The 72,089-nt window shown below is 48.1% G+C and overlaps 1 protein-coding gene across 4 annotated transcripts; it reads right to left on the bottom strand.

The window, feature by feature from the left end:
* Positions 1–44,583: 44,583 nt before the first annotated feature.
* Positions 44,584–69,590, bottom strand: LOC129704180 (myb-related transcription factor, partner of profilin-like). 4 transcript variants are annotated; one of them, XM_055647110.1, is made up of 5 exons: positions 69,153–69,578; positions 67,865–68,027; positions 67,340–67,489; positions 46,815–46,938; positions 44,584–45,552 (listed from the first exon to the last, which is right to left on the bottom strand). In XM_055647110.1, exons 1-5 carry the CDS (start codon positions 69,426–69,428, stop codon positions 45,378–45,380), a joined length of 888 nt encoding a protein of 295 aa, XP_055503085.1. In that variant the 5' UTR covers positions 69,429–69,578; the 3' UTR covers positions 44,584–45,377. The 4 variants fall into 4 exon arrangements, with proteins under 4 accessions (XP_055503085.1, XP_055503086.1, XP_055503084.1 ...); XM_055647111.1 differs by having other exon boundaries at positions 44,584–45,208; positions 69,153–69,577; XM_055647109.1 differs by lacking the exons at positions 44,584–45,552; positions 46,815–46,938 and having other exon boundaries at positions 63,068–67,489; positions 69,180–69,590.
* Positions 69,591–72,089: the final 2,499 nt, after the last annotated feature.

Here is a 72,089-nt window from a genome sequence, read left to right as displayed (position 1 = left end):
GTGTACAGATACAGGATAAAGGGAATACTGTTTAGTGCAAGAAAGTCAGATTAAAGATAGCTCAAGGATCTCGAATGTGATGGATGGGAGGCCAGGGACGCACGCTAGTTGGTGATAGGATGGTCAGTTGCCTGATAACAGCTGGGAAGAAACTGTCCCTGAATCTGGACATGTAGGAAGGGACTACAGTTGTTGGTTTGTACCAAACAAAGACACAAAAAGCTGGAGTAACTCAGCAGGACAGGCAGCAGCATCTCTGGAGAGAAGGAATGGGTGAGGTTTCGGGTCGAGACCTTTCTTCAGACTGGTCAGGTATAAGGGAAACGAGAGATATAGATGATGATGTAGAGAGATAAAGAACAATGAATGAAAGATATTCAAAAAAGTAACGAATATTAAGGAAACAGTCCATTGTTAGCTGTTTGTTAGGTGAAAACAAGAAGCTAGTGTGATTTAGGGAAGGGATAGCAAGAGAGGGAATGCCGGGGCTACCTGAAGTTAGAGAAATCAATACTCATACCACAGGGCTGTAGGCTGCCCAAGCGAAATATGAGATTTGCATTTGGCCTCACTCTGACAATGGAGGAGACCTAGGACAGAAAGGCCTGTGTGGGAATGGGAAGGAGAATTAAAGTGTTTAGCAACCGGGAGACCAGATAGGGAACCGGGAGACCAGGTTCAGGCAGACTGAGCAAAGGTGTTCAGCGAAACAATTGCCCAGTCTACGTTTGGTCTCGCAGATGTATAAGCATCCACATCGTGAACAATGGATACAGTAGATGAGGTTGGAGGAGGTGCAAGTGAACCAACAGCAGGGTGGGAACACCTTCCCCAGAGGGTGTGCAGCATTGGAAGTGGACCTCACTGCACCATCCCAGGGCCAACAAGGGATGGGTAATAAATACCCGCCTGCCTGCAGGGCACCCATCTCCCCAAAATTCATTTTAAAAAATCATGTAGAAACAAGGAACTGCAGGTACTGGTTTACAAAAGGCACAGTGTGCTGGAGTAACTAAGCGGGTCAGGCAGCATCTCTGGAGAACATGAATAGGTGAAACTTTGGATTGGGACCCTTCGTCAAACTCAAGAAGCTGTCTGAAGAAGAGTTCTGACCGGAAACATTATCTACTCATGTTTTCCTGAGGAACTGCCTGATCCAGTGAGTTACTCCAACACAATGTTTTTAACCACCTGCGAAGTACTGGCCTTGGGATGTCAGTAACTATCGAGGTGCTTCAGAAATGCAAGTCCTCCGATCAATGTGGAAACCAGAAGAACGTGGTTAGGGGGTGACATTTCGGGTCGGGATCTTTCTGTAGAAGGGTTCTGACCCGAAACGTTAGCTATTCCTTTTCTCCAGAGATGCTGCCTCACCCACAGTACTTTGTGTCCTTCGTCAGACTGATGCCTTCTTCCCCACTGTCATCAGACTACTGAATAGTCTTCCTGTAAGCTAGGGTGTCTTTTCCAACTGATCTTCCAACCTACCCCATTGCAACCCTTGCACTTTTTCTCTGAAAATGTAATGCTATAACACTATATTTTGCACTCTGCATCTTTCTCTCTGTTATCCATGAGTCTGTGGGCTGAATATAAATGCTTTAAATGAAATGGAGCAGTTGACAAACAAGGAGACATGGAGGTCGCCTTTAGAGGGTCTGAGGAGGTACGTGGGAGGTTGTGAATATAGTTAATCTGATAGGTAGACACAAAATGCTGGCGTAACTCAGCGGGACAGGCAGCATCTCTGGAGAGAGGAATGGGCGACGTTTCGAGTCGAGACCCTTCTTCTGACGAGAGTTCATCTGATAGAGCTGGTGCCTCACAGCGCTGGAGACTTGGGTTCGATCCTCACCCTCGAAACTTGTGTTCGATCAGGTGCTGTCCATGTGGAGTTTGCACGTTCTCCCTGCGACTGCATGGATTACCTCCGGGTGCTCCGACTCCCCCGCACACCCCAAATGCGTACAGATTTGCAGGTTAATTGGCACTCTGTAAATTGTCCCTAGTGTGTAAGACAGTGCTGGTGTTTGCAATAGTTGTGATAATATAAACTGCGAACGGGTGATCGATTGTCAGCCTAGGCTCAGTGGGCCGAAGGGCCTGTTTCCGTGCCGTATCTCTAAGCTGTAGAGCGGCAACTCAAGTGTAGAGAGACTGGGGGATAGGGAGCTGAGGATGGAGCTGTGCCCCAATAATGAGGGGGTGGAGGAGAGGATGAGGGGAGGTGTCTGAAGGAGGACGAAGGGAGTGAGGGGAATAGGGAAGGTGGATGGGGGGGGGGGGGGGGGGGGGGGGGGGGCAACAGCGGGAGGCAGGGAGCTGGTGGATGCAAGAACGTGTCCCTTCACCATCACTGCACCTTGTTATAGTGCAATTTTTGTCAAATGACAGGAGATTACTTGCCGTCGGGCTCTGGTGTGTGCTGGCTGTGGTGGTTTAGCTGAAGTATTTATGCCTGGAAGAGAGGAGTGTATGTTTTTGGAATAGCGTCTGACATCTGGGTCACTTCATTAATCTTGTACAAATAAACCTTCACTTCCATCCATCTCACTCCCCACCGTTCGGGAGCAGAGGGAAGGGCCTGTCACCCCCTCCTGCCCCTTCCGACCCTGTGAATGGCCATTCCTCCCCCCACCCGCACCCCCCTCCCCCCCCCCTCCCCCCCCCCCCCCCCACGTCCCCCCCCCCCCCCCCCCCCCCCCCCCCCCCCCCCCCCGGCCATGGGCATGGGCCAGACCCCGTCTCGCCCGCCCGGATTCCGGACATGGCACTGGATACGTTCCCTTCTGGGCCCGGATCAGGAGAAAATACTCTCCAGTCCCACTGTCTCCCGGCTTAAATCAACACTTAAGGGCATTGTGTTGAGAAGTGCGGATTTTAACGGCTTTCAACCATAAATCCTGCATAGAAATGTCAAGTATGGGCTGTGATAAATGAGCCAGTTAATTCTTCATGTCTGCCCTCTATTTTACACAGCCGTTTACCGTGCCTCACATCTCTTTCCCTCGCCAACAGCCCTGCCATTCCTCTCCCTGCTCCTCCTCCACACTCCCTCTCTCCCAATTCACACCGACCTTCCTATTATCTTCTGCTCTCTTCTCTCCTTTCTCGCTCCCTCTCTCCATCTTTTTTTTTCATTCACCCCATTTATCTCTTTCTCTCTGCCTCCCTCCTCTTCCTTCACCTCTCCCTCCACTTCTCCCCTCGCTCGCTCTCTCTCCATCTTGCCACTCACCATATGTATCCTCTATCGGCTTCCCTCTTCATTCACCTCTCCCTCCTTCCTCACTCGCCATCCCTTTATTTTGTAAACACTATTTATCGCTTTGCCTCCATCTCTTCCTTCACCTCTCCCTCCTTCTCTCCCTCCCTCCCTACCTCCCTCTCTCCTTCTCTCCCCCTCTCTCACTCACTCTCTCTCTCCACCTTTTCACTCATTCTTTATCCCCTTCTCTCTCCCTCCATCTATTTATTTTCCTCTCCCTCTCTCCCACTCCATCTTCCCCTTGCTCTCTGTGCCTATCCCATTCCCTCTGCCCGATCCTTCATCTTTCCCTCTCTTGCTTAGGGAGGGGGGTAGTACTGGAGGAGCACCGCACTGGGGGAGGGGAAGTACTGAGAGAGTGCCGCACTGCATCCCACCGAGTCCACACCGACCATCGATCACCCGTTCACACTAGATCTATGTATCTATCTAGATCCCCCTTTCTCCTCCACTCATTCCAAGCTAGGAGGCAATTTGCAGAGGCCAGTTAACCTACAAGACCCGCATGTCTTTGGGATGTGGGAGGAAACCCGAGAACGTGCGAACTCCACACAGCCAACATCCGAGGTCAGGATCGAACCCGGGTCCCTGGCGCTGTGAGGCAGCAGCTCTACCTGCTGCATGCACCACCGTGCCGCCCTTCACGGGCCCAAATTGCTCTTCATTAAGCTTTATTGCACGAGGATTTGAATAATTCTTACACTTGCCGAATAATAGACTTAAATCGCGTTGACACAAAATGTGAAGTTATTAAGTGCAGAGCGTAAAGGCCGCTGCAAGGGAAGGGAGTGGAAAATGTAATGTGTTGATTTAATGAATTTTTTTTTTCCTTACCAATCCCTAACTTAATCTGATGCCTTGATGCAGAAAATGGCATTGTGGAATCAGAGGCAGGCAGACTGCTTCTCCTCTCAATGAATCATAACGAATGGATGAGGTTCAGCAATGATGTCATCTGCCTTCCCATCCCGCCTCTCCTTCTGGAGAGACAGCCATCCATCATCTGACACTTAAAGAGACGGATTTTGGCTGAGCGTGAGGATTTTGAGAGCGTGCCGAGCCCTGCTTGACTGCCCGTCATCTATTCAGCGCTGCCGCCGCTCTCGCCTTCCATGTTTAGCTTAGTCACACTCCGCTGCCTCTCTGCTGTGTGAAGGCAGCAAAGGGGGCAGGAGCAGCAAATTATACAAAGTGGTAGCGCCGCTGAATGTCTCCGCAGATTGAGTCTGTAAGTCTATAACTGGAGAGTGGAGAGGTGACGGCAGCTTTTGATTGGGAAGAGCGCCGGAGTGATTACTGTAAATCACGGGCGGATGCGGCCACAATCATTGTTCTCGGCTGTTGCCTGCAGGTTGAATCGCAGAGTAGGGACTCTCGCTGCCTCCCTCTGTGTATGTGAACGCACCATAGGGGACACTTTCTATTTCGAGCGCTGGGGGTCAGCATCGCACATTCCAAGGGCAGCCACACCAGGGGTCAGACAGCGAGGGGAGCTCCCTCTGCCCCGTCCCATCCCACACTAAGAAGGGTCTCGACCCAAAACATCATCCTTTGCTTCTCTCCAGAGATGGTGCCTGGCCCACCGAGTTACTCCAGCTGTTCGTGTCTATCGTCGGTTTAAACCAGCACCTGCAGTTCCTTCCTACACACACACTCCCGGGGCAGCCACAGCAGGAGCCAGACACAGCGTGAAGCTCCCAGTATCTGTAGAGGCTGCTCCTCAAATTCTGGTCGCATTTTAGTCCTACGATTTTTGATTTTCGAGATGTCATGTAACTATTGAAAGTCTTTGTACTTTCTGGTAAACAATGAATAAAGCTCATTATTAAGAAGGGAAATCAAGTGAATGTGCCTCTACACCGTCCCATCACATAGTGCAGGGGTCAGACACAGGGTGAAGGTCCCGCTGTACCGTCCAGCCGAAGGCCCTATCGCTTTTCTGTTCAGCTCTGTAGCTCTGTGACTTTATAATATGCGAGTCGGTACGCTAATTGGCTGCTGTAAATCGCCCCCTGGTGCGGGTGATAGAATGTGAGTGAATAGGTTTACAAGTTACGGACTTCGCACAGAGAGCCAACATTCACTCAACGGGCTGAATGGCATCCTACTGTGTTGTGTGAAATGTAATAACTATAATAATAAACAACATACTCATGTACTAGTATTCTCCACAACTTTCTTAAGAATTCGTATAATCTATACCCTAGATAGACAAGTAAGAGTCACGACCCGAAACATCACCCATTCCTTCCCTCCATAGATGCTGCCTCACCCGCCGAGTTACTCCAGCATTTTGTGTCTACCTTCGATTTTACCAGCACCTGCAGTTCTTTCTTACATCATCTACATCAACCTACACTGGGGCAACTCTATAAACTCTATGGATCCTTCAAATATCCACCATGCCATCTATTCACCATACATTACATAAAACCTACTAATCAATGGCAAGTCACCAATGACTCTCACCAACTTCTACAGGTGCACTGTAGAAGTTCTACAGGATGCATCACACTTGGATCTGGGAACAGCTCTGTCCAAGACCGCAAGAAATTGCAGAGAGTTGGGGATGTAGCCCAGTCCATCACACAGACCAGACTCTCCACCATCGACTCCATCGACACTTCACACCGCCTCAGCAAAGCAACCAACATAATCAAGGACCACTCGTTCCCTCTTCTCTTCACTTCTCTCCTGTCGGGCAGACGATACAAAAGCTTGAAAGCACGTAGCACCAGATTCAGGAGCAGCTTCTTCCCCGCTGTTATCAGCCGAATGAACGGTCCTCTCATAAGCTGGAGTGTAGTCCTCATCTTCAACCCTACCTTGTGGCCCTTGCACTTTCCCTGTGACTATAACACTACAACGCTGTAACACGACATTCTGCACTCTGGTATTTTTCACTTTGCAGTACCTGTTGTACTTGATTATACATGTATAATATGATTTTACCGGATAGTGTACAAATAAAGGTTTTCACTGTGCAAGTGACAATGATAAACCACTACCACTATATTGGGACCGATGTACCCATAAGATGCAATGTACGTCCTCCCTGTAATTTTCTCAGGGCGACTGTTCACTATAATGTACACGAGTAAATTATTTTCTATGACTGGATAGCACACAACAAAAGCTTTTTGCTGCACCTGGGCACATGTGATAATATTAAACAAAACTAAAATTACTAAAACATGGGCAGATATTCCCTGTACTATACACAAGGTCCGACAAGTTTGCAAGTCAAAGGAAATGATTTGGACCATTCGGCCCACCAGGTCTACTCTGCCATTTAACCGCGGCTGCTCTATCTTTCCCTCACAAACCCATTATCTGGCCTTCTGTCCATAACATTTGATATCCTTACTAATCAAGAATCTATCAATCTCCTCTTTAAAAATATCCAATGACTTGACCTCCACAGCCTTCTGTGACAATGAATTCCACAGATACACCACACCCTGGCTTAAGAAATTCATCTTCATCTCCATTCTAAAGGTACCTCCTTTTATCCTGAGGGTGTGCCCTCTGTTCCTAGATTCTTCCATTGTGAAAACATCTTCTCCACGTCCACTCTATCCAAGCCTTTCACTATTCAGTAGATTTCAATGAGGTCCCCCCACTCATCAATCTAAACGCCAGTTCCCTCAAACACTCATCATACATCATCATACGCCTGATATTGTTGTCACGTTTACCGGGGAGTTTGCAGGCTCCGACATGTATATCCATTTGTGTGTGTGGTTACGGGGAGAAGGTTGGAGATTGGGCTATAGAGGGAAAAATAGATCAAACCATGATAGAATGGAGGAGCAGACCCGATGGGCCTAATGGCCTAATTCTGTGTTCCTGTGTTTAATGGTCTTTATGGCTGCGGTTCCCTGTAGTATACACGGCGACTGGTGATCTCTGCACACCAGGAGTGCTGTTCCCATAGTATACACAGGGGTTGCTGTTCTCCATAAAATGCACACCGGGGCTGCTATTCCCCATGTTATACACGGCCCCACAGTCCCTATAACCTACACACAAGTTGCTGCTCCCATAGTAGTTTCAGGAACCAGCTGCATCCATAACATTTTGGGAGCTGTCCCTAACCCTAACATGCACATGGGCTGTTACCCTTACAATAAGTACAGGGGCTGATATATTTTACATTGGCAGCTTACAACCCAGCCTGTATGCATGTTGATTTTTCTTATTTCAAGTAACCCTTGCATTCCCCCTCTCTCCTCTCCCCCCCCCCCCCCCCCCCCCCCCCCCCCCCCATTCTTGTTGTCCTGCTTGTTTTGCTGTTCATATTCGGGCTGTGTTATCATCTCCTCAGCCAACAATGGACCATTGTGGGCTCCACCTTTCCTTAGTCATCGGTGCCACCTCCAATTTGTTCTGAATCTTTTCATACCTCTAGTTTCAATCTCCCCTGACTCTCAGTCTGAAGAAGGGTCCTTTCCCGTAACGCCACCTATCCATGTTCGCCAAAGCTGCTGCCTGGCCCTCTGAGTTACTCCAGCACTTTGTGTCTAAGTTCTACTAATATTCCTTCTCTGATAAACTGTCTTGCGTTTGCTTTGAGATACTCTTGGGCTGCTAGTCTTTACAAAATGGTGAGTCATAGAGTTGTACAGCATGGAAACAGGCCCTTCGGCTCACCTTGTCCCTGCTGACCAATTTGGCATAATGTGCTGGTCCCATTTGCTAGCATTTGGCCCATAGCCCTCTAAACCCTTCCTGTGCATGTACCTGTCCAAATGTCTTTTAAAAGTCGTAATTGTATCCGCTTCAATAGCTTTTTTTGGCAGCTCATTCCAGATACGGACTGCTCTCTGAGTGAAAACGTTGCCTCCAAGGTCCCTCTAAAATCTCCCCCCTCTCATCTTAAGTCTGTGCCCTCTAGTTTTAAAATCCTTAGGAAAACCTCGGACAAATTGTTGGTGATATTTACGCCCAGGAACCGGAAACACTTGCCCATCTCCACTTCAGCATTGATGCTGACTGGGGTACCAACCATTCACTGTGTAAAATAAACCTTCCCTGTCAAATTATGTTACAAAACTCCTTCCTCTCACCTTAAACCCGAGCCCTCCTTTCCACCCCATATGACGGCATGGTGGCGTAGCTGGTAGAGCTACTGCCTCACAGAGCCAGAGACTTGGGTTCGATCCTGACCCCGACTGCTGTCTGTGTCGAGTTTGCACGTTCTCCCTGTGACCGCGTGGGTTTTCTTTGGGTACGCCAGGTTCCTCCCACGTCCTAAAAAATGTGCAAGTTTGTAGGTTAATTGGCTTCTGTAAATTGCCCCGAGTGTGTAGGATGCAAAATGTGGAATAACAAAGAACTGGTGATCGATGGTCGGCATGGGCCTGGTGGGCTGAAGGGCCTGTTTCCATGCTGTATTCTGAAACTTAAACTAAACTAAAACCCCCTTCTTTCTTAATTTGTAGGACATGGATTAGTCACACCTCTGCTGGATTACTTAGAACCTTCCAATCCACAGGAACAATGCAATAATCAATTTATACAACTTTGGAAAATGATAGCCAATGTGTCTGCAGCTACTCATTTCACAACTCTACGATGTGGGTCATATCAGCTTTCAAACCAATCGTTTCTCTGAACATATATTTTGATAAAATAGTCTTTAGGTCTAGGATTATTATTGTCATGTGTACCAAGGTACTGCACAGAGTTTTGTTTTGCATGCTAACCATCAAGATCAGATAGCACCATACATAAATACAATGAAGTCAAACTCAAGTACAATAGGTAGAGCAAGGGGGAAGATACAGAGTGCAGAATATAGTTCTCAGCATTGTAGCACATTAATTCAATGTCTGCAATGGGGTAAAGGTGAATCGGACAGTACCCTAGCTTATGGAAGGACAGCTCAGAAACTAGTGGGGTGCTGCAAGGCTCAGTGCTGGGACCCCAGTTATTTACAATATATATTAACAATTTAGAGGAAGGAATTAAATGTGACATGTTTCCATGTTTGCGGATGACACAAAGCTGGATGGCAGTGTGAGCTGCGATGATGATGCTATGAGGCTGCAAGGTGACTTGGGTAGGTTGGGTGAGTGGGCAGATGCATTTCAGATGCAGTATAATGTGAGGTTATCCGCTTTGGTGGCAAGACCAAGAAGGCAGATTATTACCTGAATGGTGTCAGATTAGGAAAATGGGAGGTGCAACGAGACCTGGATGTGCTTGTACATCAGTCACTGAAAGTAAGCATGCATGTACAGCAGGCAGTGAAGAAAGCTAATGGCATGTTGGCCTTCATTGCGAGAGGATTTGAATTTAGGAGCAAGGAGGTCCTACTGCAGTTGTACAGGGCCCTGGTGAGACCGCACATGGAGTGCTGTGTGCAATTTTGGTCTCCTAATTTGAGGAAGAACATTATTGCTATTGAGGGAGTGCAACATTGGTTCGCCAGGTTAATTCCCGGGATGGCGGGACTGACATATGATGAAAGAATGGGTCGGATGGGCTTGTATTCACTGGAATTTAGAAGGATTAGAGGGAATCTTATAGATACATATAAAATTCTTAAAGGATTGGACACGCTAGATGCAGGAAAAATGTTCCCGATGTTGGGGGGGTCCAGAACCAGTGGATCACAGTTTAAGAATAAGGGGTAGGCCATTTAGGAGTGAGATGAGGAAACACTTCTTCACCCAGAGAGTTGTGAATCTGTGGAATTCTCTGCCACAGAAGGTAGTGGAGGCCAATTCACTGGATGTTTTCAAGTGTTAAATTTAACTCTTAAGGCTAAAGGAATCGCGGGATATGGGGAAAAAGCAGGAACGAGGTACTGATTTCAGATAATCAGCCATGGTCATATTGAATGGCGGTGCTGGCTCGCAGGGCAGAATGGCCTACTCCTGCACTTATTTTTCTATGTTTCGATCAAACCTGATAACTGAGGGGAAGAAACTGTGAATGGGTGATCGATGGTTGGCATGGGCTCGGTGGGCTGAAGGGTCTGTTTCCATGCCATATCTCTCAAGCAATTCAAGTGTATAACAGAGGTCAGTGTTGTGAGGTGTTCAATAGCCTGATCGTTGTTTGTTCTAGGTTGGCTTCGAGCAGTAGGTGAAACAGTTCGCTGTGGAAACATAGGACTGCAGATGCTGGTTTATACTGAAGATAGACGCAAAGTGCTGGAGTAACTCAGCGGGTCAGGCAGCATTCCTGGAGAAAAAGGATGGGTGATATTTCGGGTTGGGACACAAGGGTCCCGACCTGAAACGGCACCTCTCTATGTTATCCAGATATGCTGCCTGACCCGCTGAGTTACTCCAGCATTTTGTGTCTGTCTCCGAAACAATTCACTCCCAGCGTGACCAGTCCACATCTGGGGCATCTCCGCTTGTTGCTCTCAGAACTTCCCAGGCTGATCCCGGTGGTCAGTCCCATTCGGGATTGGATTCAGGTTATTCACATTCCCACCTAGAAACAAAATGAAAGGAAGAACGTTAGATGGAGTTTTCTCCCCAAGATGATAAAAACTTCAGCAAAGTTTGTCCAAAATCCTCCCTCTTCTTTGAAACAAATAACAGACTCTAATTTCTCTCCCGACGCCCTCCCCCCAAATAAAAATATTGTTAAAAACTGGAAGAAATGTTCACGGTTATGAGTGTTACATTGGGCCGGGAATCTGTAAATTGCAGTTTTGATGAGAGCTTTCCCATAGCCAGGCAACATGAGATGGATTTAATATCCTAGCAGCCTGACAGTATAAATCAATTGTTAGAAAATTGAAGTAATTTCTTGAAGGAACCGGAGACAAAAAGTCACTTAGTCTCTGAAAAATAGGTGGCCTCCATCATATAAAGTTCCTTAAAACAAGATATATTGAACCGACGCCATTCCGTGCCTCCACTGCGCGCGAGTTCCGTTGCAAGATTTGATTACGGCAAAATGATGCATTTTTTCATTAAAGGGATATTATCAGCCTTATCGCCCTTTGTAAATTCCTACTTATTTCTGAAAGCATTGCTCAATATCGCAGGGCCGTGCACAGTTCTTGTGCATGCTCCAACGGTTCCCACAGGAGTGCATCATGAGGATTTATAAGGACGACCCCAGGAAGCAGACAAAATGTGACTCTCCGAACGGACACGTGTTTTAAAAGGAAGGAGAAAGCTCTAAATTATGCAATTATGCAGAGGTCAATCGGACCTTCAGTGCAGCAGTGGCTGAAGACAGAACATTGTCAATACCAGGCTGATTCCTGGGATGTCAGGACTTTCATATGAAGAAAGACTGGATAGACTCGGCTTGTACGCGCTAGCATTTAGAAGATTGAGGGGGGATCTTATAGAAACTTACAAAATTCTTAAGGGGTTGGACAGGCTAGATGCAGGAAGATTGTTCCCGGTGTTGGGGAAGTCCAGAACAAGGGGTCACAGTTTAAGGATAAAGGGGAAATCTTTTAGGACCGAGATGAGAGAAACATTTTTCACAGAGAGAGTGGTGAATCTCTGGAATTCTCTGCCACAGAAGGTAGTTGAGGCCAGTTCATTGGCTATATTTAAGAGGGAGTTAGATGTGGCCCTTGTGGCTAAAGGTATCAGGGGGTATGGAGAGAAGGCAGGTACAGGATACTGAGTTGGATGATCAGCCATGATCATATTGAATGGCGGTGCAGGCTCGAAGGACCGAATGGCCTACTCCTGCACCTATTTTCTATGTTTCTATGTTTCTATCTCATAGAAACAAGGAACTACAGGCGCTCGTTTGGAAAAAAAGACACAAAGTGCTGGAGTACCTCAGCGCGTCAGGCAACATCTCCGGAGAACACGGAAAGATGACCCCTCAGTCTCCATCACTTTTATTGTCGATATATCTCGTTCCATAATCTGTTTCTGATTATTCGTTTTGGTTTATTATTGTCACGTGTACTGAGATAGAATGAAAAACATTGTCTGCGTGCTTTCCATATAACACAATTCCTTGCATGAATACAATCAAGCCGCACACAAGTACAACAGGTAGCGCAAAGAGAAAAGTACCAGCGTGCAGAATGTAGTGTTACAGCGTTATAGCAAAGATAGCTTGCTATATGATATTTGGTTGTAGTGTTACAGTTACAGAGAAAAAGTCCAGTGTCCCCAATGAGGTAGGTTGGAAGATCGGAGCTACACCCTAGTTTATGGAAGGACCGTTCAGTAGTCTGATAGCAGTGGAGAATAAGCTGTTCCTGAATCTAGTGGTCCGCGCTCTCAAGCTGTTGTGTCTTCTGCACAACGAGAGACGGGAGCTACCTACAAGAACTACAGGTAGTGTAAAGAGAAAAATACCAGACTGCAGAATGTAGTGGTCTAGCCCTATAGTGTTGCACTTACAGAGAGAGTGCAGATTAAGCCCTGGTAACATCATGGCGAATCTCTTCTGCACCCTTTCCAACTTAATAACACCCTGGGATAGACGGTTCCTCGGTCTGAAGAAGAATCCCGACCCAAAACATCACCCATCCTTTTTCTCCAGAGATGCTGTCTGACCCACTGAGTTACTCCAGCACTTTGTGTCGATCTTCCGTACATACCAACATCGGCAGATCCTTTCTACACACTCAATGACACCCTTGGGCAGCTGGGCGACCAAAACTGCACGTAAAACTCCAAGTGTGGTCTCACCAACGACATGTACAGCTGCATCATGATGTTCCAACTTCTGTACTCAACGCCCTTTTCAATGAAGACCGTTGTATGGAACGGGCTGCCAGAGCAGGTAGGTGTATGGGGAACGGGCTGTAGACCAGAGGTGATGGCACAGGGTCAAGGCGAGCCGATTGTCAAGTTACGGAGCAAATACGATGGCTGTCAGATCGTGAGGGCTAACTTTTTTACACAAAGGGTGGTAGGTGTATGGAACGGGCTGCCGGAGCACGTAGTTGAGACAAGTACTATCGCAACGTGTAAGATTTAGACAGGTACATCGACAGGGTAGCTTTGGAGGGATATGGACCAAACACAGGCAGGTGGGCCAAATGTCCTGTTTCCACACTGTGTGACTCTATCCAACCCGGCCACGTCAGGAGCCGTGCATCTATGATGGATGATACAAACCTTCCATACTTTAGACTTAGCGCAGCGGTAGAGTTACTGACTTACAGAGCCAGAGACCCGGGTTCGATCCTGACCACGGGTGCTGTCTGTACGGAGTTTGTACACCCTCCCCGTGAGCTGCATGGGTTTGCTCCGAGATCTTCACTTTCCTCCCACACTCAAATGACGTTCAGGTTTGTAAGTTAATTGGCTTGGTAAATGTAAAAATTATCCCTAGTGCGTGTGTGTGTGGGATAGTGTTAATATGCGGGGATCACTAGTTGGTGTGGTCCCGGTGGGCCGAAGAGCCTGCTTCCGCGCTGTCTCTCTAAACTAAACTAAATTTGGCAGTAGATAGAGAAGCCTGAAAACACGTAACACCTGATTCAGTAACAGCTTCTCTCTTCCCTGCTGTTATCGCTCCTCCCATAAACAAGGGTGCCGGCCCGATCTACCAAACCACCTCATTGCAAACCTTGCACTTTTTTTTCTCTGCAGTCCAGGATATTGACTGGACCTTGTGTTAAATCAGAGGTTCGTGAGTTGATCTGATCAGTTTGAACAGTAGGTGAAATGTGCATCGTTCCACACCCCCGTCTGGGGAAATGGAGAGCCACGTGTGTGGGGAGAACGAGGCACCGGCGATGGTCTCTCGAGGAGCTCAGCTCCAACGATGGAGATTTGGCCCGCACGTTGTCCCAGAGATACAGCCCGAGCCGGCAGCGGCCTAGCCCTCAGCCGAGACGGCGCATGGTGAGATTGGTTCAGCCATGGCTCATCCTCAATCCCACCTCTCACACTGACCCGCCCCTCATTGACTCATCTCCCCACTGACCCCTCTCGCCACTGACTCCTCTCCCCCACAGACCTCTCTCACCCAGACTTGTCTTCCCCACCGACCTCTGTGCTTAGACCCCTCTCCCTCAGAACCCCTACACTTTTCGACCCCCTCCCTCCCTCCCTTCTTGTTGTGGTCCAAGCGTTCTGCCGATCCTTTCTCAGGTTAAAACACGAAATTAATGTTCCCCCTCTGTGGGGTGTATGTGCCCGCTGGTCGGGACGGTGTGTCACAGTTGATCCCTGTTGAAATGTGAAGCTCCGTGTATAATAGGCATGGAGCCGTGGCGTTTAACCTCTCGCTGAGACAAATTATTTCTGGGCTTCCAGAACCCACAGTGCACAGAGCCTGAATGATCCAGGTCACACCGAGGTGTATCTGCTTACAGAAACCATTCACATCTGTTCCAAAAATCTAAGCATTTTTTACGATGTTAAAACGGCAAAGTTACTCAAAATAAGCATTGTACTGCCCCTCAATACCGCTCCTCCCCCAGTGCGGCGCTCCCTCAATACCGTCCCTCCCCCAGTGCGGCGCTCCCTCATTACCGCCCCTCCCCCAGTGGGCGCTCCCTCATGTCTGCCTATGTGAATTGTCCCTAGTGCGTAGAATATTGCTGGTGTACCGGGTGATTACGGACTCGGTGGGCCGGAGGGCCTGTTTCCACACTCTGTACTTGTACCACACTGTATCTCTAAAGGCCCCAGTGAAGCAGCTCTATCCAGGATCAGCCGGGTCCCTGGACTAAAGAGCAGTTGTCAGTAACAGTGCGGTGGATCCATTGATACCCAGGAATCCCCGGTGGGTCGTCGTTAAGGGGCTCAGCCTGAAACTCAGAGGGTTCCCGGACTTCCCTTACTAAGAATAGTGATGGGAGCTAATTCCTTGCCTCAGCGACACCCCCACACACCCGGGAACTGAGAGGAAACATCCCAAGGCTGTTTTCACCATGTCTCCACTGGAGAAATAAGGAACTTACGATGCTGGATAATAAAACAACCTCAGTCTGAAGAAAGGTCTCCTATCCATGTCCTACAGAGATTCTGCCTAACCCGCTGAGTTGTTCCTTCTTTTGCAGGTCAATAGGACGAGCGTAGATGAGGCATCTGGATCAGCATGGACATGTTGTGCTGAGAGACTTGTTTCCATGCTTTAGAGTTCTACGATTCTATGAATCACGCAGTCCAGGCATCACACAAACCAACTTCTCTTCCATTTACCCCATTTACACTTCACGCTGCCCTCGGCAAGGCCACCATCATTATCAAGGATGAATCGTATCCCCGGCCATTCCCTCTTCGCCCCTCTCCCATCAGGCAAGAGGTACAGAAGTGTGAAAACACATAACTCCAGATTCAGGGACACTTTCTTCCCATCTGTTATCAGGCAACTGAACCATCCTATCACTAACTAGAGAGCGGCCCTGTGCTACAATCCACCTCGGGCTACCTGTAATCAGATTTTACTGGACTTTATCTTGCACTAAATATTATTCAATTTATCCTATATATGTTTTAAGAAGGAACTGCAGCTGCTGGAAATTGAAGGTACACAAAAACGCTGGAGAAACTCAGCGGGTGCAGCAGCATCTATGGAGCGAAGGAGATATGGATCTCCTTCGCTCCATAGATGCTGTGCACCCGCTGAGTTTCTCCAGCACTTTTGTGTGCATTCTATATATGTACACTGTGGACGGCTTGTTTATAATCATGTATAGTTGACTCGATAGTATGCAACAAAACCTCTTCGCTGTTCCTCGGTACATGTTACGATAAACCAAATTCAACTAAACTAAACTTATTTCTGTTTTATTCGTTTTTACTTCAAGTTATTCCTGTTTTATTCTTTTATATCTCCATTGGACATCCACATCACAAATTAAGAGTCAAGAATTAAGTCAAAGAGTGCTTAATTGTCATAAATATAGCAACTAAATAATGACATTATCATTGTTCCGGCTTAACAGGCCAATTAATGCAATAACAAACAATAAAATATATAATAATAGATTGATGTCATAATGCAGGGTAGCCATAATTGTGCAAAACTAAAGTCCATAGTTCAACCAAATATATAGTCCTTAAAAGATCATAGTTGCTGAGGTTAGTGTTGTGCAGTGTTCAAGAGCCTGATGGTTGCTGGGAAGAAACTGTTCCTGAACCTGGAGGTCACGGTTTTCAGGCTCCTGTGCCTTCTTCCCGATGGTGGCAGCGAGATGAGAGCGTGGCCAGGGTGGTGTGGGTCTTTGATGATGCTGGCTGCTTTTTTAAGGCAGCACTTCCTGTCGATCAAATTGATGGTGGTATGGTCAGTACCGGTGATGGACCAGGCAGTGTCCACCACTCTCTATAGTCTCCTTCCTTCCGGGGCGAAGAGTTCAAATTTCACCTGTCCATTCCCTCCACAGACGCTGCCTGACCCGCTGAGTTCCTTCAGCATTTATTGTTTTGATCAAGATTCCAGCATCTACAGTTTCTTGTGCCTCAATGTTGGCAGCATGGAGGTATAGGGAGGAGAGGAAAGAGGGGGCCGGGTACAATGACGCAAATGCAGATTTGCTGCCTCACAGCTCCAGAGACCAGGTTTCGAACCTGACTATGGGTGCTGTCTGTACAGAGTTTGTACGTTCGCCCTGTGACTGCGTGGGTTTTCTCCGGGTGCTCCGGTTTCCTCACACACTCCAAAGACGTGCAGGTGTGTAGGATAATTGGCTTCTGTAAATTGTAAATTGTCCCTTGTGTGTAGGGTAGTGCTAATGTATGGGGGTCGCTGGTCGGCGCGGGTTTGGTGGGCCGAAGGGCCTGTTTCCGCGCTTTATCTCAAAAGTAAACTAAACTAACGAAGGGGGGGGGGGGCGAGGTGAAGGGGCAGCTCTGGTGACTGGGGTCCAACGGTAGGGGGGGGGGGGGGGTGCGAGGGCGAGGGGCAGCGGGAGCTTGGAGATGCAAGGGTCCAGGCAGGCCTAAGGTTCAGTGAGAGTGCAGTCCACGCACCTCCCAGTCACCATCAATCTGGGACTGTGGGCTCGGCACGGTTAGCCTGTCGGCTGTGATGTGAATGAATTGTGCTGCGCGCCGTGCCGTGTGTCAGTAACCCGACACCCAGCTCGTTACTGAGGAGTCTGTCGGCTGGCGGGGAGCACTCCCCCTAATCCCCGCTCCATGGCCAGAGGCACGCGTGGCACGGGAGCTGTGCTCCAATCATTAATCTGCGGCCGGTAATATCCCACTTCAATATCCCTTCATGCCAGCTCAGTTTTCACCGGGTTGCCAACAGGCCCCATCCACCCAACTTCAGGGGTAAACCATTTATGACATTATTAACTGCTGTTGGTGAAATCCATCTCCGTATAATTGTCATGAAGACTCACTCATAGTCATAGATTCACACAGTCATGCAGCGTGGAAACAGACCCTTCAGCCCAACCTGCCCACACCGACCAACATGTCCCATCTACACTAGCCCCACCTGCCTGCGTTTGGCCAATAACCCTCTCAACCTGTCCTATCCATGTACCTGTCTAGGTGTTTCTCAAACGTTTAGGCATTAAGGCACTCATGAGGCATTGTGCGACTACTGAGTTTAGTTTCGTTCAGGAATAAAGCATGGAAGCTGGCCCTTCAGCCCACCGAGAAAGGCCTAGATAGTCTGGATGGGGAGAGGCCATTGCCACAGACTGCGGTGGAGGCCAAGTGTGGATGTTTTCAAAGCGGAGATTCTTGATTAGTAAGGGTGTCAAAAGTTGCAGGGAGAAGGCTGGAGAATGGAGTTGATGGGGGAAATGGAATGGTAGAGCAGATTCGATGAGCTGAATGTCCTAATTCTGCTCCTATGTCTTATGGTCCTACGGTCTTTGGTCCACGCCAACGATCGATCACCCGTTCACACTATGTTATCCCACTTTCTCATCCACTCCTTACACACTAGGGGCAATTTACAGAGGGCCAATTAACCTACAAACCTGCACGTCTTCAGATTGTGGGTGGAAACCGGAGCACCCGGAGGAAACCCAGGCAGTCACCGGGAGAACGTGCAAACTCCGTACAGACTGTACTGTACCCGAGCCCCAACAGAGTCACGGAGAAACAATGCGGGAACAGCTATTTATCTTTGCACCGAATGTTGTAGTGTATCTGAACACTGTGGACGGCCTGGTCGTAATCATGTATTGTCTTTCCACTTACACCTGGAATGTTTTCTCTCGCATGCCGGAGGTTGAGGGGAGAACTGATAGAAGTATATATAATAATGAGAGGCATAGATATGGTAGACAGCCAGAACCTTTATATCATATATATGGTAGACAGCCACAACCTCATACCTTAAAGCATAGCATAGCTTTAAGGTAAGAGGGGAAAGTTTAATTGAGATATGCAAGGGAAGTTCTTTACCCAAAGGGTGGTGAGTGCCTGGAACTCACTGCCAGGGGTGGCGGTGGAGGCAGATACCATAGCGGCGTTTAGGAGTTTTAGACAGACGCGTGGATATGCAGGAGATGGCAAACTCGGAGATATTTTCGTCCGCGGCAGGCAGCATCTCTGGAGCCGAGGCTGAGAAAAGTGGTTTGAAGTCGGAGATATTTTCGTCCGCGGCAGGCAGCATCTCTGGAGAAGATGGATGGACGTTTCACGTCGGGACCCTTATTCGGACAATACTTCACCCCTTACTACGACCAATTTAAACATAGTTTTAAAAGATACAGAATGAAACATGCCCTTCGGCCCACGCGAACAACCAATCACTTGTTCGCGCTAGTTTAAAGATAGTGAAAGAGAAAGTGATGGTAACCGAATTGGTGTCAACGGGTGATCGCTGGACGGGGTAGGCTCGGTGGGCCGAAGGGCCTGTTTCCATGTTGTACCGCTAAACTCTCAAAATCAACTTTTGTGTGTATGTGTGTTTAAATAGTGCTATATAAACTCAAGAGGGTGTCGTGGATAAGACTTTTCGGTTGCCAAGATAGCAAGTGTTATACGCCAATCCACACTGAAACCGAAGAAGAGTCCCGAGCCAAAACGCCACCCTTCCTTTTTCTGCAGCAATGCAAGCTGACCAGCTGAGATACTCTAGCACTTTATGTCTATCTTCGGTATAGATACCAGCATCTGCATTTCCTTCCTACACGCTGAAACGTGGTGTTGCAGGATTAATTGGACCTTGTCAGGACCTCGTCTAAATATAGCCGATTCCAACAGCTCCCTTTAGCAGGCCCGGTGGTGTTGCCAAGTTGAAGATCGCTGTGTTAATGCGGTCTATATTAAGCCAACACTCCTCGGTTAATGAGATCTAATGCGACGCAAAGCTATACTTAGGCGTCCGATCCCTCAGATAACGAGCCTTTGATCTGGTGCCAGGGTGGTTATAAGTGAGTCCTGTCACCATTTGAGGCGGTGATTAGGGTGTAAGCGGGAGGAATGTTTCTGTGAGGGTTGTAGGGAGCACACTCTGCCTCTGGCTGAGAGATCCTTTGACACGCGATGTGGTGAGGTTGGATTTCAGGACTAGGGTTGAACTCGAGGGGAATGCGGCCGCGGCTGATAACCGGGGCAGCTGTCGAGAGCCAGCGCTGGGACCGCACTGGCTGGAGAGGCTGGGCCGAGAGCGGTCTTTACACTGTGGAGATACAGCCCTGAATCGGGCCCTTCGGCCCTTCGGGTCTGTGCCGGTCAGTGACCTCCCCACTACACTAGCACTATCCTACACACTCGGGACAATTTGCAATGTTGCAGGTCAATTGTCCTGAAAACCTGCATGTTTTTGGGATGTGGGAGGGTTTCGGAGCACCCGGAGAAAACCCACGCGGACGCAGGGAATATGCGCATACACAGTACAAGACAGCACCCGTAGTCAGGATCGAACCTGGGTCTCTGGCGCTGTGAGGCAGCAACTCACTGGTCACTGAAGGACTGGGACCCCTGCATCTACCAGCAGCCTCGGGGTCTAACCCCACCTCCCTGCTGCCCCTTCGTTAACTTACACATTTACAGAACAGTGCAACACGGGAACAGGCCCTTCGGCCCACAATGTCCATGCTGAACTTGATGCTAAATCAAACTAATCTCCTCTGCCCGCACGTGATCCATATCCATCCATTCCCGGAGTATCATGGAACATAGAACAGTACAACACAGGAACAGGCCCTTCAGCCCACAATGTCCATGCTGAACATGGTGCCAAGACCAACTCTGGCGGCAGAGTGAGCAGCAGTAAAGTTACTGCCTCACAGCGGCAGAGGCCCAGGTTCGATCCTGACTACGGGTGCTGCCAGTCTGGAGTTTGTACATTCTCGCCATGACTGCGTGGACTTTCTCCGGGTACTCCAGTTTTCCCCCACACTCCAAAGACGCACAGGTTTGTAGATTAATTGTCTTCATTAAAATTGTACAATTTTCCCAAGTGTGTAGAATAGTACGGGGTGTATGGGGTAATCGCTGGTCAGCACTGACTTAGTGGGCCGAAGGGCCTATTTCCACGCTGTATGTCTAAAGTCTCAATCTCCATGTGAGTCGGGAGGATGCATTTTAAGGGAGGCTGGACAAGTAGAGTGAGAAGAGGGACATAGAATGGGGAAACAGTTCACGATAAACTTATAGAGTAATTGAGTGATACAGCGTGGAAACCGGCTCATCGGCCCAACTTGCCCACACCGGCCAACATGTCCCAGCTAGGCAGGTCCCACCTGCCTGTGTTTGGTCAATATCCCTCAAACCTGACCTATTCATGCACCTGTATAACTACTCTTAAACGTTGGAATAGTCCCTGCCTCAACTACCACCTCTGACAGCTTGTTCCATACACCCACCCCCCTTTGTCTGAAAAATTTATCCCTCAGATTTCTATTAAATCTTTTCCCCTTCACCTTAAATCTATGTCCTCTGGTCCTTGATTACCCTACTCTGGGCAAGAGACTCTGTACATCTACCCAATCTATTAATCTCATGATTTTATATACTTCTATAAGATCACCTCTCATGCTCCTGCGCTCCAAGGAATAGAATCTCAGCCTTCTCAACCTCTCCCTACAGCTCAGACCCTCTAGTCCTTTCAACATCCTCATAAATCTTCTTTGTACCTTCCAGCTTGACAACATCTTTCCTATAACATGGTGCCCAGGACTGAACACAATACTCTAAATGCAGTCTCACCAACGTCTTATACAACTGCAACGTAACCTCCAACTTCTACACTCAATACTCGGGCTGATGACGGCCAATGTGCCAAAAGTATTTTTGTCCACTTTATCTGCTGGACCTTCAAGGAACTATTCACCTGCACTCCTAGATCCCTCTGCTCTACAACACTCCCCAGAGTCCGGCCATTTACTGTGTAGGTCCAGCCCCTGTTAGTCTTCCCAAAATGCAACATCTCAAATTGCATCTTGTAATTATTAATACATTATTAATACATAATACCGCCATTAAATTCCATTAATCATTCCTTAGCCCACCTGGCCAATCGATCAAGATCCTGCTGCAATTTTTCACAACCAATTTCACTATTTGCAAAACCACCCACTATTGTATCATCAGCAAACTTGCTAATCTTGCTCTGTACCTGTATGTTCTCATCCATATCATTGATACAGATGACAAACAGTAACGGGCCCAGCACCGAACCCTGAGGCACACTACTAGTCACAGGCCTCCAAGTCCGAGAAGCAACCTTTCACCATCACCCTCTGTTTCCTGTCATGAAGCCAATTTTATATCCATTCATCTATGTCTCCTTGGATGCCATGCGATCTAACCTTCCAGAGCAGCTTACCATGCGGAACCTTGTTGAATGCCTTACTTAAATCTATGTATACAACATCTACAGCTCTGCCCTCGTTAACCTTTTTGGTCACGTCTTCAAAAAACTCAGTCTGATTTGTGAGACAAGATATCTCACGTACAAACTACTCACTGACTATCCCTAATCAGACCTTATCCATCCAAATGCTTGTATATCTTATCCCTCAGAATACTCTCAAGTAACTTTCCGACTACAGGTGTTAAGCTCACCAGCCTATAGTTCCCAGCATTTTCCCTGGAGCCCTTGTGTCCCATACTTATGTCCCAGCATGGGCTTGTTGGGCCGAATGGCCTGTTTCGGGGCTGTATGTCCTGGTGATTCACTCAAAGGGCTGTCCGTGCAGAATTAAAACTAAACTATGGCAGTGAACCTCTAGCTGATGAATTTTATAAAACAGTGACAGCACAAGGATGCTATTTCATAAATGTTGGATGTGTGTGGAGATGTCATGAATGATTTATCAGGAATCTAGTCAGGCGGTTAGTTGGTGAAGGGAGGGGTTGCCAGGGATGAATTCTGTGCCAATGGCTTATTAGCTCCTCACAAGGTAACAACTTCTCCAATGCTGCAAAGTATCCCGCAGGCACTTCACACGACGAGATCAAATGCCGGAGAGGCAAGGAACTGCAGATGCCGGAATTGTGGGCCAAAGGGCTCATCCCTGTGCTGTGAGCACCTACAGAGGGTGGAAGGTGTTCCTATGAACCAGGAGACACAGGTTTATAGTGAGAGGGGAAAGATGGAATAGGAAGCTGAGGCAGAACTTTTCTGCTGCTGTGCGATTCTATGCTCAGTCACTGGTGCGTGACATGGGGTTTTGTAAATAATCTGTCTGAAGCACACTTTATACAAAGCCACCGTACTACAATTTGTCTGCTTTCTACATGTTATCTTGTCTATGTATTTAACAACAGATTCGTTCAAAATTTGCTCTGCTCTCTTGAGTTCATTATCCTACACCTCCCGTCCCTCTAGTTATACCCGTGGCCATTAGGTTACATGAGTAACACTGATCAATGTACACACACGCACGCATATACACATGCATGTGCGTACGCACGCGCACACACACACACATGCCCGCAAGCACACACGGACACACACACAAAACACACACATGCTCACACACAAGCTCACACACACAAATACACACACACACAGACACATGCACACACACACACAGACACACACACACACACACACACACACACATATGTTTGTGTGTGTGTGTGTGACGCACGCACAGAAACACACACACACACACATACACATACACACAGAAACACACACACACACACAAATGCGCGCGCGCGCGCGCGCGCACACACACACACACACACACACACACACACACACACACACACAGAAACACACACACAAATGCGCACACACACAGCCTGTGACCCATTTGCAGTTACAGACACATTGAGCTTGACGTTGTGTTGGTGCCAACACCTCATTACGCACAACTCAGGCCAGTCCTTTGCGCTGGCTGCACTGTTTCCATTCCATTCATGGGATCCGAATGTTACTGGAAAGACCTTTGCCCCTCGCTAGTTGCCCCTGGGAGGGTAGGGCGAGCAGTCTGTTTGAACGGCTGCCCTTCTGCTGAGAAGCTCAGACTGAGCAGGTTCTGTGATCCTCGTGAAGTCAGATTCATACAGCATGGAAACAGGCCCTTCAATCCAAATCCATTCTGACCGAGATACCCCATCAAAGCCAGTCCCATTTGTCCACAGTTGGCCCATATCCCTCTAAACTATTCCTATCCACATACATCTGTCCAAAAGTCGTCATTGTATCTGCTACTATAGATTCCTCTGACAGCTGGTTCTAGATACGGACTACCCTCTGTGTGAAAATGTTACCTCTGAGGAGTGAGGACCCTTTTTAAAGTCTTCCTTCTCACCTTAAGCCAGTGTCTTGTGAAAAAGACTGTGAGCATTCATAGGTACTGTCACAATGTTTAAAAACCATTTGGACAGGTACATGGATAAGAAAGGGTTAGAGGGATATTGGCCAAACTTAGGCAGATGGGACGAGTGCAGATGAGGGATGTTAGTCGGCGTGGGCAAGTTGGGGTGAAGGGCCTGTTTCTGCGTTGTATAACTCTATGCATTTATCCATGCTCATCATGATCTTGTCCACCTCAACAAGGTCACCCCGCAGCCAAAGAAAAAATCTTAGCCTCTCCCTATAACTCTGGGCAGCACAGTGGCGCAGAGGTAGAGTTGCTGCCTCGCGGTGCCAGAGGTCCTGGTTAGATCCTGACCATGGGTGCTGACTGTACGGAGCTTGTACGTTCTCCCTGAAGACTGCAATGACCTGGTTCAGGAATCGCTACTTCCCCACAGCCATCAGGCTATTAAACTTGGCTCGGTCAAAACTCCGAACATTAATAGTCCATTATCTGTTATTTGCACTTTATCAGTTTATTTATACATGTGTGTATTTACGTATATAATGGTATATGGACACACTGATCTGTTTTGTAGTCAATGCCTACTATGTTCTGTTGTGCTGAAGCAAAGCAAGAATTTCATTGTCCTGTCATGGCACATGACAATAAAGTCTCTTGACTTGACTTGACATATTTTCTCCATATGTTTTCTCTGAGTGCTCCGGTTTCCTCCCACACTCCAAAGACTTGCGGGTTTGTAGGTTAACATTGGTACGGGGTGATTGCTGGTCGGCGCAGACTTGGTGGGCAAAAAGGGCCTGTTTCCGTGTTGTATCCCTAAGATATCAAGCGTAAAACTCAAGCCTGAAGCCCAGGTGAGTGACATCCTGGTGAATCTCTTCTGCACCCTTTCCAAACTAATGACTTAAGGACAATAGAGTCCGCTAGATGGTGTGAACTTCCTGAGTGGTGTTGGAGATGCACTCACCCAGATAACGGAGAGAGAGCTTCATCCTGCTGGTGGGAAGACTGGAGGTTAACAGGAGATGAGTCGCTCATTGCAGAGGATCCGGCCTCTGGAATCACACATCCACTTTAGTTTAGAGATGCAGCATGGAAACAGGCCTTTCGACCCACTGAGTCTGCACCGACCACCAATCCCCACACATTAACACTATCCTACACACACTAGGGACAATTTACATTTATATCAAGCCAATTAACCTTAAAACCTGTACCACTTTGGAGTGTGGGAGGAAACGAGGATCTCAGAGAAAACCCAGAGTCGGGTTTGAATCCCGGTCTCTGGTGCTACAAGCTCTATAAGACAGCGACTCTATCGCTCCCTGCAGCATGAAAGATGGGAGGGTTCCTGAGATGGCGCTGGAGAGACCTATGGAAGGTTCCAGTGTTGAAGAGTGTAGCTCTGGGGTTAGCCCAGTGAAACCGGAATAAGCTTGTTGGAGATGGGTTGATAGATGTGGATAATCTCACCAAGGGTGCAAGGAGGGGAGAAGGCCTTCTTCTACCCTGGGCTTACTATTAACCTAAGCACTGGTGCTTATTTTCACACTGCAGTCCCAGGCTTTATTGGGGCCTACCTCCTCCTTTCCAGTCCCAGGCCTCTCTGGGGCCTACTTCCCCCCCCCACTAGGCCCAGGCCTCTGGGGCATAATCCTCTCTACAGGCCCTGGCCTCTCTGGGGCCTACATTCACCCTGTCCAGCCAGGCCTTGCTGTCAACCATCTCTTGTCCTGTCACCTGTCTCCCAACTGCTAATCCGGTTTATTTTAAACCCTGAAGCAAAATGACCACTTTAGCATTTATTTGAAGCAGCGATGGGGAAAAATGATGAGAACAGCTGAGAGGGGCTGGGGGCTGGGGGAGCCTTGCCTTCATCTGTCTCCGCTGGGTTACCCTCTGACCTGCTCCTAAAGCCAAGGCTTAGGCCCAAGCTGTCCTGGTTGCGGATGAGAGAGGTTTAGTTAGTCTGGTTCAGGAGGGCATTACTAACGCCTGGTCTATCTGTGTGTACCTGGCTATCTGATCCAGGGCTTGCACTGTATAGTTTAGTTTAGTTTAGATATAGTGCGGAAACGGGCTCTTCGGCCCACCTAGTCCGCGCCGACCAGCGATCACCCGTCCATACTAGTTCTATCCTGCACACACTAGGGACAATTTGCAATTTTACAGAACCCAATTAGCCTACAGAACCAGAGAGAAACCCATTCACGGGGAGATGTTCAAAGTCCATACAGACAACACTCTGTCAGGATCGAACCCGGGTCTCTGGCGCTGTGAGGCAGCAAACCTGGACCAATGTGCCGTCCCTAAAGAGGAAAACCTGATTTGTGAATCATCACGTGCCTGCAACCTCCCAGAGAGTCCAGGATCAGGAGGTGGGGAGTGGGGGGGGGGGGGGGGGGGGGGGGGGGGGGGAGTGAGAAATGTGGTCACTATGCTTGCTTGCATTGGACGCATACATGGAGCTGCCTTTGTCCAGGTGAGAATTAGGAAGCCAAAGGAAATACTTCACGTGGAAATAAGGAACTGCAGATGCTAGTTTACAAAAGAAAAAAAACACAAAAGTGCTGGAGTACCTCAGCAGGTCAGGCAGCATCTCTAGAGAACTTGGATAGGTGACGTTTTGGGTGGGACCCTTCTTCATACTGAAAGGGTAGGGGGAAGAAGAAAGGGCGACACAGTGGCACAGCGGTACAATTGGTGCCTTACAGCGCCAGAGATCTGGGTTCGATCCTGACCTCAGGGGCTGTCTAAATGGAGTTGGTACATTTACTCTGTGACCGCAAAGGTTTTCTCCGGGTGCTCTAGCTTCCTCCTACATTCAAAAGATGCCCAGGTTTGTTGGTTAATTGGCTTCGGTAAAAAATTGTAAATCGTCTCTCGTGTGTAGGATAGTGCTAGTGTACGGGTTGGCTCCGACTCGTTGATCAACCCCTACCCATGTGCCTGTCCATACTGTCCAAAGTCTTAAGGTGTGGAGGCATCGAGGGTTGATTGTGAGTCGTAGCCCTGTTTGATGTCTTTAGGAATTGGCCCCAGGGGGGGAAGTGTGGGCAGTATTCCCGGATTAAGATGTCGACACCGACAGACAGTTAATGACCAGTTAGTAAATCTTCCCAACAAATGTGTCAGAAGTTTAAAGCCACAGCCATGAAGTTGTAAATAAACTTTTCTCATGTTTGATACCCAAACATTAAAGACAAAATCCCTCTCAGGTTTCCCTGGTCGTTCTGCAGGGATTCATAAAGAGCGGCCGATATTAACCAGCGTGTCTACACCGACTGCGGCACCATCCATCACCTTCGCTCATTGAAGGCCTACATATTATGGCCCTTCCTGAAAACACCCGCGGCCTCGGGAAAGAGGGATTGTCCAGAGTGTGGGGGGAGGGTCAGGATGGAGTTTCATGTGAGGAGGGATGAGGTGTGAGATTGTTTTAGACTAGAGATACAGCGCAGAAACAGGCCCTTCGGCCCACCGAGTCTGCTCCGACCAGCAATCACCCCGTACACTAACACTATCCGAAATACTAGGGACAATGTTGCAATTTCACCCAAGCCAATTAACCTGCAAACCTGCACATCTTTGGAGTGTAGAAGGAGCCCCCGGAGAAAACCCACGCCGTCACGGGGACAATGTACAAACTCCGTACAGTCAGCACCTATGGCCAGGATTAATCCCGTGAGGCAGCAACTCTACTGAGAGGTGAGGTGTTGGGCGGTTGACTGTACGGGGAAAGTAACCAGTTAATAGAGTAATCCAGTAGAGTATTGCCATGCCTACGCACATCCCCAATTTTCAAGTGTACAGGAATAGTCTACTCATCCTATGTGTAAGAAGCAGCAAGTTTTGGCGCCATTTTCCGAGTCCCAGTCAATGCTCTAGTTGTATGAGCAGGTCCCGATCCAGGAAAGCCCCAGGCTACTGCGGGCCCTCTAGCTGTCACCTTCCCTTGGACATGTGGATCGACCAGCGGACCACCCTCTCCTCGCCCTTGTTTGCCGGGGGTGCCTCTCGCAGCTGACCTCGAGGGTGCGGTAAGCAAAACCCTGATTCCTTCTCCGCTCCTGCCGGCCTCGCTCCTTGTCCGTGGCGTCCGTCATGGTCGCCAGCTCCATCCTCCCCCTCTCTGGTGTTCGGTGGTCGAGGAGGGGCTGGCTTGGTGGGCTCCTTTTTCCAGGCCACGGCCCAGGTTGCTGAGGTTAGTGTTGTGCAGCGTGCAAGAGCCTGATGCTTTGGTTACATTTATTGTCACGTGTACCGAGGTACAGTGAAAAGCTCTTTGGTTGCATGTTATACAGTCAGCGGAAAGGCTTTACAAGATTACAATCAAACCATCCACAGTGTACAGATACAGGATATTATTAAAGATAGGTTGCTGGGAAGAAGCTGTTCTTGAACCTGGAGGTCACGGTTTTCAGGCTTCGGGTTCCTGTACAAGGGCAGGACAAGGGTAGAGGGGAAATCCTTTAGGACTGAGGTGAGAAAAACATTTTTCACACAGAGAGTGGTGAATCTCTGGAATTCTCTGCCACAGAAGGTAGTTGAGGCCAGTTCATTGACAATATTTTAGAGGGAGTTAGATGTGGCTAAAGGGTATGGAGAGAAGGCAGGTACGGGATACTGAGTTGGATGATCAGCCATGATCATATTGAATGGCGGTGCAGGCTCGAAGAGCCGAATGGCCTACTCCTGCACCTATTTTCTATGTTTCTATGTTTCTATGTACCTTCTTTCCAATGGTAGCAGTGAGATGAGAGCATGGCCAGGGTGGTGTGGGTCTTTGATGATGCCCGCTGCCTTTTTGAGGAAGCGCCTCCTGTAGATCCCTTTGATGGTGGGGAGGTCAGTACCTGTGATGGACCGGGCAGTGTCCACCATTCTCTATAGTCTCTCCTTCATTCCTGGGTGTTTGAGTTACCGAACCAGGCCTTGATGCAACTGGTTAGTGTGCTCTCTACTTCAGGAGTCCGGTTGATCAGTGGTCAACATGCCGAAGACATCGATCAATCTCTACACAGCAAGCTCCCAGAAACAGAGTCGGGAGATGAAAGGTGCAGATATATTCAACATTATTCTATAAGTAGCAAAATGACAAGAGAAGATAAAAGAGTCGGCAGGGTAATAACTGATGAAACCTTCTTGTTATTCTACAAAGCACACTTGAAGCTGATGTTAAAAGCATCTTATAACTCACTCTCATGAGATGCGTAATTATTAATACAGGCAGCAGCACGAGTGACAGAATGTTTCTATATTTTATTTCAATAAAACCTTTACACATCAGGCAGGTGCCTGGAGATATTTTGTAATGGGTTCCTGCCTACGAGGATGTGCAGAGTTAATCAGAAGCTCTCTCTCTCTCTCTCTCTCTCTTGCCGTGCAGACCGGGGTAGAGGATGCATCATCTGACGGTCCAACAGTGTCTGTCAGAAGCCGAGAGGATGAGCTGCCACTCCGATCATCTCCGCACGGCCGCGAAGGGCTTGAGGCCACCAAAGACCCTATATAAATGCACGCCGGTTGCTGCTGCTCCCCTAGCCTGGGACTGAGAGTCCTGTTACATGGTTCCCCCAGAGTGGGGGGCTGGCGAGAATAAAGGTGGTCCCGGCATGTGGGGGCCAACGAGACCAAAGGGGGACCCAACGTGGTGGGGAGGGGCGCCAAGAACAGAGGGGGACCATTGGGGACTAAATTTAATACTTTGGTGGTGCCCTTTATATGGCGACTCTTTGCATACCTTGTATATGCAAAGAATCTCACGGTGACATGTCACATGGAATAATAACGTATGATCCATTCATTCATACATTCATTCATCCATTCATTCATTCATTGATTCATTCAGGTGGACAGGGTGGTGAAGAAGGCGTTTGGCACATTTGCCTTCATTGGGAAGGGTGCAGAGTACAAAAGTTGGGACATCATGATGCAGCTGTACAAGTCGTTGGTGAGACTACACTTGGAGTTCTGTGTGCAGTTCTGATCGCCCAGACATAGGGAGGATGTCACTGAGTTGGAGAGGGTGCAGAAGAGAATCACTGGGATGTTACATTGTGGACTTGAGTTACAGAGAGGGGTTGGATAGGCTGCGATTGTTTTCATTGGAGTGTAGGAGGCTGAGGGGTTGTTGAGGTGTACAAGATCATAAGGTCAGAAGTGATAGGAGTGGAACTAGGCCATTCAGCACATCAGGTCTCCTCCGCCATTCAATCATGGCTGATCTAATATCTGCCTCCGAACTCCATTCTCCTGCCTTCTACCCATTTCCTGTATTAATCAAGATTCTATCTAGCTCTGCCTTAAAAATATCCACTGATGGCCTCCACAACCTTCTGTGGCAAAGAATTCCACACATTTCCCACCCTACAGACATTTCTCCTCATCTTCCTAATAAATTCTGAGGCCATGACCTCTAGTCCTAGGAAAGTGGAAACAACCTCTCCACATCCACTCAACCCAAGCCTTTCACTATTCTGTACGTTTCAATGAGGTCCCCCCTCATTCTTCTAAACTTCTGCGAGTACAGGCCCAGTGCTGACAAACCCTCATCATAAGTTAACATACTCATTCCTGGGATCATTTTTGTAAAACTCCTCTGTACCCTCTCCAGAGCCAGCACATCCTTCCTCAGATATGGTGCTCACAATATTTGAAATGCGGCCTTACCAGTGCCTTATAGAACCTCAGCATTACATCCCTGTATTTGTGTACAAGCCCTCTTGAAATAAATGTTAGCATTGAGTTTGCTTTCATTACTACCGATTCAACTTGAAGATTAACTTAACATTTTGGGAATCCTGCACCAGCACTCCCAAGTTTCTTTGCACCTCCGATTCCAGTATTCTCTCCCCATTTAGAAAATAGTCTACACCTTTATTCCTACCACCAAAATGCATGACTCCACACTTTGCTGCACTATATTCTATCTGTCACTCCTCTGCCCACTCTCCCAACCTGTCCAAGTCCTTCTACAGACTCCTTGCTTTCTCTACACTACCTGCCCTTCCACCTATTTTTGTGTCATAGACAAACTTGGCCACAAAGCCTTCAATCCCCTCGTCCAAATCATTAATATACAACGTGAAGAGTAGCGGCCCCAGCACCGACCCTTGCGGAACTCCTCTAGTCACTGGCAGCCAACCAGAAAGAGCCCCCTTTATTGCCACTCTTTGCCTTCTGCCATCCAGCCAACCTGCTATCCATGCTAGAATCTTTGATACCGTGGCCTCTCATCTTCCTTGGCAGTATGGCAACTTATCAAAGTCTGAAAATCTAAGTAAACAACACCTACTCACTCTCCTTTGTCTGTCCTGCTTCTTCAAGGAATTCCAGCAAATTGTCAAACAAGACCTTCCCCTTCACCAAGCCATGCCGACTTCTGCCTATTTTATCCTGAACGTCTCAGTACTCTGTAACCTCATCCTTTATAATGGACTCTAAAATCTTACCATTCACCGAAGTCAGTAACCGGCCTATAGTTCCCACTATTCTGCTTTGCTCCCTTCTTGTGCAGCGGGGTACGATTGGCAATTTTCCAATCATCTGGGACCTCTCCTGCCTCTAATGATTTTTGAAATATCACTGTCAATTCCTCCACAATCTCGTTCAGAATCTTAGGGTGCAGTCCATCTGGTCCAGGTGACCTATCCACCTTCAGCCCTTTCAGCTTCCCAAGCACCTTCTCTTCTCCTTTGTAATAGCCACTACAATAACTTCCATCCCCTGACTCTCTTGAATTTCAGGCACGTTGCTGGTGTCTTCCACTGTGAAGACTGACGCAAAAAGGTAGTTCAACTCCTCTGCCATTTCTTTATTCCCCATTATCACTTCTCCTGCATCATTCTCCAGCAGTCCAACGTCCACTCTTGCCTCTTTCTTATTCTTTATATAACTGAAGAAACTCTTGCTATAACTCTTTTATATTATTGGCTAGCTTACCGTTGTATTTCATCTTTTCTCCCCATTACATTCTGAGTTACCTTCTGTTGTTCTTTAAAAGCTTCCCAATCCTCAGGCTTCCCACTAATCTTTACTATGTTTTATTCCTTCTCTTTTAGTTTTATACTGTCCTTGACTTTCCTTGTCAGCCAAGGTCGCCTCTTTCTCCCCCAAGAATCTTTCTTCCTTTTTGGAATAAAAAAGATCCTGCATCTTCCGAATTATTCCCAGGAATTCCTGCCATTGTTGTTCCACCATCACCCCTGCTAGGGTCCCTTTCCAGTCAACTTTGGCCAGCTCCTCTCTCATACCTCTGTCGTCCCCTTTGCTCAGCTGCAAAACTGACGCATCCGATTTCACCTTCTCCCTCTCAAATTGCAGAATAAAAGTTATCATGTTGTGGTCGCCACCTTCTAATGGTTCCTTTACCTTGAGTTCCCTTATCAAATCCGGTTCATTACATATCATGAGGGGCATGGATAAAGTGAATGCTCACCGTCTTTTTCCCATGGGTAGAGGATTCTGAAACTAGAGAGCGCAGGCTTCAGGTGAGAGGGGAGAGATTTAAGAGGGACTCTGGCAGTCCAGGAACGATCTGACTGGGAATGTCCCCCTCACCTCCTGCCAAGGGACGTCTTGGTGACACAAGGAACTGCAGATGCTGGAATCTTGAGTAAAACACAAAGCGCTGGAGAAAACCAGCGGGTCAGATAGCATCTCTGGAGAACGTGAATAGGTGATGTTTCGTGTTGGGACCCTTCTTCAGACTGATTCACCTATCCATGTTCACCGGAGATGATGCTTGATCCACTGAGTTACACCAGTGCTTTGTGTCCTTTTTCTTTACTGTTTCAGATTGATGTTCGGAAAATGGAGACACAAGAGGCAGCAGATTCCGGGGTCTTGGGCAAAACACAAAAGTGCTGGCGGAACTTAGCGAGTCCGGCTGCATCTGTGGAGGGAATGAACTGATGATGTTTTCGTTCGGGACCCTTCTTGGCTTCTTCTTCTGAGGTTTTGGTTTGTTGCTGGGTTCCGGTGATGGTTTGGAGAGGGGACCTTCTCACAGAGTCATAGAGTCTAAATATGAGTCTATGACTCATACAGCATGGAAACCTGTGCGGGGTGAGAGTGGCCCCTGATTATGCTGCAGGCCTTGCCGAGGCAGCGTGAGGTGTAGATGGAGTCAATGGAAGGGAGGTTGTTTTTTTGTGACAAATGGCCCTCTGCTGAAGTAAGGTCGGTCTCTCACGTCGTGTGGGCTTTGAGCCCACGCCCTTCGGGCCCTGAGACGGGACGGAATAGAGGCCCAGACTCGGTGGAGAGAGTTAAAACAATCCCAGATCCAGCTAGCTGCGGGCAAATGTGAAGCAGGCAAATAAAAAAAATGACACAATGGAAAGATACAAACAAAATGCTTGGATAATGAGCTAACAGGCGACCTGCCCTCTAATTGTATGAACAGCATGGGTTGTTTTATGATATGATCTGATTCTGCATTGTACGTACAGTGTCTCATAATCTCTCTTGCATGACGTGATAGAGTTGTTAGTCCTGTTAGTTTAAAGAGTGTTTGAATTCTATTAGAATATTACATTATCCCACTCAGTCCCCCAGCAAACCGTCTGTTCTCTGCACCGTTTGTCTGCCTGATTGATCAGCTGTCAGTCTCCCACTAACTTATCCATGTTTAAGAGATTAAAAAATTCTGTTATATTGTCCTTGAAAATTGACATCTCCCAATGGGTAACGTTCCTGCTCCTCTCTCTGTCTGTCTGCTGCCGGCCCTTCTGTCTGCTTCGACTTTTTACTTTACTTCGGAGATAGAAACAGGCCCTTCGGCCCACCTGCATCCTTGGCTCTATCTCAACGCTCTACGGATGCACGAAACATTCGGAACGCGATCCGTTATGCCCCTGTCCCACTTAGGAAACCTGAACGGAAACCTCTGCCGGCTTTGCGCCCCACCCAAGGTTTCCATGCGGTTCTTGGAGGTTGTATGTGGTTGCAGGCAGTGGAAGCAGGTAGGGAGACTGACAAAAACCTCCGGGAACCGCACGGAAACCTTGGGTGGGGCGCAAAGTCTCCAGGGGTTTCCGTCCAGGTTTCCTAAGTGGGACAGGGGCATTACTCTGTGACTACTCCCGTACTCCAAGCACCTGGTGAATCTCCCCCCAACAATGCGGTGGCCAGATATGCTCACCATACTCCAGCCGCGGCCTCATCAATGTGTTAAAAAGCTGGAACAAGCCACTCTGTTATTCTACACCATGGCCAATGAAAGCAAGCATCTCCTCAGACGTCACCACCATATCTACTTGTGTTGTCAGCTTTAGAGATCCATTGTCCAGCTTGACCTCAATCCTCCCCAGAGCCCTACCATTCATAGTTCATAAGTCGTAGGAGCAGAAATAGTCCATTCGGCCAATCTACTCCGCCATTCAATCCTAGCTTGTCAATCTTTCCCTCTCAACCCCATTTTCCTGCCTTCTCCCCAAAACCTTTGACGCCTTTACTGATCAGAATCTATTCATCTCCACCATAAAAATATCCATTGATGGCCTCCGCTACCATATGTGGCAATGAAATCCACAGATTCACCACCCTCCAACTGAACAAATTCCTCCTCATCTCCTTTATAAAGGTACATCTTTTCATTCTATTTCAGGCTATGACCTCTGGTCCTGGACCTCCCCCGCCACTAGTGGAAACATCCTCTCCATATCCACTCTATCCAGGCCTTTCATTATTCGGTACGTTTCAATGAGATCCCTCCTCATCCTTCTACCTCTCCCGCAGCTGGCCTTGTAGATGCGGATGGTTTCCGCAGACTTACTCATCATATTGCAATCATATCCATGTGGTTTATGTATGTAACCAATATCAATGGTCCCGGCATCACTTCCCGTGGTACAACACTGGTCAAAAACCTCCATCCACAAAGGCATCCCCTCACCGTTCACCTCTGCCTCCTGTGGATCCACTTTATCAATTTGTCTAGGATCCCAGGACTTTATTCCTTGGAGCGCAGGAGGATGATGGATGATCTTATAGAGGTGTATAAAATCATGAGAGGAAGAGATCGGGTCAACGCTTAGTCTTTTAGTCCCTTAACCAGAGAAGGGGAATTGAGAACCAAATGACATTCGTAGGTTTAAGGTTAGGGGGGGGAAGATTTAATAGGAACCAGAGGGTTGTGGTTGTATGGAACAAACTGCCATAGTTGAAGCAGGCACTATCACAACATTTAAGAAACATTTTGACATGTACATGGATAGGATAGGTTTAGAGTGATATGGGCCAAATGCAGGCAGGTGGGACTAGTGTAGATGGGGCATGTTGGTCAGAGTGGGCAGGTTGGGCCGAAGGGCCTGTTTCCCCACTATATGACTCTATGACTCGATGACTAAATCTTTCCCCTCTCACCTGAAGCCTACCGCCTCTAGTTCTTGATTCGTTACCCTGGGGATAAAGGCTCTGTGCATTCATCCTGCCTACGTCCCTCTCAGCTTTTCCACATAGAAGATGCTCGCTGCTCTTCAAAGAGATGGGGTTTTGGCCGAAATCTGCCTGGGGTTAGATGCCTGGTCCATCAACACGTTTGCCTTGTACAAAATGGCACGGTTCGCAATGACCCAGTAAGCGAAAGTCAAAAGTATCACATTGGCTGCAAAGTGCTCTGAAACGCTCTGAACTGAATCTAAAAGGCAGGACTTTCAGCGGAGAGGTCACCTCTCTCTATCCTTGCGATCAAAGAAGTCAGGAAGAGAATTTCACGTCTGCAACCAAATCACTATGCAAATTTTTGAAATATGGCCCATTTGATGAATGTTCTTGGGAAACTGCCTTCTCACCCGGCGAAGGACATTCATATTGTTCAAATTTATAATGTAATCTCACTTTCCTTTTCATATTTATGAGTTGTGTTGATGGAAGTCTTTATGCAATAATTTCAAAAATGTGCTAAAACATTGCCTCCAACCACTTCAAAGTTGTGTAATTGACATTGGCACATTCTTTCATTATAAGAGATTTAGCATATGTCTGCTGGAAGAACTCACAACATTGAGAAACATATTACTTTCTCATCCCCCTCCATTACAAATTCAAATTACCTCTGCCTCCTCCAGCTACTGAGCCATTCTCTTCCTTTCAGCTGATTTTTTTGGGGGTTTGATTTTGTTTTAACAGAAACATGGAATATTACAACAGTTTTGAATAATTTAGTCAAGCTGTCAGTTCACCATTCTCGGGTATGGAGACAGAACGACGGCAGATAGCAGCCATATTTACAGCGGGCAATGGGATTGAGACACTATCCCTCATTCGTACACTCACAGAGTCGTACGCCGCAGGAACGCCATTCGGCCCAACCTGACCATGCCGTCCAAGATGACCCATCTTGCAGTTTCGTTTTTTTAAGTTTAGAGATACAGCGTGAAAAATGGCCCTTCGGCCCACCTCGTCCGTGCAGACCAGCGATCACCCCTTACATCAACAATATCCCACACACCAGGGACAATTTACAGAAGCCAATTCACCTACAAACGTGTATGTCTTTGGTTTGGGAGGAAACTGGAGCACCCGGAGAAAACCCATGTGGTCACAGGGAGAACGTGCAAACTCCTTCCAGACAGCACTCTCTGGTGGCATAAGGCAGCAACTCTACCTTTGTGCCACTGTGCCGCCGCTGATCACAGTTCTGGTTACAGCAAGAATGTGGAGGCTTTGGAAAGCGTGCAGAGGAGGTTTACCAGAATGATGCCTGCGTTAGAGGGTTTTAGCTACATGGTTGGACAGACTTGAATTGTTTTAACTGGAACGCCGGAGGATGCAGGGAGAACTGATAGAAGTATATAAAATTATAAGAGGCATTGATAGGGTAGACAGTCAGAACCTTTTCCCCAGGATACTAGAGGGCCTACCTTTAAGGAGAGAGGGGCAGTTTAAAGGAGATGGGCATGGGCAGGTTTTTATTCACAGAAGGGTGGGCGCGTGGAATGTGCTGTCAGAGGTGGTGGTGGAGGCAGATACAGTATGTTAGTGGCATTTAAAAGATGTTTGGATAGATTCATGGATATGCAGGGAATGGATGGATACAGGCTCTGTGCAGATGGATAAGGGACGGTCATGGCATAAAACAAAGAACTGCAGATGCTGGTTTATACCAAACACAGACACAAAGTGCTGGAGTAATTCACGGGTCAAGAAGCATCTCTGGAAAAAATGGATTGGTAACATTTCGGGTCAGGACGCTTCTTCAAACCTTCTTCTGAAGAATGATCCCGACCCAAAACATCACCCATCCTTTTTCTCCAGATTTGCTGCCTGACCCGCTGAGTTACACCTACTTCATCTACCTCCTTCTGGCAGTACGTTCCATACACCCACCACCTTCTGTGTGAAAAGGTTGTCCCTCAGGTTCATATTAAATCTTTCCCCTTTCGCCTTAAACCCGCACTCTCTGGTTTCATCCTCCCCTACCCTGGGCAAAGGATGACCACTATTCACTTTATCCATTTTATAAACTTGCATAAGGTCACCACTTCATCTCTTACTTTCTAGGGAGAGAAATGTCCCACCCATCCAGACTCTCCTTATAATGGAGAGTCTATTGGGAGGTACGATGGTGCAGCAGTAGAGTTGTTGCCTTACAGCGTCAGAGACCCGGGTTTTGATCCTGGTTGTGGGTGTTGTTTGTACGGAATTTGTACGTTCTCCCTGTGACCGCATCGGTTTTCTCCGGGTGCTCCGGTTTCCTCCCACACTCCAAAGACGTACAGATTTGTAGGTAAATTGCCTTCTGTAAATTGTTCCTAGTGTGTAGGATTGTGCTACTGTGGTGATCGCTGGCCAACGCGTACCTGTTTCCTCTCTGCATCTCCAAACTAAATGAAGTCAAGTCAAGTCAAGTCACTTTTATTTACATAGCACATTAAAAAAAACAACTCTCGTTGGCCAAAGTGCTTTACATTGGTGGATGTACTAACGTTAAGCTCAAGAATATTATTAATCTGGATAAAGCGAGACATGGTGGAGATTCATAAGTATGTTACTGGGTCTGGAGGGCTTGTTAAAAGGAGAGGGTGAATAAGTTCATAAGTTCCAGGAGTTCCATAAGTAAGGCCATTCAGCCCATCAAGTCTACTCCCCCATTCAAACAAGGCTGATCTATTTTCCCCCTCAACCCTATTCTCCTGCCTTCTCCCCGTAACCCCTGACACCCTGACTCATAGGGTGGGCTGGGACATTTCCATGGGGAGTAGGAGGCTGCCTTGTGAAGACCCAGAGACTGGGCAACATTTCACTTTGGCAGATACTTCTGATGGCACCTGTACCCTGAACCATTCCATGGGCATCTTGCAAAGCCCTTTCAATTTCCTCCCACCCCTCAAGACTGAGCAAGGTGTTTATGGAACCCAGAGCATGATAAGACCATTCACCCTATTCTCTCCATACTGGCCATTAACAGACTGCTTTGGTAACTCCAATGCTCATGAACAAAGCTGGCTTCCAGCTTCCAGCATTCTTCCCCCATCCTCCTACAATCAGTCTGAAGAAGGGTCCTGACCCAAAACGTCACCTATCCATGTTCTACAGAGATGCTGCCTGGCCCGCTGAGTTACTCCAGCACCTTGTGTCTTCCTTGTTTTGTAAACCAGCATCTGCAGTTCCTTGTTTCTTCTACAGAGAGCGGTGGACACTGCCCGGTCCATCGCAGATACTGACCTCCCCACTATGGAAGGGATCTGCAGGAGTTTGATTTGCCATCCCTTGTCCTGCTGGGAACCTGAGGGGTAAGCTTTTAACTCCGAGTGCGGTGGGTTTATGGAACGAGCTGCCAGCGCAGGTAGCTGAGGCAGGTAGCATAACACCATTTAAAAGGCATTTGGACAGGGACATGGGATAGAAAAAGTATTGGTATTGGTTTATTATTGTCATGTCTGTTGAGATACGTGCCTGCTAACCAGTTAAATCATACCACACATGGGTACAATCACAAGTACAACAGGCAGTGCAAAGAGAAAAATACCAGAGGGCAGGATGAAGTGTTACAGTGACAGAGAAAAAGTAAAAGGTCTGCGGTGAGCTACGTCGGAAGATAAGGACTACACAAGCTTATGGGAGGGCAGTTCAGTAGACTGGTAACAGTGGCCACAAGATCTCAATCAGACCAAGATGCGTTCATGTGTGGAGCTAGGCACCCAGTGCCTGGACAAAGTTCCTGTCCCCGACACCCACTAATTCATTCTTATCTTTCCTTTTCTCTCTATTTTCACCAATCCTTTGGTCTATCTTTAGTTTACCCTCAGTTCCACTCTATCTTTACTGTCTCCCTCTCTCTCTGTCTCTCTCCATACCTCTCTCCACTCTCTTTCTCCCTCATTCCTTTGTCCTCCATTCTGTCTAGATCTCATGCTCTCTCTCGCTTTCTCCCCATGCCTCTGCCTCTCTCTCTCTCTCCCTCCCTCTCTCTCTCTCTCTCTCTCTAGCCCTTTCTCCCTCCATACCACTCTTCCCCTCTCCCTCTCTCTTTCTTTCTCCCTCTCTGGCGACCTTTCTCCCTTCTCTGTATATCTCTCTCTCTCTCTCTCTAGGTCTCTCTCTTTTCTCTCTCTCCCTTTCTCCCTCTCTCTCCCATTTCTCTCTCTGTCTCTCCCTCTCTCTCTCTCTGTCTCTCTCTCCTTTCTCTCTCTCCAACCCTTCCTCTCCCTCCACCTCCCTTTTCCTCCCTCTCTCCCCTCACATCCACCTTCCTCCCGACACAGCCGGAGACAGAGATCTGCATCCTTCAGATGCCTTGCTTGTGCCACAGGGCTTATCCGATCAATAAATAAACATAGCAGGGAAAGGGATACAAGAAATAGAAGCTGTGTGCTTGCTAACATATCCATCAACGGAGCAGGAGAAGAATCACAGCCCCACAGAGATGCAGGTGACATCAGTAAGTTCACTAGACATCACCCTCAAACATCGCTCTCCCATCGTAACTCCATCACACGCTCCCAGAGTGTTGCCACACGCTACACCTTGGTGATAAATACTTGCCCAGCAAGGCTGACTGGTGAGATTTGCTGCCCTGCCTCTGTCACATCAAGCTCCAAATCCCAGAAAAAAAAACTCTTGTGGTTTGGGGACACATCAGCACAAGTCTCTTTCAGCGAATGTTTTCGGGCAGTGTAGAGGGAGCTTCACTCTGTGTCTGACCCCAGGAGTGTGGGATGGGACGGTGTAGAGGGAGTGTCAGAAAAAGGGAGTCAACACCTCCTGTAGATCCCTTTGATGGGGGGGGGGGGGGGGGGGGGGGGGGGGGGGGGGGGGGAGGGGGGGGGTCAGTACCCATGATGGGCCGGGCAGTATCCACCACTCTCTGTAGGCTCCTTTGCTCCTGGCCATGATGCAACCAGTCATTGTGCTCTGTTCAATAGGGTATTTGTTGGCATACGGAATCTCCTCCATCTCCTAAAGCTTTCTCCGTGCAGTCACACATACATTGTCCATGGAGCCAAGGACCATACTCTGCAATGTATCTTCCCCTTTGCTCTACCTATTGTATCTGAGGATGACTCGATTGTATTTATGTAGTATATATCTGGTCTGTTTGGCTAGCATGCAAAACTAAACATTTGCTGCACCTCATTAGACGTGACAATATAAACCTACATCTAAAGTGCTGGGCCTGTTGGAGAGGATGGGCTGAGGGGGGGCGAGAGGAGGAGGAGGAGGTGAGGTTGAGGGGGTAAGGAGAGGAAGGGATGAGGTGAGGAGACAAGGAGGTGTGGATGGAAGTGGGAGTGAAGGTGAAGGGGGTGAGGAGAGGATGAGGAGAGGGTGGGGGGGGGGGGGTGAGGTGTAAGGTGAGGGTGAAGGGGATGAGGGACATGAAGAGGTTGAGGGAGGAGAAGGGAAAAGGTGTGGAGTGGAGGAAGGTGAGGGGTCAGGACTGGATGGGGTGAGGAGAGGAGGGGCTGTGGGGGTGAAGGAGTTGAGAGGGCGAGGAGGAGATGGGGTGAGGATAGGAGGGGGTGAGCAGAAGGGGGTGAGTAGTGGAGGGTATGAGGAGGGGAGGGGTGAGGGGATCGAATGCGGGAAGAGGGGTGAGGAGTGGAGGGGGGGAAGGAGGAGGTGTGGGGAGAAGAGAGGGTGAGGAGTGGAGGGGGTGCAGAGTGGAGGGAAGGGGGTGAGGGAGGAGGGGTGAGGAGAAGAGGGGGTGTGGTGTGGAGGGATGAGGGGCGAGAAGAGGAGGTGGTGAAGCAAGGATATGGTGAGAAGAGGAGGGGGTGGGGAGAAGAGGGAGTGAGGAAAAGAGGGGGGTGAGGAGAGGAGGTGGTGAGGCAAGGAGGTGGTGAGGACTGAGGGAGTGATCCAGTGCGGACACTCCCCAGGACCAGACTGTCCTCTGAGCTCAGCCGGCACTGCCACGCTGGGCTCGGTAAGGCGATAGTGCAGAGTAACACAATACAAATATCTCTGGTTCTCGGCTCCGCTCCCAGGTGCTGGGGTTATGAGCCCAGGCGGGGAGCGGGCGGCATCGTTTAATCCGGACCCTTTACACCTGGCCTCGTAAAATTCAAAGGAAGTGTCAGCGATACTTTTTATTCCCGAGCAGCGGAGACAAACATGCCTCACCTCTGCCATGGCATCGTAAACGGTTCATTGATTGCGCTGTTCCCGTCAGAGAGCGCGGCGGAAACCTTTCATACACTCACTGGCCAGAGTAATCCGACCTTCAAACAGAAACTGAATCCCCTCGCCCGTCTCTACCCCCCTCCGAGGTTCCACGGTGCAGCCTAGCCCGGTAGGAAGGAAGCGGGGAGAGAGGGCGAGGAGAAGAGGGGCTGAAGTCGATAGGATGAGGAGAGGAACGTTCAAACTCCGTGCAGACAGCACCCGTAGTCATGATCGAACCAGGGTCTCCGGCGCTGTAAACCAGCAACTATACCAGTGGGCCACTGTGCCGCCCGAGTATTCCCTTTGTTCTATCCATTGTACTTGAGTTTGGCTTGATTGTAAAGTATATCTGGTCTGATTGTATAGTATGCAAAACAAATCTTGGTATAGGTGACAATATTAAACCCAAGCCTTCCCTATTCATGTACCTGTCCATTGGCTTTGTCTATTATTATATTTGTCTGGAGTATTGCGTACAGTTTTGGTCTCCTAATCTGAGGAAAGACATTCTTGCCGTAGAGGCAGTACAGAGAAAGGTTCACCAGACTGATTCCTGGGATGTCAGGACTTTCATATGAAGAAAGACTGGTAGACTCGGTTTGTACTCACTAGAATTTGGAAGATTGAGGTGGGATCTTATAGAAACTTACAAAAACGCAGGTACAGGATACTGAGTTGGATGATCAGCCATGATCATATTGAATGGCGGTGCAGGCTCGAAGGGCCGAATGGCCTACTCCTGCACCTATTTTCTATGTTTATCTATGTCTGCATATTATTATACCTGCCTCAACATCTGGCAATTCATTCCATATACCTGTATCCCCCCCCTCTGTGTGAAAAGGTTTCCCCTCAGGTTCCTATTTAATCTTTCCCCCTCTCACCTTAACCCTATGTCTTCTGGTTCCCGATTCCCCGAGAGGCGGCGGGAGGAACAGAGCTACTGCCTCAAGTCTTTTAGACTTTAGAATTCAAAGATACAGTGCGGAAAAATGCACTTGTTCAAGTTCCTGAAAAAGACTGTGCATTCACCCTATCCATTTCCCTCGTTATTTTATGCACCTCCATAAGATCACCCCTCTTCCTCCTGCGCTCTGAACAATAGAATCCTAGCCTGTCCAACCTCTCCCTGTAGCTCAGACCCTCGAGTCCTGGCAACATCCTCGTGAATCTTCTCTGCACTCTTTCCAGCTTGCCTGTATTCCAATGCATAAACACTTTGGGCAACAAAATGCAGGTAAAAGGCCACCCCCTATTTGTATTTTACTGTGAACGTCCTCATTATAAAAATACTTCCTTGACAAAAATCTGGTGGCATTTGGAGGACACATCCAGGACATGATAAACAGCAGGTGTTTTCTCAAAACCTTGGCTGTTTGACAGAATCTCAGCGGGCACAGGTTATGTGGGCAGACGGGGGCAGGGGCAGGGGGGCACATGCCTGTTCTCCAAGGGTGGAAGCTTCAAAGACAAGATTCTCCTCGATTTCAGATTTTCCAGCTTTAGGAACACTGTAGGATTTTGGATCCAGTTCCTACATAAAGCCGTTCACACAGCTGAAGATTTGGGATCTGAGAGTTAGATCCACCAGACTAGTTCCAGGCACGGGCTGCACACTTCACGCTGCCTTGGAAAAGCAGGCAACATAATCAAGGACCACTCACGTCCTGGTCATTCCCTCTTTTCCCTTCTCTCGCCTGGCCAACGATACAGAAACTTGAAAGCGCATACCACCAAATTGAGGAGCAGCTTCTTATCAGATTAGTGAACGGTCCTCACATAAGCTAGGGTGTAGTCCCGATCTTCCAACCTACCTCATCGCAGAAATTGGACTTTTTCTCTGTTACTTTACTTTAGTCTTTACAAGACTACTTTAGAGATGCACGGAAACAGGCCCTTCGGTCCACCGAGTCTGCACCGATCTGTGATCACCCCGTATCGTAGCACTATCCTACACACAGGGGACAATTTTACAATTTTACCAAAGCCAATTAACCTACAATCCTGCATGTCTTTGGAATGTGGGAGGAAACCCGAAGTACCTGGAGAAAACACACGCGGTCACAGAGAGATGCACAATGCACAATGCATTTCGTTGTCTCTGTACTGTACTGTACACTGACAATGACAATTAAAATTGAATCTGAATCTGAATCTGAGAGAATGTACAAACTCCGTACAGACAGCACCCGTGGTCAGAATCGAACCTGGATCTCTGGCACTGTGAGGCAACCACTCTACCACTGTGTCACTGTGCCGCCCCTGTCTTTTTCTCTGTAATCGTCACACTATATTCCGCACTCTGGTATTTTTCTCTTTGCACCACCTGTTGTACTTGTGTACGGCTTGTTTGTACGGTATGATTTTATATAATTGGATAGCTCGCAAACAAAACTCTTAAACTATATCTTGGTACACGTGACAATAATAAGCCAATGCCAATACCAAACAAAATCCAAACCAAACCAGTCTCAGCTCTTTGCCTGAATGAATGCTTCTGTTTTGTAAATTTTGGCTAACCCTTAATAAATGACTCGGATTCATAGGCCAATTAAAACTGAAGAAATGTGTGTCATTCAGCCAGGGTGTCAGTGAATAATGAGTTGAGCTGATAGATTTAGATGAGTAATTAACAGTTTAACCTCACTGCAAAGTGGAAATTGGGATCATTAATTTGGTGCGTGGTGTTCTGAGTGTCCCCACGTGGACACCACATGGGACACCTCTACAAGGCCAGACAGAGGCCACAGTAACGACTCCTCCCTGCGACAAATTAATAGTTGCGATACCCGAGTGTGGTCGCAGGCACTGACCTCCCCACCATCCAAGGGATCTGCAGGAGACGTTGCCTCAAAAAGGCAGCCAATATCATCAGAGACCCACACCACCCTGGCCATGCTCTCATCTCACTGCTACCATCGAGAAGAAGGTACAGGAGCCTGAAAACTGTAACGTCCAATTTCAGGAGCAGTTTCATCTCTACAACCAGCAATTAAACCAGCACCTATTAAACACAACAATCTCCAAAAATCTCTAAAGTACATAGACTTGGGACACAATATTTTGGACTTTGCACTATTATTGTTTGTTTAGTTACAGTATCTGCGTGTGCTTTTTTTAATTTGCAGAATGTTATTGTATTTACAGAGCACTATCTTTACAGTCTTGTACTGCTGCTAGTAAGAATTTCATTGTTCAAGACATATGACAATAAAACACAGGTGACTTGTCTTCTTGGAATAACTCAGAAGATCAGGCAACATTGAAGGACATGGATAGGTGATTGTTCATGTCTGGAGCCTTCTTCACACTGATGGAGTGGGGGAGGAGAGCTGGAAAAGAGAGGTGGGGGTGGGACAAAGTCTGGCAAGCCATAAGGAAGTCTGAAGGAGGGTTCCGACCCGAAACAGCACCTACCCATGTTCTCCTTAGATGGAGCCCGACTCGCTGAGTTACTCCAGCACTTTGTGTCTTTTATTTCTGCCATGTGATCGGTGCAAGGGGGTAGGGGGGTGGGGGGGAGTGATTGGCAGATGGGTGGAATAAGTGACAAAGGCTGGAGGTGGAGAGGTGATATAAGGTTGTCAGGTAAGGAGAGAAGGATTTGAGATGCCTGTGATTGTTGAGTTTATTGTCAGATGTACAAGCATGGTGAGGTTCAGGTACAATGGATATCTTACTTGTAGCAGCATCACAGGCACATGGACTCAGACAACACACTGGAACATAAATTATACACAAATTACAAATAAATTGTACAAGACAATGAAAAGAAAAAGGGACAAAAATCAAGACATTTGGTGCAAAACACAATTAGATAACAAGTCCCCAGCAGTGCAAGAGGGGGTCGGTCTGTTCCGTTTCCGAGGTAGGATTTGGTTGTGTGGGTCAGTTCAAGAACCTGGTGGTTGTAGGAGAGTAACTGTTCGTGAACCTGGTGGTGCGGGGCTTTTGTACCTCCTGCCCGACGGTAGCAGCGAGAAGAGGCCATGGCCTAGATGGTGGAGATCCTTGATGGTGCATGCAGCGGCCTTGATGATAGTGAAAGGGCTCTTGATGAAGTCTGTGGGATTGATCCCGAATGAATCGAGGTTAATAAATTCTACGTAACCATACGTCATATTTCCATTGGCCAACCTGCTTGTGTTTCTTCCCCACACACTTTCCACCTCCACCATCATCTGTAAGCCGACACTGATGGTCACACACACACTGTCCACAAACACACACTGCGCACGCACACACACACACACACAAACACACATTGCGCACACACACATACAGCCCACACACACACTCACATACACACACTGACGACACACAGAGTGACACACACGCAAACACTCCCCACATACACATGTACACACTTATATATACACAAAAACATAAACACTGCACACACACTCATAGAGCCCATGCACACACACACACACTGCCCACAAACACACACACTGTCCACACACACACACACACACACACACATACTGTCCACAAACACACTGCCCACAAACACACACACAGCCCACACACACACTCACATACACATACACACACAGTCACACACACACACATACTCCCCACATACACATGCACACACATATATAAGGCGTATACATACCCATACACACACTGTGCACGCACACAAAAACACAATCACTCACAGAGCCCATGCGCGCGCGCGCACACACACACACACTGACAAAAGGGGTTAGAGGGATATGGGCTAATCACGGGCAGGTAGGACTTGCATTGATGGGACCCCATGGTCAGCATCCACGAATTGGGCCGAAGGGTCTGTTTCTGTGCTTTATGAATCCACAACTCTGTACACACAGAGCTGCATGGTCATACTGCACGGAAACAGGCCCTTCGGCCCAACGCCCACGGTGCCATATCCACGCTAGTCCCACCTGCCTGTCATTAGCCCATATCCCTCAAAACCTGTCCTATCCATAAACCAACCACACACACACACACACACACACACACACACACACACACACACACACACACACACACACAAAGTCACAGGCGCACATCGCATATACATACATGTATGCACGCACTCAGAATTATAGATTAACCTTGGAAGGCTTCTGTGATAACAACAGTGCATGTAAATAAGTCGGGTGATAAGTGTGAGCTAGTTAATGCTGGCTAAATAAGATCTATAATGAGCATCACTGCAGGATGATGTGAGCTGTCCAAGGCAGCGCCATCACTGTGACATATTTCTGCAATCTACCCACTTTAACACTGCATCTAATTTACGTCTTGTAGGGAGCTGGAATGAAATGTTAATAAAGAATATTTGCTTGTCCTCACCTTAGCAGCAGCCTGAGGCTGCGAGGCATCTGTTTCAGAGCAAAACAGTTAAAAATGCACAGCTCATTGCGGGTGACATCGGTATCTCGCTCCTGACAGCTCATTCCTTCTATCGACCCTCGATCTGTCAATAGAGCCATTTCACAGATACATTCAACATGCAGAAATTATATGCAATTTACTCCGAAGGACTTTAATCAAGGCAAGGAAATCAGGCTGTTGTGTTTACTGAAATCATTTTCCTGTAGCACATCAAACTGCTTTACAGCACAAAGCTCTGGAAACTATCCAGCTCCCACTGTTACACATAGTGCTCATCAGCCTGCCGCCCGCCGCTGAATCTTGCTGAACCTGGCTCCAAACCCATCCTCCAAACCCATCCTCCAAACCCATCCTCCAAACCCATCCTCCAAACCGTCCCTTCAATCCATACCCTACAAACCCATCCTCCAAACCCATCCTTTCCATACCCTTCGTTAGCCAGAGGGTGGCGAATCTGTGGAATTCATTCTCACAGACAGTTGTGAAGGCCATCATTGGGTATAGTTAAGGCAGAGATTGTCAGATTCTTGATTACTAAGGATTGTGCGGAGAAGGCAGTGGAATTAGGTTATATGGGAAAGATAGACTAGGCATGATTGAATGGCAGCGTAGACGATAGGCTGGTCCAACTCTGCTCCCAAGACTAATGAACATTGACTCCCATATCATACAAGCTCATTATATCAAAACCCCCATTCATTCTTGCAATCCACGCACCCAGCCCTTCCCATTCAGTCCTTTTGAACCCAGTCCATTCCAATTCAACCCCACTGGGTGACAATCCCAATGGAAGAAATACTTTCCATTCATTCCCATTGACCAGGTTTAATGGATCCATTCACTTCCACTAGTCATCAGTCCCATTGGACTAACTCCTTCGCGTGCATTCCTCTCGTAGACAAACACAACAATCTCGTTCACATCACTTAACTGACCCCCATTTCCTTTGTCCCACCATCGTCCTGACCCAAACTCTGGAATTCCCTCCTTAAATAACTCTGTCTTCCATCACGTTCGATCTATCCTCCCCTTCCTGACAATTACCAAGTCCCAACAGGACACAAAATGCTGGAGTAACGCAGCGGGTCAGGCAGCAGCATCTCTAGAGGACAGGCATAGGTGAGTTTTTTGATTGGGCCCCTTCTTCAGACCCTTTGAGTTGTTGCCTTTTGTGTAAACCAGCAACTACAACTGCCGAGTCCCATTCAGCTTCTGCAAGCATTCTGCTCCATTGACAAGAAGCACAGTCTTGGACAGAGTCTTGGTACGGAAAACACTGACTGGTTGCATCACAGCCTAGATCAGCAACTCCAATACCCATGAACAAAGGAGGCCACACAGAGTGCTAGACACTGCCCGGTCCATCACGGGGATCATTCCCTTTAAATCTTGCCCCATTTATCTAAAACCTATGCCCTCTAGTTTGTAACCCCTCTACCCTGGAAAAAGGACTGTCACCTACTTACGCCCCTCATGACTTCTGATTTTATAAGGTCATCCCTCTGCCTCCTTTACTCCAGAGAAAACAGCCCAGCCTGAAGAAGGGCCCCAACCGAAACATCACCTCCCCGTGTTCCCCAGAGATGTTGCCTGACCCATTGTGTTACTCCAGCACTTTGTGACCCAGCCTATCTAGTACTCTCCTTATAATTCAAACCCTACAGTCCCAGAAACATCCTTGTGGCCCCCAGAATCTTTTCCCTTGCTTCCCTCAATCACACGGGATGCACTTGGACAGGTAGTGGTGATCGATCCACTTTTATGCACCTCAAGATTCAGATTTAGATTAGTTTCTTATCAAATTAGATTTGTTTATTAACAAAAACACCAGGCAGCCATGAGATTGGAGACTCTCAGATTCATTGGAGACCCTCAGAGTATGTAATCGGACTTTATTGGACTTTATCTTGCACTAAACATGATTCCCATTATTATGTCTCTGTACATTGTGGATGGCTCGATTGTAATCATATATAGTCTTTCCACTGACTGGATAGCACGCAACAAAAAAGCTTTTCACTGTAGTTCGGTACACGTGAACATAAACTATACCATAGAAACATAGAAAATAGGTGCAGGAGTAGGCCATTCGGCCCTTCGAGCCTGCACTGCCATTCAATATGAACATGGCCGATCATCCAACTCAGTATCCTGTACCTGCCTTCTCTCCATACCCCCTGATCCCTTTAGCCACAAAGGCCACATCTAATTCCCTCTTAAATATACCAAACTCCTTGCTCACATGAAGCTCACCGAGTAAACAGCGCACATACAGTAATGATAAATACAACAACAGATGCAAAACCACAGTGTGGTGCAGGATTATGGTGCAACATCCGAGTAGCACAAAATGAAATAAAAGTGCAATAATGGAATCACCGTATGAGGTAGAGTTAAGAGCACGAGGCAGCACCTCCGGGATGTAGGTGGAAAGGGGTGATTAGTTCAGGAGTCTGATAGCAGTGGGGAAGATGACTTTAGACTTTAGAGATCCAGCAAGAAACAGGCCGTTCGAATCTGCACCGACTAGCGATCACCACGTACGTACAGTAGGGCCAATGTACAATTTTACCAAAGCCAAATTAACCTACAAACATGTACATCTTTGGAGCGTGGTAGGAAACCAGTGGTCCCAGAGAAAACCCAAGCGGTCGCAGCGAGAACGTGCAAACTCCATACAGACAGCGGCCATTAGTCAGGGTCTAACCCGGTTCTCTGGTGCTGTAAAGCAGCAACTCTACTGCTGCGCCACTGTGCCACACAATCTCTCAAAGTACTCCGATTTAACTTATGCCCCATCTACCTCTTGATTCCCCTAGCCTGGGTAAAAAATCTCTGTACATTCACACTAGCTATGCGCCTCATGATTTTATACACCTCCATAAGATCACCCAACATCCTCCTGCGCACCAAGAAATAAAGTCCTAGCCTGCCAAACCTCTCCCTACAGCTCAGAGTCCTTAACAACATCTAGGCTTTGATGGGGTCGTCCTGTTAAAAACTGCCTGCCACACCTGATGTGGAGGGAGATTCAGAGACAGGGAGGGGTGTCGGGGCTAGAGGGGTTTGCAGAGATGGGGAGGGGATGTTGAAACAAGGAGGAGTGCAGAGCCGGAGAGGGTTACAGAGGCTGTGATGGAGCCAGAGGGGGTTACGGAGATATTGAGGGCTGCAGGGGCCTGAGGAGTCACAGAGACAGTGAGGAGCCAGCAGGAGTTATAGAGACAGGGAGGGGTGTAGGAGCAGGAGGGGGTGACAGAGATGGGGAGGGGTGTCGGGGCTGCATGGGTCTCTAGCTGATGGGACACTGATGAGGGTGTGGGGCAGGCTTGGAGATGGCATCTCTGTGACTCAGCACTGCCACCTGCAGGGCAGGGAGGGACGGGCAGGGGCTGCCACAGACCCAGGGAGAATGAACAAAGACTGGGATGCTGGCAGATGGGGAGAGATATATCATCACCTCAGTGACTGCGGGTCTCTGAGTGCTGACGCAAGGTGTACACACACACACACACAAACAGCCCAGGGGAAGCCGGCGGCTCAGGATCGATACCAGCAGCAGCAGCTCGACAGTAGCAGGGGAAGTAGTGAGATGGGGCACCGTGATATCTCCAGCGTCTGATTCTGCTGCTTATTGAGTAATGAGGTGTCCCACTGACACATTAAGATAAACAATTAGCAGATTAGTGTTTACAGAGGTGAGAATGCGGCCATTAATCAATTTGGGAGACCCAGTGTTTGTTGCAGAGGCAAACACATCAGCTACCCACTACCTGATGGTGTAGTTAGTGCATCGAGACATTCCGTACATTCCACCTGTACCCTGGGGGTGGATGTCACCACCCAGCCATAGAGTCACACAGCACCGAAACAGGCCCTTCAGCCCAGCTCGTCCATGCTGACCTTCTAAACGACTCCCTACCTCCTATAAACAAAGGCACAAAGTGCTGGAGTAACTCAGCAGGTCAGGCAGCATCTCCGGGGAAACATGATTTTGTACACTGTCATGTACAAAATTATGAACGTCTACAAAATCATTTGAGGAATTGGCCGGGTAAAATGCACAGCGACTTTTTGCCAGAGTTGGGGAATCAAGAATCAAAGAATATAGATTGAAGGTGAGGGGGGGGGGGGGGGGGGGGGGAAAGAAAGATTTAATAGGAACCTGAGGGGTAACTTTTATACCACAAAGGGTGGTATGTGTATGGAACGAGGTGCCAGGGGAGGTCAGTTGAGGCAGGTACAATCGCAACATTTAAGAAACATTTAGACAGGTATATGGATAGAATAGGTTTAGAGGGATAAGGGCCAAACGTAGGCAGGTGGATGGGCATGTTGGTCAGCATCGGCAAGTTGGGCCAAAGGGCCTGTTTCCATGCTGTATGACTCTATGACTCCCTATGGATAGGTGATGCTTCTAATCAAATAGTTTCTACCATTTTCCCCACATTTGGCCCATATTCCACTAAACATTTCCTATCCATGTACCTGTCCAAATGTCTTTTAAATGTCTGAAGAAAGGTCACAACCCGAAATATCTCCTTGTCCTAGATCTTTAGAAATGCTGCCTGACCCGCTGAGTTACTCCAGCACTTTGGACTGTTTAAATGTTGTCATTGTACCTACTCCAACTACCTCCTCTGTCAGCTCATTCCATATACCCACCACCCTGTGTAAAAACACGTTGCCCTCGGGTTCCTATTAAATCTTTCCCCTCGCACCTTAAACCTGTGCCCTCTAGATTTAATGGGACCCTGAGGGACGACTTTCTCAGCTTAATAAGTCTTTTGTTCCAAAGGGTCGGAGATTTTTGGAATTATCGCCCCCAGAGAGTTATGCAGGCAGTCATTGAATCTACCAGTCATTGCAGTACCCTGGCAGTTTCAAGGACGTTCAGAAGCCTGATAACAGGGGGGAAGAAGCTGTTTCTGAGTCTGGTGGTGTGCACTTTCAAGCTTCTATACCTCCTGCTGGATGAGAGCAGCGAGAAGAAGGAATGACCGGGGTGGTACATCATATTATGTCTGATCATGTTGGCTATTTTTCATAGGCAGCGTGAAATGTAGATGGAGTCGGTGATGGGGAATCTGGTCTGTATGATGGACTGGGCCACATCCACAACTCTCTACAATTTCTTGAGGGCTTGGGCAGAGCAGCTGCCAAACCAAGTTGAGATACAACCCAATAGAACAGCTCCTCATATTCCACTTGGGTAGGTTATCCCCCAAGAGTAGGAACATTACATTCTCCAAACCCCTCCACCTCCCCTTTCTCCTCTACACCTTATTGCCCCACCCCCCACTCCCCCAAGAACTACTTGGACTCGCACCGCTCTCTCAATGCCGTCTTCAGTTTTGTTTAGTTTAGAGATATAGCCCTTCTGCCCACCGAGTCCGCACCAACCAGAAATCACCCTGTACACTAGTACTATCCTACACGCTGGGGTGGGAGATTGCAACCTCCACATGGTCCGCCCTGTTTCGACGAACACAATCAAATAGAACAAGTTGTTCTACAACTTTAGGCTGTGCACGCCATACACACGAAGATCCTACACACTAGGGACAATTTTCAACTTACAAAGTCAACAGACCTACAAAGGTTACACAAAAAAGCTGGAGAAACTCAGCGGGTGCAGCGGGTGCAGAAACTCAGCGGGTCCGACCGGAAGGCATTGCAGAGGGTGGTGAAAATTGCCCAACGCATCACCGGTTCCACGCTCCCCTCCATTGAGTCTGTCCAAAGCAAGCGCTGTCTGCGGAGGGCGCTCAGCATCGCCAAGGACTGCTCTCACCCCAACCATGGACTGTTTACCCTCCTACCATCCGGGAGGCGCTACAGGTCTCTCCGTTGCCGAACCAGCAGGTCGAGGAACAGCTTCTTTCCGGCGGCTGTCACTCTACTCAACAACGTACCTCGGTGACTGCCAATCACCACCCCCCCCCGGACACTTATTATTTTTTTATTCAAATCGTTTGCTATGTCGCTCTTCAAGGGAGATGCTAAATGCATTTTGTTGTCTCTGTACTGTACACTGACAATGACAATTAAAATTGAATCTGAATCTGAATCTGAATCTGAGCATCTATGGAGCGAAGGAAATAGGCAACGTTTCGGGCCGAAACCCTTCTTCAGACCTACAAACCTGTACGTGTTTGGCGTGTGGGAGGCATCCGGAGGAAACCCACGTCACAGGGAGAATGTACAAACTCCATACAGACAGCACCCGTGGTCAGGATCGAACCCGGGTCTCTGGCGCTGTGAGGCAGTAGCTCTACCGCTGCGCCCCTTGTTCCCGACTCAATTGGTGGTAGGGACTATTTGCAAAAAAAAAACTGCGGTGTGATTGAGACAAACATTCACGGGACTTTTAATAATTGCTATTTATTGCCAGGCATATTAGCTGCGCAAACTATCGACGTACTGAGGTGAACTACATCAAAGTAACTGGGTCAGAACAGAACTGGCTTTCATGAGCACAAAACCAGTTAGCATTGATTATTACGGTGCTGCACGGAATTAATAACCAACCAGCAAGGAAATGTAAGGGTGACCTATGATATTCTGGGGCCTATCAATACAGAACCTCTACCTCTACTTGCTCCGCTGTGTCGGATATTGAAGAAAACAGACTAATTAGATCTGCTACTGATGCACTGTAGAAAGCATCTTATCGGGATGCATCACAGCTTGGTTCAGGAACAGCTCTGCCCAAGGCCGCAAAAAATTGCAGAGTTGTGGATATAACCCAGTATATCACACAGACCAGACTCCCCACCATAGAACACCTATGCGTGTTCTCCAGAGATGCCACTTGACCTGGTGTGTTACTCCAGCACTTTGTGCCCTTTTGTGTATTAGCCAGCATCTGCAGTTCTTTGTTTCTATACCTTATGCACCTCCCTATCTAGTTGTGTTTTCACTTTCCGCTAACACTGTGCAGAAATAGGTGCGTCTGTTGAGTAGAAAGGAACTGCAGAAGCTAGTTTATAAAATATATTATTATATCCAAGATATAAAGTGCTGGAGTGACTCAGTGAGTCAGGCAGCATGAAATTGGAGGAGAGGGAACTAGAAGTAGGGAAAGTCCAGAACATACAGTGGAGGGTTGGCAGCCGGAAGTGATAAAATCAAAGGAAGTCTGAGAGATAATAGCCTGGTCTCATCTGTGGGGTCATTGTCCAGGGGTGAGTAGGAGGAGGTGTCTGAGGGCTGGCGCCTGGCCTAGGCCTGGTTTTCGGCCTTGGTTCTGACCTGTTCCGACTTCTATCTACCTCTCCTCCACTTTCAGTCTGAAGAAGGGTTCCTACCCGAAGCGTCATCCGTCCCTTTTCTCCAGAGATGCTGCATGACCCACAGAGTTACTCCAGCGCTGTGTGTCTATTGTCAGGTACGTCTATTACATGCTTTCTGAAATTGAGTTCCATCGGAAGCAGGTTCGCGGAGCAGAGAGAGTGGGCCTGCCTTCACCATGGCTGTGCATCCAGAGCTAGTGTGCGTTTGCCTCCATTTAATGAGCCTAATGTCAGCGCAGTTCAGGGTATAAAATGAGAGAACTTTGCTGAATAAACCCAACTCCATTGCCTCTCTTCAAATAATCAAGTATTCCCTTTATAACTGCATTCCATAATTAATAAACCTCTGCTAGCAAATGTCTAATTTGCCAATACATATACTGACAGGGGCAGATTAACTGCCCATTGACTTATAGTGCGATTGGAACTCACACATCTTCCAGTGAACAGGAGCAAGCCATTAATCAACATCCTGTTCCCCGGCAACGTATGATCTTAAAAGAAGGTTTTACACAGTTGATAAATTTTTCATAACACACACCAGCACCTTTCAGTTCTCATAAATCATCCTCATCTTCCCTCACAGCCGTTAAAAAGGTATTGGCTTTTCATGCAGATTGCTTATGTAAATCATATATTTTGCAAAGGACTGGAGAGCAATTGGAGTCTGGAAATTCAAATCATTAAAAAATTTTGGAATGGACTTTACAAGGCCTTTGATAGACACAGAGTGCTGGAGTGACTTAGTGGGCCAGGCAGCATCTCCCAGGAGAAAAAGGATGGGTGACGTTTGAAGAAGGGGAACCTTTCTTCAGAAAAGACCTATGGACGGGTATAGGGATAGGAAAGATTTGGAAGGATATGGGCCAAATGCAGGCAAATGGGACTAGTTTAGGGACTTGGCGGGCATGGACAAGTTGGGCCGAAGGGCCTGTTTCTGTGCTGTGACTCTATGCCTCTCTGAGAGGGAGGCATTAGGAATGTGGCACTAGTTTCAGTAACTCAGTCTCTCCTCTGCCACTCAAACCAAGGAGGATAAACTCTGGAAACTCAATTAGACTGCCAGAGTCAAGAGTGTTTAATTGTCATAAACACCACCAACAGTGGGCTGCAAGGCCCATTTCTACACTGTACACCTCTATGCTTCTACTTTGGTTCTATCTTCATGAAGGAGAGATATCACATACCATCCAGTCACCCTGCTCCTTTCCGCTTCTCCATTCACTCATCTCCGAACCCCGTGTCCCACATTTCACTTTTCATAGGTTATAGGAGCAGAATAAGGCCATTCGGCCCATCAAATCTACTCTCCTATTCAAGCATGGCTGATCCATCGTCCCGTCTCAACCCCATTCTCCTGCCTTCTCCCCGTAACCCTGTTACCCTTACTAATCATGAATCTGTCAAACTCCGCATTAAAAATATCCAATGACCTGGCCTCCAAAGCCTTCTGTGGCAATGAATTCCACAGATTGACCACCCTCTGACAAAAGAAATTCCTTCTTATCTCCCCCCTTTCCCCTTCCCCTGCCCCCTTCCTCCAACAGGGGGCAGGGGACAATTTTCAACAGAATCCGATTAAGTTGAAAATGACTTTTCAATGCTCTCTCCAGCTTTACATTTCACTCCTCCACCTCTCCTTATCTGCCACCCTTTTGTCTCCTTTTCACCTCTAACCTTTGTCACTTATTCCACCTAGCTGCCAATCAATGCCCCCACCCACCCTTACCTGTATCCACCTATTGTTTGCCAGGTGTTGTCCCGCCCCAACCTCTCTTTTCCAGCTATCTCTACCCCCCCCACCTCCCCATTTGGCACGGAGGCACAACGGTCGAGTTGCTGCCTTACAGTGCCAGAGACCCAGGCTCCATCCTAACCACGGGTGCTGCCTGTACAGAGTTAGTACATTCCCCCCTGTGACCACATGGGGTTTTTCCGGGTTCTCTGGTTTCCTTCCACATTCGAAAGCAGATTAATTGGCTTCTGTAAATTGTCCCTAGTGTGCAGGATAGAAATAGTGTACGTGCGATTGCTGGTTGGCGTGGACTCAGTGGGCTGAAAGGCCTATGTCTATGCTGTACCCCTAAACTATAACCAAGCACTGCATCAGTCTGAAGAAGGGTCCCGACCAGAAACATTGCATTCTACTCACCTCCATAGACGTTGTCTGACCTGCTGAGATACTCCAGCACTTTGTGTTTCTCTCAAGTTTTTGCTGAAGTCCCCTGCGGATTTATTAACAACAATCTGATATTTATGGCCGGTGGTTTTGGACTCCCTTACGAGTGGAAACATATTCTCAAGGTCCACTCTATCAAAGGCCTTCATAATCTTAAAGATATCTGTCAGGTCAGACATCACTTTCTCACTTCTGACAATAAGACCCACATTTATCCTGGCAATTCCTGATAGTTATAGTCCTTCAGTTCGGCTGCTGTTCTTGTAAATCTTATTTTGCGACTTCCCCAGTGCCTCTGTATCATTTTTATTTGGAAGCGGTGATTAAATAGGACTGAGTTTGGGCTGTAATAGCCCGCTAATTCTATGAAGGCATGACTGAGCGAGGTAAGGCATGGCTCTCTTTCAAAGTCCAGAGAAGCAATGGGTTCCAGCAGCTTCAATTTTAAACACAGATAATTTGGTTACAACTGTCTTCACAAACTGGAGGATGTCAGCACAAAATTGGGCAGAGCAGAGCAAAATACTGTAAGAAAGATTTTACTCAGAGGAGCAGTGAGTCAAACAACTGCCCATAGAAAGGAGCTGGATGTGAACTGTGAATCATGATTAAAAACTGCTCAGATGAGCCGCTCTCCACAGAATTGAGCACTGGGCCAATGCTCCATTGGGTACGGTGGTAAATAGTTAGCGGACTAGAAGAGCAAGAGGTGTTCTTGGTCGAAACGCACAGGATCCTGAGGGGCTCCACATGGTGGATATGGAGAAGATGTTTCCTTTGTTTGGCGAGTCCAGAACTAGGGGGGGTCACTGTTTAAAAGTAATTCATCAGGATCGTAGGACTTCAGTTGTGGGGAGAGTTCAGACAGGCCGGGCTTGTTTTTGCTGGAGTGGACGCGTCTGAGGGGTGAGATCATGAGAGACATACCTAGGGTAGGTAGTCAAGAACCTTTTACCCCATGGGAGAGTCAATGCATCGTCGAGTCACACAGCACAGAAACGGGCCCTTCAGCTCAACTTGCCCATGCTTACCAAGGTGCCCCATCTGCACTAGTCCCACCTGCCCGCATTTGGCCCATATCCCTCTTAACTTTTCCCATCCATTTACCTGTCTAAATGTATTTGAAATGTTGATATATATCAACTACCTCCCGAGGCAGCTGTTTCCAGATACCTACCACTGATCGGGGCATTCATATCACCACAGGGGTATTAAAAACAACAGGGTGTACGTTTAAGGGAGGAGGAAGGAGGTTTAAATGGAAATTGGCTTAATGCCTCTTTTAGTTTAATTTAGAGATGCAGCATAAAAACGGGCTCTTTGGCCCAGCAAGCCCACACCGACCATCGATCATCCGTTCACACTAGTTCTACATTATCCCACTTTCTTATCCTTACACACTTGGGGCAATTTACAGAGGCCAATTAATCTATCAAACTACACGTCTTTGGGATGTGGGAGGAAACTGGGGCACCCGGAGCAAACACACGCAGTGATAGGAAGGATGTGCCTACAGCCAGCAGCCAAGGACTTGTGCGGCATTAGAAACCCAGGCTTGATTCTGACCTCTTAGTGGGTGGAAACAGCTGCAGAGACAACAAGACCATTCTCTCCTTTACCCGCTCCCACCCAGCAGAAGGTGCAGAAGCTTGAAAGCACACACCAGCAGATCCAGGAACAGTCTCCTCACCTCTATTATCAAACTTCTTAACGGTCCCTCCATAAGCCAGGCTACTGTCTGATTCACACCTCTACCCCATTGGGGACATTGGACCTTTTATCTGGAACTGATGCGCAATAATGCTGAAAACTATGTATACTCTGCACTCTGTATCTTCCCCTTTGCTCTATCTTTAGACTTTAGACATACAGAATGGAAACAGGTCCATCGGCCCACAGATGCAGGAAAAATGTTCCCAATGTTGGGCGAGTCCAGAACCAGGGGCCACAGTCTTCGAATAAAGGGGAGATCATTTAAGACTGAGGTGAGAAAAAACTTTTTTACCCAGAGAGTTGTGAATTTATGGAATTCCCTGCCACAGAGGGCAGTGGAGGCCAAATCACTGGATGGATTTAAGAGAGAGTTAGATAGAGCTCTCGGGGCTCGTGGAGTCAAGGGATATGGGGTGAAGGCAGGCACGGGTTATTGATAGGGGACGATCAGCCATGATCACAATGAATGGCGCTGCTGGCTCGAAGGGCCGAATGGCCTCCTCCTGCACCTATTTTCTATCTATGTTTCTATGAGTCCGCGCCGACCAGCGATCACCCTGTACACTAGCACTCCCTACAGACAGCGCCCATAGTCAGGATTGAACCGGGGTCTCTGGTGCTGTGAGGCATTAACTCTACCGCTGCGCCAGTGTTCCACCCATGTTTGCATCTATTGTTCTTAAGTTTGAACTGATTATATGTATGCAGGGTGGATCTGATTTGTTTGGATAGCATGTAAAACAAACTTTTTCACTGTATCTCGGTACACGTGACAGTAGCAAATCTAAACCTAAACATCTCTGACATCCAGGAAAGACAGCGAGCAAGGACTTAAGACCGAGAGCCCAGGTGAATATGAAGACAGCAAAGAACAGACATTGGGATACATCATAGTGATATTTGTACCCTTAACATTTATTTAAAGTGCTCAAACATCTCCAGTGCCCTCCATAATGTTTGAGAAAAAGACCCATCATTTATTTACTTGCCTCTGTACTCCACAATTTGAGATTTGTAATAGAAAAAATCACATGTGGTAAAAGTGCACATTGTCAGATTTTATTTAAGGGTATTTTTATACATTTTGGTTTCACCAAGTAGAAATTACAGCTGTGTTTATACACAGTCACCCACCATTTCAGGGTACCATAATGTTTGGGACACATGGCTTCGCAGCTGTGTCACTTCCTGTCTGTAGGCAGATTCCTTCTCATCCTGGATCAGTCCAATCAGTGTTGTGTCATCCGCAAACTTGAGAAGCTCGACAATGGAGTCTGTGGAGGTGCAATCATTGGTGTAGAGACTAAAGGAGAGGGGAGAGTAGGCAGCCTTGCGGTGTGCCTATGCTGAGGGTCTGCGGGTCCAAGATGTGCTTTCCCCGCCTCACATGCTGCTTCATGTCTGACAGAAGGGTTCAGGCACAGTCAACTGGGAGAGTTTGGAGTGTAGTAGCTCTGGCACAATGGTGTCGAATGCAGAGCTAAAATCCAAAAACAAAATCCTTGCATAGGTCCCCTGGCGGTCTAGGTGCTGGAAGATGAAGTGCAGGCTTAGGTTGACTGCATCATCCACTGATTTAAAAATAAATTGGATAGTTATATGGACGGGAAAGGAATGGAGGGTTATGGTTTGAACGCAGGTGTATGGGACTCGGGGAGAATACGTGTTCGGCACGGACTAGAAGGGTCGAGATGGCCTGTTTCCGTGCTGTAATTGTTATATGGTTATATGATCTATTGGCCCAGTATGCAAACTGCAGAGGGTCCAGCAGGGGGTCTGTGATATTTTTCAGCTGGGCCAGCACGTCTTTCAAGGGTCTTCAAGATTGCAGAGGTCAGTGCGACAGACCTGTAGTCATTAAGACCAGTAATCCTTGTCTCTTTGGGTACAGGGACAATAGTGAGAGAGTCTGAAGCAGGCAGGGACAGTACAGGTTTGCAGGGACTGCATGAAATGTCTGTGTAGACCAGTACCCTTGAGCTTGAGGGTAGATGGGGAAACACTGTCAGTTCCAGCTTTTCTGTCTTCTCGATAGCCTCTCCCCCTCCTCAATTTCTATTGTTGGTGATGGAAACATGGCCAGGCTGATGTTGGGCAGCAAGGAGGGGGTTGGTAGTGGACGAGGGCCCAGTCAGGCTGTAAGTAGGTGTGAAGTGGTGATTGGGGAGGAGTGGGTGGGGAAGGGTCCAGTCTTTGTAGTGAGTAGGTGTGAAGTGGTCATTGGTGAGGGGGTACCAGGGTTAAGTTTCTGTTTATCGAATCGTTCAGGTCGTTGGTCAGCTGACAATTGTCCAAGGAAGGGGGGGTTCCTCTTGTAGCTAGTGATTTCTTGCAAGCCCTTTCAAACTGAAGATGAGTCATTAGCTGAGAAGTTGCTCCTCAACTTCTCAGAGTACCTTTCCTTGGCAGCTCTGATTCCTCTTCTCAGCTTGTACTTGGCCTGCCTGTGGACGTCTGCATCCCCGCTCCTGTAGGCCTCATCTTTAGACTGGCGGAGCTGTCCGAGTTCTGCTGTAAACCAGGGCTTGGCGTTGTTGAACCAGATCCTGGTCCTAGTGGGAATGCAACTGTCCTCACAAAAGCTGACATATGATGTCACAGTGTCTGTATATTCGCCGAGGCTTGTGGTGGCTTCCCTGAACACATTCCAATCAGTGCAGTCAAAGCAGGACTGTAGGTTTTCAATGCCCTCGCTTGTCCCATCTTTTCGTTGTTCTGACCACAGGCTTAGCAGATTTTAGTTTCTGCCTGTAGGTCGGAATGAGGTGAACTAGACAATGATCAGAGAGACCCAGAACCGCCCGGGGAACCGATTGATTTGCGTTCTTGATTGAAGTGTAACAGTGATCGAGTGTTCTCTCCCCTCTGGTGGGGCAGGTAACACGAAGTCTGCACTTTGGAAGCTCTCAGCTCAGGTTAACCATGTTAAAGTCCCCCAAAACAATGACCATGGAGTCCATGAAGTCACTCTCTAGCCTCATTACCTGGTCAGAGTTCAAGAGAGTTTTATTGTCATGTGTCCCTGATAGGACAATGAAATTCTTGCTTTGCTTTAGCACACCAGAACATAGTAGGCACGAATACTGAACAGATCAGTGTGTCCATATACCATTGCATAAATATATACACACATGAATAATTAAACTGATAAAGTGCAAATAAACAGATTATTGGCTATTAATGTTCAGAGTTTTGTCCGAGCCCAGTTTAATAGCCTGATGGTTGTGGGGAAGAAGCTGTTCCTTTTGCGTTTGCGTTTGGGTTGCGTTTGCGCCGCACGTACGCATGCTCGGGCGGGGATGTAAACTCCAGCGAGAATAAAAGATGTCAATTCCCTCGGAGAATAAAAGGGTTCGCAGTTTATAAAGAAAGATTCTAGATTGGGAGAACAGAAGTTTGACATTACCATCATCTTGCTGCACCAGTCCTGGTTAGTATAGATGCATATTCCACCGCCTCTTGATTTCTCCACTGCCTCTGCTTCATGGTCCACTCTATGTAGTTTAAAGCCAGCCAGTTGCAGCGCATTGTCCGGGGTTGACTCACACAGCCAGGTCTCAGTGAAGCACAGGGCAGCGGCTTGAGAGAAGTCCTTGTTGTCTGGCGCAGGAGTTGCAGTTCGTCCACTTTGTTGTTGAGAGAATATAGATTTGCAAGGAATATACTTGGGAACGGTGTGCGTAATCCTCGTCGCCGGAGTCGGGTGAGTGCTCCACTCTGTCTCAACAACTTGAACACAGCCACAGCCCCGCCGACAGGTATGTCCAAATAATCCAGCGAGTGAGAGAAATCCAGACCGATGTTTGGAGGTACCGTATGTCTGATGTTGATGAATACCTTTCTCATGAAAGTGATCCTTGTGGGATTTTCACAGGCGACACAACAAACAAACACATACAAAACATCAAGGAACAGTACAAGGTGGCAGCCATCATCAGTGCCAGCTGGTCTTTCAATCAATAAGCCATTATGAGACTGAGAAACAAGAATTAAACTGTTAGACATCAGCCAAACCTTAGGCTTACCAAAATCAACTGTTTGGAGCATCATTAAGAAGATATAGAGCACTGGTGAGCTTACTAATCGCAAAGGGATTCGCAGGCCAAGGAAGACCTCCACAGCTGATGACAGAAGAATTCTCTCTATAATAAAGAAAAATCCCCAAACACCTGAGAGATCGGAAACACTCTACAGGAGTGGATTTGTCAATGACCACTGCCCACAAAAGACTTCATGAACAGAAATACAGAGGCTACACTGCAAGATGCAAACCACTGGTTAGCTGCAAAAATAGATGGCCAGGTTATAATTTGCCAAGAAGTACTTAAAAGAGCAACCACAGCTCTGGAAAAATATCTTGTGGACAGATGAGACAAAGATTAACTTACAGTATATCAGAGTAATGGCAAGAGCAAAGTATGGAGAAGAGAAGGAACTGCCCAAGGTCCAAAGCAGACCACCTCATCTGTGAAACATGGTGGGGGATGTTATGGCCTGGGCATGTATGGCTGCTGAAGGTACTGGCTCACTTATCTTCATTGATGATACAACTGCTGATGGTAGTAGCATAATGAATTCTGAAGTGTATAGATACATCCTATCTGCTCAAGTTCAAACAAATGCCTCAAAACTCATTGGCCTGCGGTTGATTCTACAGCAAGACAATGATCGCAAACATACTGCTAAAGCAACAAAGGAGCTTATCAAAGCTAAAAAATGGTCAATTCTTGAATGGCCAAGTCAATCACCCGATCTGAACCCAATTGAGCATGCCTTTTATATGCTGAAGAGAAAACTGAAGGGGACTAGCCCCCAAAACAAGCATAAGCTAAAGATGGCTGCAATACAGGCCTAGCAGAGCATCACCAGAGAAGACACCCAGCAACTGGTGATGTCCATGAATCGCAGACTTCAACCAGTCATTGCATGCAAAGGATATGCAACAAAATACCAAACATGACTACTTTCATTTACATGACATTGCTTTGTCCCAAACATTGTGGTGCCCTGAAATGGGGGGGGGGGGGGGGGGGGGGGGAGACTGTGTACAAACACTGCTGTAATTTCTGCATGGTGAAACGAAAATGTACAAAAATGGCCTTTATTAAAATCTGGCAATGTGCACTTTAACCTCATGTGATTTTTTTCTATTACAATTCTCAAATTGTGGAGTACAGAGGCAAATAAATAAATGATGGGTCTTTGTCCCAAACATTATGAAGGCACGGTATCTATTCAATAATAATACAATTTCAAGACAGGCTCACGAATATGTGTTTTATAAATCTCATTCCTGTGCAATGCAATATTCTGAGCACCTTGGTGTGTAAAATTGGATCACATACCATTCTTTCTTTCGACAATGATGAAAATTGGTTTAATCCAGAATAAATCATGTCGTGACCATTTCCCCGGCCAGCTCACACCAGTCGGGTGATTTGACTGGCCACTTCCTGTTGAATTCTGCCTTTGAATCCAATGGGATGATGTCATTCCAAATGCAAAACCTCTTTTGCAGCTTTGTAGGGGAATTAGGCCAACATTCGGCAAGAAGCAAAGTGCTGGAGGGACTCAGCGTGTCAGGCAGCATCTGTAGAGGGAGTGGACAGACGATGTTTTGGGCCGGGACCCTTCCTCAGATCCTCTTCTGGAACAGGTCCAGCACTATTTTGCAACTTCCAAGTTTCTGAAAAGTCCAATCTTGGTCCAAGGAGATCAGCAGTTTCTTATTTTCTCACTTTAAGGCCCGGTGTCTGGGCGGCACAGGATGGGTGAAGTAGGGGTCGGACTGGCCCAGCGCGATGCAGTCGGCTCCTTCCACTGTCGCTCAGTGCAGGTGGCACAGGCTGCGCTCCATCCGTTCGCTTGCCCGGCTGTTGCAGGGTCTCCAGTGGTCCCCTCCATCAACACCACCGCCCCCAACCACCCCGCCCCTCCACTTCCATGTGTCTAGGTCGCCGTGTCCCACTTCCCAAGCCACTCACGGAACTTTAGGGGGCTTTCCAAGGGTGCGGGAAGTGAGCTCACGGACTGTTCACAGCCGCCGACTTTCACCTTTTCCTTCTCCCACCGCCATCTTGAAAGAAATATGGTGATTGTATCTGATTCCACCACCTTCTCACGGTCAGATGTAGACCATTCTGTGTCAAAAACATTCCCCTTCGATACCTTTTAAAACATCTAGCTCTCATCTTAAACCTATGCCCTCTTGTTTTTGATAGCCCTACCTTGGGAAACAGGTTCTGAGCACCTACCCTACGTATGTCTCTCATGAGTTTAGATACCTTCCCATCAGACTTCTTTGTCTCGGAAGGGCAATCCTAGCCTGTCCAAGCTCTCCCTTTAACTGAAGTCCTCCAATCGACAGAGCATCTGGTGAAGTTCCTCCAGTCTCTCCAGTAGTTCCTATCCTTCCTCTGGACTAGAAATGCACAGTACCTCAAGTGCAGCCTGACCAATGTTTTGCAAACTTGCAACAAAACCTCCCAACTTTTATCCTGACCTATGAAGATCATAGGGATTAGTAGAACAGAAGGTGCAACAGGACCTGGGTGTGCTTGTACTTCAGTCACTGAAAGTAAGCATGCAGGTTCAGCAGGCAATGAAGAAAGCCTTCATTGCGAGAGTATTTGAGTTTAGGAGCAAGGAGATCCTACTGCAGTTGTGAGACCGTACCTGGAGCATTTTGTGTAATTTTGGTCTCCTAATTTGAGGAAGGACATTATTGCTATTGAGGGAGTGCAGCGTAGTTCACCAGGTTAATTCCCAGGATTATGGGACTGACGCATAATGAAAGAATGGGTCGACTGGGCTTTCATTCACTGGAATTTAGAAGGATGAGAGAGGATCTTATAGAAATATGTAAAATTCTTAGAGGATTGGACATTGGCAGAGACAGGAAAAATGTTCCCGATGTTCAGGGAGTCCAGAACCAGGGGTCACAGTTTAAGAATAAGGGGTAGGCCATTTAGGACTGTGATGAGGAAAAACATTTTCACCCAGAGAGTTGTGAATCTGTGGAATTCTCTGCCACAGAAGGCAATGGAGGCCAATTCACTGGATGTTTTCAAGAGAGTTAGATTTAGCTCCAAGGGCTAGTGGAATCAAGGAATATGGGGAAAAAGCCAGTGTTGACTATTCCTGCACTTATTTTCTGTTTTTGTGTTTTGAGAGGGTTACCTGGAACTTGCTGCCAGGGGTGGTGGTGGAGTCATACAATAGTGGCGTTTAAGAGACTTTTGGATAGGCATGTGAATATGCAGGGAATGGAGGGATATGGATCTCATGCAGGCAGAGGAGATTAGTTTATCTTGGCATCGTGGTCAGCACATAGGGCTGAAGGGCCTGTACTGTTCTGTCCTAAGATACTGAGGTCAACTTGAGTGAAACAGGTCAAGTTGTGACCTTCCCAAGATGGCACCATGCAGGTGCCCTCACTGTGCCATCACATCCACCCAGCTGCAACAGAAGTTGACCCAAGCATACCACACAACTCCTTCACTACCCTATCTATGCTTTGGGGAGATTTGGACTTGAATACCAAGCTGTCTCTGTTCATCAGCATCCCTTAATGTCCTTCCGTTACTGTTAGTCCTACCTCTATTTGACTCCCAATATGCAACACCTTGAGCTTGTCGGGATTAAATTCCACCTGCCAACACTCCGCTAATCTCAGGGCCACGCGGTTACTTCAATGGGGGCAAATATGTCACCTATCTTTCTGTTTCCTTCTGCTCAGCGTAACTAATACAGGAAATCGTGGCAACCCTTCTCGGTACCTTCCTGCTTCATCTGCTCAAACCACCATGAAATCACCCAAACAGCAACTCAACCACTACTCCTGCACCACTGTGCCGTCCTGAAGCACATCGAGTCATTTTTTGAGGGTGAAATTATTAGCCTGTGAAATATAAATGCTTAAAGCTCCCATAGAATACTCCTGCATGTGACAATGAAATAGATAAATAAACACCCAGGTAGCAAAAGTCCACGAATATCAGAAGGAAGCTTTAAGCATTTGCTTTACCAAACAACATTATACCTCTATTTGGACAAGCAGAGTCAGGCATTCCCAAGCCCAGCAGCATCGACCAGGTATAAAAAGATCTGAATTAGTAATGGGAACTGGGGAAGGGTGAATGTCTGGCGTGTTATCCTACACCATTCTATGTCTGCCCACTCACCTGCACCACACCCAGCCTGCTATTGACCTCCCTGCCTCGCTTGCCCGCTCCAGTTCCATTCTCCCTGCCCCACTGGCCTGACCATGGAGCAAGTCACACCGCCAGCCAGCATTTACTTTCCTGACCTTGCCCAAAAAACTTTAAAAACTCCAATTTTAAAACAAACGCACATCTTCAACAGCTCCACACCGACCGAGCAGAGGTTGTGCTTGGCGGGGGAGCGGTCTGGGCGAACTCGCTGCGCCGAGCTCCAGCGATGGGTCGGTCAGTGGGACTGCGACGGGGTTGAGGGCAGCGAGACTGAGGCCGGGAGGAGGCAGAGTCACGCAGTGCTGATCCTTCAGCTCGTCTGCACCACCCGACCAACTGGGGAGCCACGTAGAGCACACACAGGTCCTGCAAATTGTACCGGCATCTAACCCTGATGAACCTGCATCAGTGCCAGAGGTCTCTGGTGCTGAGCTGCTTTGGATTCCAACCTATCCGGGGCGGCACCTCCAGCTGCCTGTGGAGGATGCTTGGTCGGCAGCGAGCCTTTGCCGGAGTGACTGCCTGCAGGCCGAGATTGCGTTGATCCACTGCTGGAGGCCATCTTGTCATGCTGACCCATAACCTGTGTGAGCACCGAGCACTGGGCTTCGATGAAACTCTGGAACCCTTCCGCCATGGTCTCCTGCAGACTTTCTCCCAGCGAGACGAAGCCCGCCTTGATGGCTTCTTGGAGCTTGGAGCCTAAAGCCTCAATGGCAGAGGTATGGGCATTCACGAGCGAGGTGCCGACTGTTTCCAAGGCCTGTGTTAGGGAGGTTTCCACTGCAGAGGCCACTGGCATTGACAACTGCACGATGGCAGACTGCAGAGCACTCAGCCGCTGGTCCAACATGACCATGCCATCTTCCACGGTGGTGTGAATGGAGGCCAACCTCTGCTCGACACTGAACTCGTGCTCCAACAGCCTGCGTTTGAAGGCAGGCCCACTCAGATCAGTGTCTGCATCTGCCTCCATCGGTGAGCCCAGTACAGTGGGTCTCCAGTCTTCAAATGAAGAAGACCTCTCATCCTCCTCCACTAGGATCGGTCCCGCTCCTTCCTCACCAACATCCAGTGACTCACCCAGTGCCTCCTCATCCTCCGCACTACCATCTCCTGCGGTGGGCGTGCCTGTACTGGTGCCTGCTTCAGGGCGGGCTGAGGATATTTGGAACTCGGGCGTGCAGCGTCGATTTGCAGCAATGGTGGATGATCCACTCGTTTCCCCCTGGTCTGCGGAGAGACGGAGAAGGCAAGGCGTGAGTGTGGAAGTCCACACCCTTTCCGCTTCAGTACCAGCAGATGAACCTATGTGATGCCAATGCGCTCAATAGACTCAAGGACACAAAGTGTTGGAGTAACTCAGCGGGTCAGGCAGCATCCTGGAGAACACGGATAGGTGACGTTTCGGGTTGAGACGCTTCTTCAGTCTGAAGAAAGGTCTCGACCCAAAAGTAACTTGTCCATGTTCTCCAGAGATACTGCCTGATCCGCTGAGTTACTCCAGCACTTCGTGTCGTTTTGTGTATTAACCAGCACCTGCAGTTCTTTGTGTCTACGGTGAGTGGACCCATTCCTGTCACACCGCAAGCGGCCACACATACTCACCGCTCAGTTGCGATGTTACTGCAAGGTCTCCTGGGTCAAAGCCCTCGAAGGTTTCCTTTCCAAAGAGAGCAAGCATGTCATTCTCAAACTCGGTCAGGGCTTTGACAACCGGCCGGCCGCCTCCTGATAGTTGGCGTGACCTTCTATTATAGGCCAGTTTCTCCTTTGAAGATAAAAGAGTGTAGATTAGAATAGAATGGTCTGAAAAGGGTCTCGACCTGAAACGTCACCCATTCCTTCTCTCCAGATGCTGCCTGTCCTGCTGAGTTACTCCAGCTTTTTGTGTCTATCTTCGGTTTAAACCAGCATCTGCAGTTCCCTCCTATACATAGAATGATTTTTGATTGATTGAATTGATTAAATGTTACAGCATAGTAATGCTCCCTTCGGCATTACATCGCCCTCCCGTCCATCGATTGGGAGTGAGCATGAGAATGGGGTTGAGAGGGAAAAATAGATCAACCATAATTGAATGGTGGAGTAGACTCGATGGGCAGAATGGCCTAATTCTGCTCCTGTCTTAAGGTCTTATTGTAGACATTGGAGTTTGCATCATTGTTCCTTTGTAGGCACATATGACAATTAAACATGCTTGACTCTCAATACACTGCAATGCTGGGAACCACATTCTGCACTCTGGTATCTTTACTCTTCAAAGAACTTTTTATACTCGAGTTTGGTTTGATTGTATCCATGTAGAGTATTACCTGATTTGACTGGATAGCATGCAAAACAAAGCTGTTCACTGTAGCATGGTACATGTGACAATAATAAACCTAAACCCGAATGATAAGCTGTACTCTGTCAAGTTCTGTTAATTGACTCCCAGTTGAGGTTTGTTTTATTTAACTACATGGCACGCAATCACATTGTTTCACTGTACCTCTGCACACGTGACAATAAAAAAAACTGAGCCTAAACTCACCCACATCACTATGTCCCCACCACACCCAATCCCCTCTTGCACCACCCTCGCCCTCCCTCACCCCACACTCTCTTGACCTGCCCTCACTCTACCTCTCTGCATCCTTGCCCCTCCCTCACTCACTCACCTCAGCCTTGCTCCCCCCAATCTCACCCTCACACCCCTCTCTTACCACCTCGCCCCCTCCCCTCCTCCACCTTGCTATCCCTCACATCCGCCTCCCACCCTACAATCCCTCTCCTCTAACTCCCTGCCTCACCCTCGCCCCTTCCTCACCACATCTGCCCCTCCACACCACCCCTCGCCCACCACCATCTCTCCCCCTCCACCCTCTCCCCTCGCCCACACACAACCCCTCGCCACCTTGGTGCTCTTCTTCAGGTCGTGCACCTTCTTGCGCACCTCCTCCCAGGAGCGCCGGGTGCCGGACACGGCGTTGACCCGCTCCATGACGAAGATCCAGGCCCGGCGGCGGCTCTGTAGACTGGGTGGCCGCCCGCCCTGCCCGAAGATGTCCCGCCGCCGCTCCATCACCGAGTCGACGAGCACCCGCAGGTCGCGCTGCTTGAAGCGGGCCTTGCGGATCCGCCGCTCGGGCAGCCTGCGCAGGCCGGGCCCGCCCCACACCGGCTCCCGCATCTTCTGCCCCCGTCGCCAAAGGCAACCAGGACACACGGGTGGAACTACATTTCATTAACACAGTCTCCCTTCGTTGGGAAGACCGATGTCGGCGACGCTGCCAGCGCAGGGAACTACAACTCCCAGCGGCCACTGCACGCTGCTCCCCACGCGCTGCCTGCTGGGAGCTGTGGTCCGCCCGATACCATTGGTCCATGGCGGCGGGAACTACAATTCCCAGGTGATGGTTGCGCGCCCCGACACCAGGGGATGTACACAGGGCCCCGACACCGGGGATGTACACAGGGCCCCGACACCGGGGATGTACACAGGGCCCCGACACCGGGGATGTACACAGGGCCCCGACACCGGGGATGGGCACAGGGCCCCGACACCGGGGATGTACACAGGGCCCCGACACCGGGGATGGGCACAGGGCCCCGACACCGGGGATGCGCACAGGGCCAAGGCCGCGGGCTGATACACACACGGTGGTGGGCGAGAAGGAGGATGGGAAGAAAGGGAGCGGGCAGAGAAGAGAGAGAGGGAAGGTGAGGGATGGGAAGGGAAGGTGATGTAAGGAGGGATGGATGTGAGAAGGCAGAGTGAGGAGGTTGGGATGCGAGGGTGAAGGGGAGGTGAGGAGGGGGAAGGGATAGTGAAATGTGGAGGGGACAGAGTCACAGGAGGTTGTGGTGTGGAGGGAGGGTAGGGTGGGAGGGCGAGGGCCTGGGGAGAGGTAGTTGGCAAGTGGGTGGGGTAGGTGGAGAGGGAAGGAGGGGTGGGGCAGGGCAGAGCAGATATAAGCGGGGGAAGGTGAAATGAGGGGAGAGGGGCTATTCTGGGAAGAGGCTGTTTCTGAATCTGGTGGTACGTGCTTTCAAGTTTTTGTATCTGCTGCCTGACGGGAAATGAGGGAAAAGCTTGTGAGGCATTATATATAAAGCCTTGTAGGAGCTTAGAGTGGAATGGTGTGTCAGAATAATTTGGGTGTGTGTAGCAATTTTGAGTGAGGTGTCTCTTGGGCTCGGGGAAAGTGAGAAATGCTCAGTGAGGACGGGCAGTGAGAGCTGAGAAACTGGGCAGTGATTTGCTTTGGGACTGGTAATGGTGGCACTGGGGAAATTCACGCCATCATTTAGCAATGCCACATGTCGAACGCTAAACTGCTTATCCCGAGGGAAGTAGCTGATATTTTAAGCCAGCACTGACATATACGTGACATGGTGGTTAATGTCCAGTTTATCTGTTATATATTTTCATGTCATAGAATTACACAGCATAAAACAGCCCCATCGTCCCAACTTGTCCATGTCGAACAAGATGCCCCATCCACACTTGTCCCGTTTGCCTGCGTTTGGCCCTTAACCCTCTAAATCTTTCCTATCCATGTTCCTGTCAAAATGTCTTTTCAATGTAGTTATAGTACCTGCCTCCTGGTAGCTCATTCCATATACCCACTACCCTCTGAGTGAATGTACGCAGCAAAAGTCTGTAATAAGTGTAGTCTAAGGTGTTACCTTTCTACAGCAATTTACGGCCATGTACACTTGTTGACTCTTCCCCTTCGCCCCAATGTAATCAAATGCATTGTATTTCTGCAGAGCCTTCATGTGGTCGATAACTCACTGTCAATGAAGTTACGGTTGGTGAGGCCACATTGGAGTACTGTGTTCAGTTTTGGTTCCTCTACTCTAATGATGCCATTTAATTGTCAAGAATGCCAGAAGATTTCATGGCAAGTTTCCAGGAGTATACCCAGACCCTCTGAGTGAATGTTACTAAGGTGTTACCTTTCTACAGCAATTTACGGCCATGTACACTTGTTGACTCTTCCCCTTCGCCCCAATGTAATCAAATGCATTGTATTTCTGCAGAGCCTTCATGTGGTCGATAACTCACTGTCAATGAAGTTACGGTTGGTGAGGCCACATTGGAGTACTGTGTTCAGTTTTGGTTCCCCTACTCTAATGAGGAAAGATGCCATTAAGCTGGAAAGAGTGCAGAGAAGATTTACAAGGATTTTGCCAGGACTCAAAGGCCTGAGCTACAGGGAGAGGTTGAGCATACTGGGACTTTATTCCTTGGAGCGCAGTGGGCCGAAGGATAATCTGACCTGTTTAAAATCACAAGGGAAATAGATAGCATGAATGTACAAAGTGTGATCGATAGACATAAAATGCTGGAATAACTCAGTGGGATAGGCAGCATCTCTGGATAGAAGCAATGGGTGAAGTTTCAGGTCGAGATCCTTCCTCAGACTGAGAGTCAGGTGAGATGGAGAGAGAAATGGACGGTTGGGGTGGGAAAACGAGACATCAAAGGGGACCAAGTTCAAGAAAGATGTAGAATAGATCATTGTTAGCTAGGGGAAGATGACAACGAATCATACAAAGATAAAAGATACAAAGACTATGATACTTTATTCCTAGCATCCATCACATACATGATACTGCCTGTCTTGCCGAGTTCTGAATGATGTGAAGGTGGCACTAACATGAAGGATCTTAAAGCAGTCAAACCAAGTTGATGCAGTTTGCTGAAAGGGCATACAGTTAAACAAATTGTCTGAAGAAAGGTTTCGACCCGAAACGTTGCCTAACATATAACATATAACAATTACAACATGGAAACAGGCCATCAAGTTCAAGTTCAAGTGAGTTTATTGTCATGTGTCCCTGT

This window comes from Leucoraja erinacea, chromosome 15 (assembly GCF_028641065.1).
Source record: "Leucoraja erinacea ecotype New England chromosome 15, Leri_hhj_1, whole genome shotgun sequence".
NCBI classification, from domain to species: Eukaryota; Metazoa; Chordata; class Chondrichthyes; order Rajiformes; family Rajidae; genus Leucoraja; species Leucoraja erinaceus.
Note: the sequence above shows the minus strand (reverse complement) of the source record. Positions and strands in the feature narration are given on the sequence as shown.

Excerpts from the sequence above, each read along its gene's own strand:
- LOC129704180 (XM_055647108.1), bottom strand. The coding sequence starts at position 69,428 with ATGCGGGAGCCGGTGTGGGGCGGGCCCGGCCTGCGCAGGCTGCCCGAG. Across the intron at positions 68,028-69,152 it reads ACCTGAAGAAGAGCACCAAG|GAGAAACTGGCCTATAATAG; the intron begins GTGGCGAGGGGT and ends TTATCTTCAAAG. Across the intron at positions 67,490-67,864 it reads AGTAACATCGCAACTGAGCG|ACCAGGGGGAAACGAGTGGA; the intron begins GTGAGTATGTGT and ends GTCTCTCCGCAG.